This window comes from Pelophylax lessonae, assembly GCF_965119305.1.
Source record: "Pelophylax lessonae genome assembly, chromosome: 9".
In the NCBI taxonomy this organism is placed as follows: Eukaryota; Metazoa; Chordata; class Amphibia; order Anura; family Ranidae; genus Pelophylax; species Pelophylax lessonae.
The window spans coordinates 102,516,270-102,588,358 of NC_138776.1; the positions used below are offsets into that span (position 1 = coordinate 102,516,270).

General features: G+C 41.0%; 1 protein-coding gene across 2 annotated transcripts; it reads right to left on the minus strand.

Moving 5' to 3' along the window:
- Positions 1-13,933: 13,933 nt before the first annotated feature.
- On the minus strand, positions 13,934-26,939 carry FGF8 (fibroblast growth factor 8). 2 transcript variants are annotated; one of them, XM_082268491.1, is made up of 5 exons: positions 26,893-26,939; positions 26,767-26,803; positions 23,505-23,652; positions 16,599-16,705; positions 13,934-14,849 (listed from the first exon to the last, which is right to left on the minus strand). In XM_082268491.1, exons 1-5 carry the CDS (start codon positions 26,922-26,924, stop codon positions 14,571-14,573), a joined length of 603 nt encoding a protein of 200 aa, XP_082124617.1. In that variant the 5' UTR covers positions 26,925-26,939; the 3' UTR covers positions 13,934-14,570. The 2 variants fall into 2 exon arrangements, with proteins under 2 accessions (XP_082124617.1, XP_082124616.1); XM_082268490.1 differs by having other exon boundaries at positions 23,505-23,685.
- Between the last annotated feature and the right edge of the window lie 45,150 nt (positions 26,940-72,089).

Below are 72,089 nucleotides of genomic sequence, written 5' to 3' on the forward strand. Positions count from 1 at the left end.
GGAGCATAAATACACATAAAACTTTCTTACTACCTATCACACTTTTCAAGGCCCTAGAGCACCAATACAATGGAAAAGTCCACAAAATGACCCCATTTTGGAAAGCAAACACTCCAACGTATATTCTATGAGGCATTATGGGTCCTTTGAACATGTCATTTTTTTCCACAGGTTTTTGGAAAATGTGGGAAAAAAATGAAAACTTTTTTTTTTTACACAAAGTTGTCAATTTATAGGATATTCCTAACACATAGCATGTACACAGCAAAAATGACACCCCAAAATTCATTCTGCCACTCCTCCTGAGTATGGCAATACCACATGTGTGAGACTTTTTCACAGCCTAGCCATATAGAGGGGCCTAACATCCAAGGAGCATCATCATGCATCCTAGCCACTTGCCTAGGCCTATTTTTGACATTTGGTATTTACAAGCTAAAATCAGTTGTTTTGCTAGAAAACTGCTTAGAACCCCCAAACATTATATATTTTTTTTAGCAGTGACCCTAGAGATTAAAATGGAGATTATTGCAATATTTTTTATCACACCGTATTTGCGCAGCGGTCTTCCAAACGCAATTTTTTTGGAAAAAATTCACTTTTTTTAATTAAAAAATAAGAAACCAGTAAAGTTAGCCCAATTTTTTTCCATAATGTGAAAGATAATGTTACGCCGAGTAAATAGATACCCAACATGTCATGTTTCAAAATTGCACACGCTCACGGAATGGCGACAAACTTTGGTACTTAAAAATCCCCATAGGCGACAATTTAAAAATTTCTACAGGTTGCCATCCTTGAGTTACAGAGGAGGTCTAGGGCTCAAATTATTTCCCTTGCTCTAACGATCACGGTGATACCTCACATGTGTGGTTTGAACACCGTTTACATATGTGGGCGGGGTTTCCGTATGCGTCGCTTCTGCGCGCGAGCTAACGGGGACAGGGTGCTTTAATTTTTTTTTTTTTTTTTTTTACTATTTATTTTATTTATTATTTTTTATTTTTACACCGTTTAACAAAAAAAAAAAAAAGGATCATTTTTATTTCTATTACAAGAAATGTAAACATTACTTGTAATAGAAAAAGGCACGACAGGACCTCTTTTTTGTGAGATCTGGGGTCAAAAAGTCCTCAGATCTCACAAGTACACTAAAAGATAGAAAGAAAAAAAAAAAAAAAAAAATTATTATATAAAATGAAAAAAAAAAAAGGACCTTTAAACCGGTTGCTAGGCAACAACATTTTCCGTAGCCCCGGTCCTCCAAGACCATAGAGTGAAGTGAGGGCAAGCTTGCCCTCACTCGACATCCTGTCTGTGAGGATCCGGGACCGGATCGTTTTCCCCGCTGCCGGCGGGGCGTCAGGTACTCTGATGAGCAGGTGGAAGGTACTCGGGTACTCTGATGGGTAGGTGACAGGTACTCAGGTACTCTGATGATGGGTACTCCGTTGACAGGTACTCAAAGTACCCGAGTATCCGTCATCAGAGTACCCGAGTATCCGTCATCAGAGTACCCGAGTACCTGTCATCAGAGTACCCGAGTACCCGTCATCAGAGTACCCGAGTACCTGTCATCAGAGTACCTGCGTACCTGTCATCAGAGTACCCGAGTACCTGTCATCAGAGTACCCGAGTACCTGTCATCAGAGTACCCGGGTACCTGTCATCAGAGTACCCGAGTACCTGTCATCAGAGTACCCGAGTACCTGTCATCAGAGTACCCGAGTACCTGTCATCAGAGTACCCGAGTACCCGTCATCAGAGTACCCGAGTACCCGTCATCAGAGTACACGAGTACCCGTCATCAGAGTACCCGAGTACCTGTCATCAGAGTACCCGAGTACCTGTCATCAGAGTACCCGTCATCAGAGTACCCGAGTACCTGTCATCAGAGTACCCAAGTACCTGTCATCAGAGTACCCGGGTACCTGTCATCAGAGTACCCGCGTACCTGTCATCAGAGTACCTGATGGGCTGGTGACAGGTACTCGGGTACTTTGATGGGCTAGTGACAGGTGCTCTTTATTGGGGGGGGGGCAATCAGTGTGTTTGGGGTGCACTATGATTGGTAACTAGCTGTTACCACACTCTCTTCCTCACACAGGATCAGTGTGTGAGGAGGAGAACACGGTGACAGCTAGTTACCGTGTTCTCTGTTGACATTTGTGACCGGCTGTGATTGGACACAGTCGGTCACGTGGTAAAGAGTCAATTTCATTGGCTCTTTACCTAGATCGGGGATCGACTCTGTCCGAGGGACGAGCCTCGTCCCCGATCGCTGCTTTGCGTGCCCCCGGGGGCGCGCATTGCAGAGAGAACGAGCGGCTCGTGCTGGAGCCGCTCATGTGATCGGCTGTGATTGACACAGCCGATCACGTGGTAAACAGCCAATTTCTATTGGCTGTTTACCTTGATCAGGGATGGGCTATGTCCGAGGGACGAGCCTCACCCCCGATCGCCGCGCTGCACGCCCCCGGGGGCGCGCAGTAGCAGCTAGAGCGGGCGGACGTCATATGACGCCCGCCCGGATCCGTACAACCACCATGCCGACGTCATATTACTATGACTCGGTATGGAAGTAGTTAAGCAGCCAGTGTCCTAAAAATAAGAACACACTGAGGTGTTTTAAGTGACTGTGGTGTCAGAAACATAGCAGGCACATTCATTCATTTTTAAAACATCTTGAGAAAATGCAAATATTTAATAACTTAAAAAAGTAAAGTCATTTCGAGTCATATGTCTCAAGTCAAAGTCAAGTCTCAAGTCATGAATACCAAGTCAAAGTCAAGTCGAGTCTTTTATTAACTTTAGTCAAGCAAGTCTCAAGTCCTCAAACTGGTGACTTAAGTCTGACTTAAGTCAAGTCATGTGACTCAAGTCCCCCACCTCTGATGTATGCATTCTATCTTTCCAGGCTGATGTCTGGACAAAGTTCTTTCCAATATGTATGGGGTGAAGCTGGTTCTTCCTAATGCAAAAGGGATGATTTGTCGGTTAACCATCGATTTTACATATGGGGTAAAAAGCTGGTTCTTTCTTATGCATAAGGCATGATTTGTCTGCGAGCAATCGAGTATTCCCTATGTGAGTGTTCCCATTGGACACCAAAGAAAACCACAGAGGTCTCCCATTTTGCTGCAAAGGAAAGAGGGTTGATGACTCCTGTCTTAAGGATATTCTATCATACTGCGCTCGTGACTCTTATAATCTAGAGTCTATTTCCTCTGGTAAGCTGCCATCTCATATTATATGGTGGAGGTGCACCTGGGTGTTTCACCTTTTTAAACAATATTCACTATCAAGGTGTTTTTTCATATATGTTGAACACTTATACCCTCACATTTTCCTTGGAGTGATCTACTAGTTTCATGATTGGACTATACCCCTTCTAATTGGACTGTAATATTTATGGGACTTTATTTCTTTGTCATTTTAACGCAGCAATTTTCTGTTTGTATATGCTGTTTTTAATCCTATCTGTATTGTTCTTGCCAGCGGCTTTATAATTTGGGTTTATCTGCGCAATACCTTTAAAATTTAACTACAATTTTCTTGTATTGACCCTGGTAGACCTCTGATTCTCAATAAATGGATGAAAGACAACCCACAACCCCATACATGCTCTTAATACAGTCCAGATTTATTATATCTCCATAAAAGATGAGTGTATACAGCAGATGTTAACGCATTTCAGCCATAATGGCCAAAACGCGTTAATATCTGCTGTACACATTCATCTTTTATGGAGATATAATAAATCTGGACTAATTTAAGAGCATGTATGGAGTTTCAGATTGTCTTTCATCTATTCATTATATTTCTAGCTGAGCAACTGCACATCCTGCACCCGACAGCTCAGGAGGATTCTGATTATTCTGTTGTCTCTAGTCCTCAATACTCTCGTTCATTAGGACAAGCAGTATGTTTGCTCTTGGTTCTGCCCCAACCTTGTATTATGACATAAGATTTTCCAGTCCTTTTGGGCTTATACAGTATCTCACAAAAGTGAGTACACCCCTCCCATTTTTGTAAATGTTTGATTATACCTTTTCATGTGACAACACTGAAGAAATTACACTTTGCTACAATGCAAAGTAGTGAGTGTACAACTTGTATAACAGTGTAAATTTGCTGTCCCCTCAAAATAACTCAACACACAGCCATTATTGTCTAAAACACTGGCAAAAAAAGTGAGTACACCCCTAAGTGAAAATGTCCAAATTGGGCCCAATTAGCCATTTTCCCTCCCCGGTGTCATGCGACTAGTTAGTACAGTATCTCACAAAAGTGAGTACACCCCTCCCATTTTTGTAAATGTTTGATTATACCTTTTCATGTGACAACACTGAAGAAATTACACTTTGCTACAATACAAAGTAGTGAGTGTACAACTTGTATAACAGTGTAAATTTGCTGTCCCCTCAAAATAACTCAACACACAGCCATTATTGTCTAAAACACTGGCAAAAAAAGTGAGTACACCCCTAAGTGAAAATGTCCAAATTGGGCCCAATTAGCCATTTTCCCTCCCCGGTGTCATGCGACTAGTTAGTGCTACAAGGTCTAAGGTGTGAATGGGGACCAAGTGTGTTAAATTTGGTGTTATCACTCTCACTCTCTCATACTTTTCACTGGAAGTTCAACGTGGCACCTCATGACTAAGAACTCTCTGAGGATCTATAAAAAAAAATTGTTGCTCTACATAAAGGTGGCATAGGCTATAAGAAGATTGCCAAGACCCGGAAACTGAGCTGCAGCACAGTGGCCAAGACCATACAGCGGTCTCACAGGTTCCACTCAGAACAGGCCTCGCCATGGTCGACCAAACAAGTTACGTGCTCAGCGTCATATCCAGAGGTTGTCTTTGGGAAATAGACGTATAAGTGCTACCAGCATTCCTACAGAGGTTGAAGGGGTGGGGAGTCAGCCTGCCAGTGCTCAGACCATACGCCGCACACTGCATCAAATTGGTCTTCATGGCTGTTGTCCCAGAAGGAAGCCTCCTCTAAAGATGATGCACAAGAAAGCCTGCAAACAGTTTGCTGAAGACAAGCAGACTAAGGACATGGATTACTGGAACCATGTCCTGTGGTCTGATGAGACCAAGATAAACTTATTTGGTTCAGATGGATTAAGTGTGTGTGGCGGCAACCAAGTGATGAGTACAAAGACAAGTGTGTCTTGCCAACAATCAAGCATGGTGGTGGGAGTGCTGTGGTCTGGGGCTGCATGAGTGCTGCTGGCACTGGGGAGTTACAGTTCATTGAGAGAACCATGAATGCCAATATATACTGTGACATACTGAAGCAGAGCATGATCTCCTCCCTTCGGAGACTGGGCCACAGGGCAGTATTCCAACATGATAAAGACCCCAAACACACCTCCAAGACAACCACTGCCTTGCTAAAGAAGCTGTGGGTAAAGGTGATGGACTGGCCAAGCATGTCTCCAGACCTAAACCCTATTGAGCATCAGTGGGGCATCCTCAAACCGAAGGTGGAGGAGTGCAAGGTCTCTAACATCCCCCAGCTCTGTGATGTCAACATGGAGTAGGTGAAAAGGACTCCAATGACAACCTTTGAAGATCTGGTGAACTCCATGCCCATGAGGGTTAAGGCAATGCTAAAAAATAATGGTGGCCACACAAAATATTGGCACTTTGGGCCCAATTTGGAAACTTTTCACTTAGGGGTGTACTCACTTTTGTGCAAGCGGTTTAGACATTAATGGCTGTGTATTGAGTTATTTTGAGGGGACAGCAAATTGACACTGTTATACAAGCTGTACATTCACTACTTTACATTGTAGCAAAGTGTCATTTTTTCAGTGTTGTCACATGAAAAGATATAATAAAATATTTACAAAAATTTGAGTGGTGTACTCACTTTTGTGAGATACTGTACATTGGTTACGCCTTGGGATTTCCACCTGCTATTGATACGACATATAATGTGTTGTCAGCAAGCAGTCACCTCGGTCAACAGCACCTCTGGAACTCTGATTGGGCCAGTCATACATTGTGTCTGCATTGTACAACTTATGCGTGAGTCCAAGACAAAAGAGAAACACATTTTTCCTACAATCTGAAAAACCCAGTATGCGTATGACTAACCTATCTGTCTAGAAAATGTTTATATTTTGAGATCAGTCACCACGTGACCAGCTGTGTCCAATCACAGTCGGTCACAGAATGTCAACAAACCCAGTAGCTAGCTGTTACAGGGCTTGGTGTGTGAGGAGGAGATTGCAGCTAGTTACCAATTACAGTGCACACTAAACACACTGATTGCTCCCCCCCCCCCCAATAAAGAGGACCTGTCACTAGCTCAATAATAGTACCTGTCACCAGCCCATCAAAGTACTTGTCACCAGCCCATCAGAGTACCTGAGTACCTGTCACCAGCCCATCAGGTACTCTGACGACAGGTACTCGGGTACTATGATGGGCTGGTGACAGGTATTCAGGTACTCTGATGAAAGGTACTTGGGTACTCTGATGACAGGCACTCATGTACTCTGATGACAGGTGCTCTGATGACAGGTACTCGGGTACTCCGATGACAGGTACTCCAATGACAGGTATTCCGGGTACTCTGATGACATGTACTCAGGTACTCTGTTGACAGGTACTCAGATTACCCAAGTACCTGGCATCAGAGTACCTGAGTACCTGTCATCATAGTACGTGAGTACCTGTCATTGGAGTACTTGAGTACCTGTCATCAGAGGACCTGTCATTGAAGTACCCAAGTACCTGTCATCGGAGTACCCGAGTACTTGTCATCGGAGTACCCAAGTACCTATCATCGGAATACCCGAGTACCTGTCATCGGAGTACCTGAATACCTGTCACCAACCCATCAGGGTACCTGAGTACATCTCTGTAGCCCATCAGAGTACCCGAATACTGGTCTCCAGCCCAGAGTAACTGAGTACCTGTCTCCAGCCCAGAGTCCCTGAATACCTATCTGCAGCCCATCAGAATACCTGAGTACCTATCTGCAGCCCATCAGATTACCCGAGTACCTGTCTCCAGCCCATCAGAGTACCCAAGTAGCTCTCTGCAGCCCATCAGAGTACCTGAGTACATGTCATCAGAGTACCCAAGTATCTGTCACCAGCCCATCAGAGTACCCGAGTACATATCATCAGAGTACCCGAGTACCTGTCTCCAGCCCTTCAGAGTACCTGAATACCTATCTGCAGCCCTAAAGAGTACCCGAGTACCTCTCTGTAGCCCATAAGAGTACCCAAGTACCTGTCTCCAACCCATCAGAGTACCTGAATACCTCTCTGCAGCCCATCATAGTACCCGAGTACCTCTCTGTAGCCCATCACAGTACCCGTGTACCTATCTGCAGACCATCAGAGTACCCGAGTACCTGTCTCCAGCCCAGAGTACCCAAGTACCTGTCTCCAGCCCAGAGTACCTGAGTACCTGTCTTTAGCCCAGGGTGCCTGAATACCTATCTGCAGCCCATCAGATTACCTGAGTACCTGTCTCTAGCCCATCAGAGTACCCAAGTACCTCTCTGCAGCCCATCAGAGTACCCGAGTACCTTTCTGAAGCCAATCAGTGTACCTAAGTACCTGTCTGCAGCCCATTAGAGTACCTGAGTACCTATCTGCAGCTCATCAGAGTACTTGAGTACCTATCTGAAGCCCATGCCTCCTAGATTATGTGTTGGGGTGTTTGCTTTCCAAAATGGGGTAATTTTGTGGGTGTTTCCATTGTCCTGGTGCTCCAGGGCCTTCAAAAATGTGATAGGTTGTAATGAAATTAGATGTGAAATGTATGCTCCCAGAACGCCTGAAGATGCTACTTGGATGTTGGGCCTCTGTATGTGGCCAGGCTGTGTAAAAGTCTCACACATGTGGTATCGCCATACTCAGGACGAGTAGCAGAATGTATTTTGGGGTGTAATTTTTGCTATGTACATTCTATGTATTAGAAATATCTTATAAATTGACAACTAGGTTTTCATTTTCCTTCTATACTGTATTTTCCAAAAACTTGTGGAAAAAAATTATACGTTCAAAAGACTCATTATGCCTCATAGAATATACATTCAATACAGTATTTGCTTTCCAAAATGGGGTCATTTTGTGAGTAATTTGATTGTCCCGGTGCTCCAGGACCTTTATAAAGTGTGATAGGTCGTTAGGAAATTATATGTGTAATTTATGCTCGTTGAACACCTGAGGGTGCTCCTTGCATGTTGGGCCTCTGTATGTGGCCAGGCTGTGTAAAAGTCTCACACATGTGGTATCGCCATACTCAGGAGAAGTAGCAGAATGTATTTTGGGGTGTAATTGCAAGTATGCATATACTGTGTGTGAGAAATAACTTGTTATTATGACAATTTTATGTAAAAAAAAATTACAACTTCAAAAAACTCACCATGCCTCTTACTAAATACCTTGGACTGTCTTCTTTCCAAAAAGGGGTCATTTGGGGGGGGGGGGGTATTTGTACTGTCCTGAAATTTAAGGGCCTCAAGAAATGAGATAGGCCGTAGGTACATCAGATGTGACCAATTTTCAATGATTGGCACCATAGCTTATAGACTCTATAACTTTTACACAGACTAAATAATATCCACTTATTTGGGATATTTTTATCAAATATATGTAGCAGTATAATTTTTGTCCCAAATTTATGAACAAAATTACTTATTTGCAAAATGTTATAATAGAAACTAAAACAAAATGTTTTTTTTTTAATTTTTGCTATATTTTCCACTTATATTGCAAAAAAATAAAAAACCCAGTGGTGATTAAATACCACCAAAAGAAAGCTCTATTTGTGTGAAAACAATGATAAAGAATTTGAGTGGGTACAGCGTTGCATGATTGAGTAATTATCATTTAAAGTGTGCGAGCGCTGAAAGCTGAAAATTGGTCTTGGCAGGAAGGGGGTGAAAGTGCCCTGTACTGAAGTAGTTAATAGAGAACCCTGGATTGGTATTCCTCATAAAATCCTTCAATTCACCCAATCTGTTGAATTTGTGGGTGTCAGAGTTTAATTTAAATACCTTAACACTGCAGTGTTATTTATATGGAATGACATAAACTGAAGATCACCCTGCCCCCTGTACCCTAATGAATATATGGGACTGAAGTTTGCTTTATTTTTATACTAAGATTCATATAGTGTAGCTTGGTAGTGGTAAGAAGCCTTCTAAAAGGAAAGAAATAGTAAAATATACATAGGAAACACTATAACTTTCCAAAGATGGAAAGTCTACTGAATGTATTCTAATTTAAGTTTTATACATGTTTCTGTTTCCAGACTAAACAGGGTTGTTAAAAGATACCTTAGGTGTGATGATGTGACCACAGTCTGTTGACAGTCATTCTGTGCTATACAGTAAAGCCTCCCTCTTACCCTTGGTAAAGGTTCATGCTCTTGGAGGCAGAGGTCATACACTATCAAGAAAGAGCATATTTCTATGCCCAAGCGTCACAGGCATTTGCATACAACTGCAGCCTGCAGCCTGTACAAATCAATGCCAAACTGACAGATGGCACAACTGTACACATGTAACCGCACATATGAGTGGTTGCAAGTGTGCAGGGATGGATGAGATGCCCTGAATACAAACTGTTTGCCTTCAGGGCCACTCATGAGCCTTGAAACTTCTAGTAGACTGTAGTTGGGTGGTAGCAGCAACTTAAGTATTTTCTTTCATGATATCCAAGGTCATGTGTAACAAGACTTGGATGAGGGAAATTGGGAACCCCTGATCTGAAGAATCCAAGTTCTGAATTTAGTGTTCTCAGAACCTTAGGTTCCTGGAAAGCAGGTGACTTTAAGTAAAGGGTGGTCAGGTTAAAAAACAAAAGCCCTTAGCATGCAGGCTTTGTATATATTTTCAAGCTAACATCTAACCTTTGACTACAGCGTACCTTTAATAAACAACTGAGATTGGTCTGCAGCCAATTGGACAGACCTAAATAGGTACCAGATTGTGTCAGACTCGATTTGCTCTCTGTAAGGAATTCTGAGGTGTTTCAATTCTTTCTGGTTTTAAAGAACAGTTAAAAAAGAAAATTAAAAAAAACGTACCATATCAGTAAAATACATTCTAAATAGCACCTGTGCTTCTCCGTCAAGAATCTTACACATTAAGGTTTATTTCCAATAAAAGGAAGAAAATGAAAAATGATCTAGGGTTCTACTGCACTCTCCAAATATAAATATACGCTCAGAGGCTGGGTAATGAGTTCTGTTCCTTACATTAAGGTTGTGTGTTTTCCTCTCGATCATTATTTGGCACACATCCATGCCACAATCGGCTCAGCCTTACGTTTAATGTGTGCACCAAAAATAAAAAAGTGTCACATTAATCTTTGTATGCTATTTAAATCTTTTTCATAAAAGTCTTCATACTTTATTGGCAAAATGTGCTTGATTTCTTTTTTTTATTGCATATTCCAACATGCAGCCACTGTGTACAAGGCCCCTATACTTTTCAAATATGCCTTGAACTATGCATAGCTTAGAGACTAAGTAGAACTATAATTTTGTTTGTTTAGCTTGTATTTTTAATGCAGGTATAATTACTTAAATCATTACTAGGTTGCTGGAGTAAAGGTGCCCATACATCAAGAGGTTTAAATGAATAATAAGACTATATTTTTTAAAATTTGGGTACAGTAGGGAAAGGTTCAAAGCACAGTCAGCTTATTTTTTCCTGTCTGTGTCTTGTTGGGGGTATTTCCCTTCAATTCTTGACCTGAGGGCACAACAGAAAGGGAGAGAAAATCTCTACAAATTGAGGGAGATTCTCCTATTAGAGAGATGTCACAGAATCAGATGTCCACTTTGGAAGATGTAACCTCAGCTCCTGTTCTGGTGACAATGCTATTATTTTGGATTTCCCTTCAATTTGTTTTTAGTGACAATGGCTGTCAAAATAAAAAGAGGGCTGAATCTACCTAAGTGAAACAAAATATTAATTAGTGCAGGCAGGTGGATATAGGTAATAGAAAATCTTATGGTAACCCCTTGGACAGATTATGTGCCAGTTAAAAGTCTGAGTTTGTCTTATCACGCGCTGTTCTCCTTCATATTTTCTTGTTTACTGAATGTAGCAATTTAGGATACTTTCCCAATGACATCACACTCTACCCTTTGTGATGTCACAGGTATATTTCCTATTAGCCTTTAGACAATTATTTTGAAAGCTTTTAAACTGAGCCACAGGGCCATGTTTCAGAATTGGATTTTGGTTAAATTTTGACTAACCAGTAAGGACTTACTATCTTTAGAGTAGGGAAAGGATGGAGAGACACAGCGGTAAATCAGAGAAGTTTCTCTAGAGTTAATACATTTTTTGATCATAGACAGATGTCACAGTAACAGGATTTTCCCTCACCTCTTGCTCTTGTGACAACTACAAAATGTTCCTCTCACATACATTATATGTAAAAATATTTTTGCGTAAAATTGCAGCTCCATATCTCACTATAATTTACATTTATTTTATAGAATTATTTTGCGTGGAAAATTAAGCAATAATAGAAATGATGTAGCACTCCATAAAAAGGAAATGTCATTGGTACATGCCCAAATATCACATGATGACCAGAAGATAACACGCCATATTCAATGTTACTAGTTGCAAGGCTCATTGTAGCACTCCTATGCCCCCTCAAGCCATATCCAACAAAGAACTTCTAGGACTGATCTCTCTGTCATTCAGTTAAGCAGTGATTGTTGAACTTGTTTCACCAAGGCCTCAAGTATTTGTCATAGATGACCCCCTGGGTCTCACCATTTAGTCACCAATGACCCTCAGGCCTCAACTACTGTCACTGATGTCACCAACCTTAAAGATCATAAGCAACAACTAAAATGTGATGAAAAATGGTAAATTGATAGTTTTGAAATGAACAACAATTTAGACCTTGGACACTTGCCTTTCTACCACTGTCAATGTTACTAGCACAAAGGAGTCAGAATTGGAGCGTGGACATCAGGATGCATAATCCTTAAGGTATAAATGTGAACTGTGTACATGTCTTAGAATGACTATCCCATTGTAAACCATTGCAAGAAGATGCTGGACAGTGAATTCCATAAACTATGTATTTGGGGATGTCCCTCATTGCAAACGAAGATACCAAAACATCAATAAAGCTTGAAAATAAAATGTTTACTGTGAAAACATTATCGTTGAGAAGTAATGGAATCACAAAATGTCTTTATAAAAAAGCATTGCCAGTTCTATGTTCCCTAAACACTTTGCATATTAATATTAGCAGCTCCATCTTGGTACATTTTTTAAATACTTGCTCAAAATAAAATGAATAAAACAAAAAGTGAAAACCAGGATGTCCATATTTGTGTGAAAATTCTATCTCTTTCAAATACCAACAAATAATACATTGGAAGAAAAATTCCCATTACAGATTTGCATCTCAAACGTTTCATAAAGAAAATTTACATGGTAAAAAACATTTGCACCAGATTACTGTATTAGAAACTGTGCATTCCAAAAATGTATGAGGTATGTGAAAAGAAAGATTTGTGGAATTACAACAGTGTATAAAAATAATAGTGATGGCTCTGTATTTTGTTTTAGTTTTCATTTTCTTACCAAAGACTTAGACAACCTTCACTTAAGATTTACACATTTTTTAATTGGATTTAATTCGAAAATGTGTAAAATCTGAGTGAATGTTGTGTGAAAACATGTATAAATAGACACCTAATTATTATAAACTTTAAATGCTTTATATTCTAATAAATGTATTCAAGCCACCTCCCACGTAAGTTTAGTGCTGAATATTACACAATATTCTGAATATATGTTGTGACTGTAATTCTGCAATGGCAGACTAACAGAATTAGACAATCACGTCATGTTAGTGTATGCTAAAATAACTGACATACAGGCCAATAAATCAGGCTGAAATTTCCAATGCTATTCTAGGATGCTCAGAAAGCAACCAAATATAAACTTCTCACCAGCCAGCGTTGTGCGGGTTTCTCATTTTACACCAACGACCACTCATTTTTGATCCCTAAAATTTAACTATTTGTCATATGGTGTCTATATATATATTGTATAAATAGCTATATATAGTTAGTAATGAAGGTAAAGTCATAGATAAATGGTCAGTCTTGAGTACAAATGTAGTAGTCCCACTATTTGGTGGATGAACTATTGGAGATGGAGCTGACATTCATATAATCTTCTTTTGCGTACAGTTAGCATAGACTAAGTCCTGAAGTTTTAAGTGCATACATTAATTCAGTTTTTGTGGGAAAGAATCAAACACTGTTAGGTTTTTACTGATATGCAGGAGCGCCATTAAATACATTTCCCTTTTCTTACCAACCAGATGACAGTGGCTTCATCCAACAAGACTTGAAGCATATCTCCAACAGTAACACCAACAGAAATAAGAATGATTTTCTTTAGTAGGGTAGAGGAAAGCTACAGGCCTCATAAACTTTTTATCTCTTTAAAGAGACCATGATAGCAGTAAAACATGACAGGGATTCTACTCCTATCCATCTGAATTCAAAATTGGAAAAAAATAAGTTTTGACTGGACATACACTTTCATCACCTTGTGAGCCTTATTCAAACATATCTGAAAAGTACTATTCATTTGTTCATAAATATGATTTTTAGGGACCCAAATAGACTGCATTATACGAATTGTTTTATGATTAAAAATAGTTCACAAAAGGAAAGATATAGCCACATGATACTAGTACAAATTTTAATACACATTTAAATAAATATTTCCATCATTAATATTAATATTTACAAACATCCTTAAAAAAAGGATAAAAGTCTTGCCAGACAACTGACATTTGTACAGTGTTTTCCAAAATAAAAATAAAAAAAAAAGAATAACATTATTATCACTATTTTTTTTACAACTGATTTCTACCACTGGGATGCATTTTTAATTTTTTACCACCATGCAGTTGCAAGTCTTAAGATTTAGTATTTTTTTTTTTGTGTCAAACAAAAACAAGATTTGTCCTCGTTGGTATAAAAAAATATTTTGCTTGTCATGAAAACCTGCTTGAGCCAGGTAATTTAATTTTATTCCCACTAAGGAAACTGAATAGGTGAAAAAAGCAGCTCTTAAAAATAATTAAAAGCATGTGTTAAAAAAATTAATTACTCCATTAATGGATGTCACAAAAAAAAATAAAAATAAAAAAAGAAGGTTCGGTTCCTTCTTCAGTCCTCTTGCACCTGTCTTGTTTGTCTTGTTTTTGGTTAAGTGTTTTGATCAGTTAAGTAGCACTTTTGGTCCCAGGTTCGTTCTTCACTACAATATTCTTTTTCTAGATATTAAAAAAAGGTCTAAGATCTATATGAAGAGCGCACTTTTGTAAGTTTATAAGTTTTGTTTTTTGTTTTTCTTAAAAAAAAAGTCTCATCGGTATAAAAAAATAAATCATCTTCTGTAAAAACAAAAAATATATATGTATATTTATATATAAACCACTAGTCCATATGTCTTTTTTAAAATCTTATATTAGAATAGAGTAGTCTGTTTTAAAAGTCCAAGGAGTGGACCATTATCCAGTTCCTACCGAGAGCTTGAATATCGAGTTCTTTTACTCCTCCGATTAAAAGGGTAATTAATAAATTCAAAACGTTTATGAGGTTCAGTGGTGTGATGACCCTTAGGTAACCTTTTCATAAAGTGAACCTCTCGTTGGTGTTGCCTTGTCTTGGATCCTTTTCTTGGGCGTCCTCTACGGGTAAACGCCATGTACCATCCTTCATACTTGGCATTTTGTAATGCTGTGTAGTTGTTCTCCAAGACGATTTCTGTGAAAACACAGTCTTTTCCTCTTCCATTTGTCTGCAATATAAATTAAAATATATTTTTACAAAAGAAAACAAGCTAATGAAACTCATATATATATTTTTTTTTAAATATAGTTCAGTTTTGCTACAAAAAAAAAAATGTATCCCAAATGGACCTTATTTTATTGTTCTTGGAATGGCCAAAGTTGTATTACACAACTTGTTTAAATGTATGTTATATATAATGTATCCTCTAATTAAACGTGACACATGCTATGCCTGACTGATCTAACATAGGATTCGAAGACTGGAAATAGATCACGGCAATTGATTGAGAAGATCAATGCTTTAACTAATGTGCAGTCATTATTTGGACTTGCCATTTTGGATATAGGGGCATTTCCTATGGTTAAGGTTAATTTGTGAATTACGTAAATCTCATAGTCAAATTTTTTGCCAAGCAGGCCTACACCAAATTTTCAAAATCTGATTACATCAGCATGTCTGTTGAATGCACACGCTGTGTGTATTATTGATATCTTGCAACCTATTTGCATATTATGGAAAAATAATTGATGTATCCTAATTACGTACGCAAAAATAAAATAAACAAAGGCAATCTCTACTGGTCCTGCCAGTGTTTATTATTAATTTACTACCAATTAATTGGTATAACAACCAATCAGGTCAGTAAAGAATAAGGTTCCATTTGACCCTACTAAACAAAATTATTTTAAGCAAAAAGTAGTCAAGCTTTTTTTTTTTATATTTTTTTAAGAATGAAAATGCCATATCAACCAAAGAGGTATCAACTTTTATCTCTGATTACTCTAAAGTGAGGAGTTCAGATTGTATTTTTATAAGCCTGTTTAAACCTGCTGGATAAAGCAATGAAATATTGCTTCTCAAATCACTTAGCTTCTACACTTTGCCACTGGTAACTCTAAAATAGGCTAAAACTGACTGGTTGCTATGGGCTAACACAAGCTATGTTACTTTTTTTTTTCAATGACCCATAAATTAACTAACTTAAAATAAGTAGAACAAACAGTTCCAAAATCTTTAATTTAGAAGGAAAAAAAAGTGGGATGCATCATTCTATACAGGTTGTTATGCAGCAGCGTAACACTGTAACCACCAGGAAGTCATTGTCAATTACTGAAGTGGATAAAGGTTGGGAAAAAACATTTCAAAAGCAGGTATGCACAGGCAGTGGGCGTATTAACTTTGATCAGCTCGGGTCCCCCTCACCCCCACCCCGTAATAGTGAATACGAGGAATGAAAATCCTTATTGAACGCAGACATCTTTAGAGCCAATAATGGCTTGAAAGTGAAGTTTTTAAAAGGACCCCTCAGAGCAGTTTCTGGGTGTTAAAGAACAACCATGACTAATGTGAAGATTTCAGGGCTTAGTGATGAGGCAGTCTGAACTTTGTGTCTTAACATTCCAAATACTTGTAGCATGTAATTGTACATAATAGCAAAGCAATTTGGCTATTTGTTAAATAAGATATATGGAATTTGAAACACCCCCTTTTTTCCCCTTTCAGCTTTTCTTCTTTTTGACTCTTTTATCTCGTCTTTGTTACTCTGTTCCTTTCCCACTTCTACTGCGCCTTTTGATCAAAAATTGTTTTTACCGTGAATTCGCACCCCCCCTTCTTTTTTAATCAGCACCTTCTCTGTGCCTCTTGACTGCAATATTCGCCCCAATGGCTTCTCTTTATGCCTAAACTCATTGACAGGCCTTCCATCTCAGTGGGCATAGGACAACATTTTGTCATGCTCTAGAATCCAACACACCTTGCCAACCAACTTTCCTTTCTTGTTCATGCAGATATAATAACCCGTCTCGGCACCTTTAATTCGGACTTTGCTTCCAAACGTGTCTGTTTCCACAATCAGCTTGGCTGCAGAGACAAAAACAGGACAGTGTTGTAATATTCCATTTTCAGCCTGGGAAGTCTACTCAGCAAAATACAGTCTTTGCTTAGAAGAGCACTAAATGCAAACTGAAAAAGTTACATGTGAAAGAGCTGCCAATAAAATCTGGTTATACATGTACAAATTGCTCACAGCTGTATAGAAAATTAGATAACTGACACTTTGCTGTGCAGCCTTGTGCTCCGTTTTGAGGCTCTCAAAGTTCCCTCTCAACCATCTTTATATTATTCTACATTCATCCATAAATGTTAAAAAAATCAACTTTTATTTTTTGTTCAGTGGCCTTCTAGAGCTCACAGATACATATGCAACTCTGTGGCTATTATTAGGTGAGTAGGTTATGTAATCACATATGTAAATAATGTTTATCGTCAAGCTTATTTGCTTATTCCTGTGCAGGATAGTCACTTTGCCCATTAGAAAATGTTCAAACCCCTTCTATTCTCTATCTGCTCCTCCTCCCTTGGTCAGGTGATAACTCCCCTTGGCTCCAAATACCATCTTTATGCTGATGTCTTCAAAATCTATCTCTTGAAGATAAAGTCACCCCTTCGTTCTCCTTGCGCATCAGTAATATACTGACATATCAGTATTGATGTCACACTACTTTCTAGGACTGAATCTTTCCAGATCTGAGCTCATAATATTTCATCCACTCTGCTCCAACCCTCCAACTCCTCCCCCTGGCTTTTCCATTATTAATACAACTATATGTTCCTCCCCTAATGGCAAGGTATGAAATATGTCACTAGCACACCAGGGAACTCCATAAAAGGGTCCAACGCTTTATTGATTGATCACATCACAGCAAAAGATAGTGACATTTCGGAGCCATGCAGTAGCCCTTCATCAGGCATGTGCCAAGGTGCAATCCTGGATTCTAGCCTCTTCTTTTATCCCCACATCCAATCACAGTCCAATTCATGCCACCGTCACCTCTGTAACATTTCCAAAAGATGCCCCTTCATTACCAATGACACCACCAATCTACTATGTCACTGCTTTGTTATCTCTCCCCTGCAACTGCCTCCTCATTGGCCTACTTTTACACAGGCTATCCCCGCTTCAGTACATCATGAATACTGCTGCCAGATTCATCCACCTTAACAATCGCTCAGTGTTCACTACTCCTCTCTGCCAATCCCTCCACTGGCCGATGCTCCCCCTACAAATAAAATTTTAAATACTAACAATAACATACAAAGCCATCCACAATTCTGCCCAGAGCAACATCACTAACCTGGTCTCAATGTCATTATCCAAACCATCCTCTTCACCCCGCTTAAGACCCCTTGCCTTCTAGCTTGCTCGTCACCCCCTGCCATACTTGCCTATAAAATGTCTCCAAAGCCTCTCCATTCTTTGGAACTGACTACCCCAATTCTTCAGAAAAGCCTATCCCACTTCTACTGATCAACTGAGCTTTACCTTTCTTCATCAACTCATTCTCCCACAATTATCATCACCTTTTTTTTATACCTGCCCCCCCCCCCCCCAAATTCAGAAAACTCTTGTCCTGAGTTGTATTGCCCCTTTATTGTAAGCCTTTTTTGTAAAGTGTTGCACAAACTGTATATAATAGGCAAGTGTAGACAACAGTAGGTATAGACTTCTCCCACAGAAGCAGGCACATTTTAAAAATGAATCCCTGGACATTTCTTTGGAATTTGTTGGAAGGCAAAAGCTACTAAAATTGCTGTATAAACAATGACTGACCAAGGCACTGGAGTGAGTCTTCTACTCTGCATGTGATATAGCTTTGTTCAAATTTGATGCCTGAAATTACCTTTAGCTTTTAAAACATGGTTTTAGCATGTAAATAACACATCCTTGGAGAACATCCACCATTGGCACGTTGGCGCCCAAGCTTTTGCATGGGAGTATTGGGAACACCTTTCAGGACCAATGGTGATGTCTTAACTGCTTTGTTACTGGTCCAGGACAGGAATTTACATGTATTTTCCTGATGTGCATCAATGTGAACAAGCTGTTAAACACAGGACAGCATGGCAGCTAGGTTGCATTCTGGGTTTGTTCTCTTAGGTTTCATGAGGGTTTTGTCCAGGGATATCTGGCTTAACATGAAAATGAATTAAGACAATGAGCTTGTACTCAAAAACTGTTCTTAAAAATACCTTTTAGTATTGCCAATATGAACAAATATTATAGAGTCATAATCTAATAATGACTTATTACACAGGCAGGCAAAACTCAGAAGCTATCAGGTTTAGCCAAGGCAGACAATAAACACCCTGCCAATCAATCTTAGGACATGCGCCCTCTACATCTGTATTTTGGCCAATAAATTAGTCTGTTGCTTTAACAAAGGTTGAGCTTCATCCAAACAGATAGTTATGTGTAACCCATCAGTTTCCATATTTTTAGCAACCTGAAGAAATGGGCCAATGTTCCAAATTATTTTTAGAAATATTTTACTCTGTGCTCTAACACACAGCCGAGACCCAGTGAGACCCAGAGGATAGCAAATGCCCTTTAATTTGTTTCACCCTTGTGCGTTGAGTCATATTGATTTACTTTCTGTTTTTTTAACAGAGGCATTGATCGTTGTTCAGACTGACTATGCAAATTTTGGGTCAATGAAGCTTAAAAAAAGAGAAGAAGAAAAAAAAACACCCACACATCCACATTTAAACTTAACATGATACTGCTTTGTCTGCCTAAATAATGATTGTTGGACATTATGGTATTAAAATGAGAGACAACTGCACAAAGGATTATGGCACAGCAAAAGATTATTAATATTTTGTGCTCATGTCTTTTTATGCAATCATATTCTTGCTTTTTTTTTTTTTCTAGAAACACGTACAATTTTCCCCTAAAATGTAAATGTAATTGCATCGTGAAACTGCTCATTAGATTAGCCATCTACCCACACAGTGCATGGAAAACTAGATATAGATTCCTGTCTCCATCCTATAGCAAATAGCATAAGTAACAGAACTTTAGCTTGTATAGGATTTTCTATAAATGAAAGCTAAATATGGCTTATAGGACACAATACCATTTCAGCTATCATGTCTATTGGCCAGGGCTGAAACTATAAGGAAGAATCTGATTTGTTGTCATCATATACAATACCTCTAAATGTATTCTTTTTTAAAATCCCTTGTTACAGCTTTATGCCTATAGCCTATAGATTGCCAAGAACCAAAATTTAACATCTGGCAACGAACAGACCCATGTAACAAAAATGTTTAAACTTGATCCTGCCTTTAATTCACTAGCTGTGAAAATGGACTGATACCTCGTTGATTTTTTTTTTAGTTTGGCGTATGAAGGAAAATCAATCTGAAATCCAGTAAAAGGCTTAAAGGATATTGATTGATTTCAGTGTCTGTGTTCTGCATTGTTTTACTGACAAGATAAAAAATTACAATGCCATCAGTCCCAAATTACAGGAAACCACATCTTTAAAATGAGTGAAAGAGCAGCTTGACTGAAGGTGTAATTTTAACAACAGCTCTTGTTCTATTTAAATACCCAATCAGATTTAGAGTATTTTTTTAATATCCCAGAATTTGATTGGGCAGCTGAATAAAGCACAAGGCAATGTAAAAAAAAAAAAAAAAAAAAAAAAGATTTTGAAAAGCTTTATTAACACATTAAACAATGTACAAACATTACTATCTATCTATCTATCTATCTATCTATCTATCTATCTATCTATCTATCTATCTATCTATCTATCTATCTATCTATCTATCTATCTATCTATCTATCTATCTACTATAAAGGTAAGGAATATACTGTATATTTCATATCCTTGTAATATCTGTTTTTGTGGCTTTATCACATTTTTTCAGGATTACAGACAAACTCTCCAAGTTGTGATTAATTTAATTTCATCCAACATGCTTTTAATCTGTATCTATGCTGATTGCAAAATGAATGTTCTTCGCTCTCTGATTTTTTTCTTTTTTTTTTTTTTTTTTTAAGAAGGGGGTCATGAGATTTTTGGAGATGTATTTTTGGAAAGCTTAGCGTTTTCATTTCTATTATTTTGCTCTAGTGACAGCTTTATCCCAGTAAAATTATGTTTCAAGCTGAAACTTTGAAGGAAAGTAGCTACGTTGATGCAGAAAAAATGCAGTGAGACACATCTGATCCCAAAACTGCACTGAGAAGAGGAGAAAGTATTCAGGAAATGTTGAAAAAGGTGAAAGTAAGAAGAGTTTTAATGGCTCTTCCAGACATTAGTGGTCTCTCTGGAGATTCATATAGAACGATCTTGAACGTCTTTTTAGCGTTTACAGACTACAACTTTCTTAAACCTTTACATCTGAGAAAAAGCTTGTTCTTTTTCTGTTTTATATCATACTTCCTAACCGTCATAACATAAATATATATATATATATATATATATATATATATATATATATATATATATATATATGTGTGTGTGTGTATTTATTCTTTTTTTTTTTTTTTTTTGCATCCCCTGCCTTGAACTCTCTTTAATTGTAATGTTCTGTTTTGATCTAAATGATGTTTTTTTTGCTGTGTGACTTACTGTATGTAGACATACCCCCTCTCTACCAGACTGTCTGTGTCCACTAATACTAAACCTATTTTACAGAACACGTTTTTTTTCCTTTTGGTAATAATTTTGGAAAACATAAAAAAAAAAATCCACAGTTTCCTACATTAGCAGCCAAAGTGTGTTTTAGGGCTATGCTGTAATCATTGAATCCCTATGTCCTATTCAATATTAAACTTTAGCTTTGTAGGTTACAGAATTTCAAATTTAAGGGAAATTTACAAGTGTGAATCCCTTGTTTGAATTGCTAGTATCAAGAGATTACCGCAGAACAAAACCATAGGAAACAAGCGAGGCCTACTTCAAAGTTTGGAATTTAATTGACCGTTTAATTTACGACATGGATTGCTAAAAATGGACTTCTTAAAATAACAGCTGATTCTTTGACTCTTCCCACCTGAACAGGCCTGGGCTTTGAGTACCACTGTCACTAAGGCCTATGCCTGCTTTAGCAACAATATACAAGAAAGCAGCTGTGAAGAACATTGTTTTCACTTTCCTGCTGTCTTTGTGAGCCAATGCAAGATTTTTTATTTTAGCAGTTTAAAGACAAACTGAAGAGTACAGTGCTGTAGAGCAGGCTCAGGCCAAGGAAACATTATACATTTTTTTTTTGTAATTCATTCAACGATTGCAGAGTAATCACCAGTGGAAAAACAGTGATATGGGTGCATTCCGTTAAAATCTCTGACACCACAGCAGAATTCTTCAGAAAGTCAAGCGCTCAAAAAAAAAATTCAATATGGCTGCACGCTGGGTGAATTTAACATATTTCAAAATGAAACTGGACACAAGAAGACTTGATGAAAATGACTTGATGTATCAGACTTGCTACATGTACCAATATTCCTTCTATAGTTATATATAATCTTTCTGTCCATTAGTTCAAATATGTTAAACAAGGAAAGTCAATCTGACCCTAATAAAGTAACCCTATTGTCATTAATTGCCCTTATTCACTATCAGATGCTATGCTTAGTGCAATAACCCATAGCAACCAATAAAAACTCACTCTGCTGAATTTCAACTGGAACTAGATGAATTCTGATTGGATGCTACAGGTTACAGCATTAAAAACTCATCGCTCTCTATGAAATTAGGCTAAAAGTATCTTCAAATCTTCCATCAATCAAAAGACATACCGTAATGAAGGTCTATTTATCTATACAACGCAACTCAAACAAAAGCACAGCTCATTTATCCATTTGCAGCATAATGTGGAGCCTCAGTCTTTAAGTCATTTGATCAGAACTGGTATGACTCTGCAGGTTATGCAGTCTCATATTTCAGGTGCCAAATTTAGAGTGCAAGCTTTATGGAGTACTGACTCTTGAGGACAAAAAAGAGTAATCTCTTTTTCAATCACATGTTGTCCAACTATGTGTTGTTAATAAATTATAAAGGACACATAATATTATTTGGGTTAGTGGTTAAGATTGGGGCCTTGCAGCACTGGAGACCCTGGTAAAGTTCCCATCAGGACACTGTCTACATGGAATTTAATATGCAATAAACTTATGCCACCTCCAAAAACAACACAGATAAGTCTATTGACGTGAACCCAGACTGGCCATAATGTGTATAGATCTTTAGGACTCTGACAGCAATATATAATTGTAACAATCCCTGAGCACAGGCGGTGAATGGTTTGATGTATTAGGTAAAGGCCTGTGCAATGCTGGCACTCTAAAAATGAGCAAAATAAATTTCCTTCCTTCATTTCTCATTGGTCTTTTGAATTGTTGACTTTTCTTTGTAATGCAAACTGACTATTATTAAAATAAGCAATTTAGAAAATAAAATGATCTAAAAACCAAGCACACCATACACAAAAGCATGAAACAATAATGGCAATAGATGGCAATAGATGCTAGAACAAGAGCAGTATCAAGGCTTGGGATGTCTTATCTTCTACACAATTAAATTACCAACTGAGCTTTGCTCTAGGCCTGTGTAATCCTATCTGCTTCAAGGTCCCCAAAATTCTAGGGAAATTAATATAATATATTTTGTACCTGATTTACTGACTGAAGCAGAGAAAATATACAAGGTAAATCTGCATTGTAATCCATATCAATAGGTGTACTTTACAGGCCTAAAAAATTGCCAGTTAGCATTATTCAACTCATTGTTCCATGAACTGTAGTATCTAGTATATACCTTCCCCCAATCCCCAGGCCAAAAAAAAAAAAAAAAAGTATGCTCACCATGTGGATCCCCATCCTCGGCCATTGCATTGATTTTCTTGTTGTCCAGCACTTGTACGTGTTTCCCGCTGGTCCGGCTGTATAGCTGGTAGGTCCTGATAAGCCTTCTGCTCAGCTGGTCGGTCACCAGGCTTTGCTCCCTCACATGCTGTGTAAAATTAGGTGGGGACTGAACAGTTACCTTTAGGAAATACATAAAACAAGCCATTATATTTATACTGCTTAGTACAACTAGATGAAGCCCGAACACGCTCTAAGGTGTTGCTGGCGTACTTTAAGGGCATTAACAGAAGATTACGACAATAAGAATACCTTACAAGTAGCTCAAAGACTACGAGCAAGTGTGTGGTATACATGCTCATAAACTATGCCCATCTTTAATAAAGTCACATTGCCAACATTTTGGAACTCTATATAAACAGAGAGTTTGGAGTTCAAATAGGCATTTGGTAGGTTACAAAATTTCGTAACACATTAATAAAACAGAGGCCTATGGTAGAAATAAATCTCAGTCTATCTGTTTCATAGAATTACATGATAAAATAGAGTAGATTGCGGATATCTAATGCAATAGCAAACTACTACACTGATATATATATATATATATATATATATATATATATATATATATATATATATACACATATGTTTGAACATCAATGCAGCTGCAATGTTACACATTAATGTGCGGAAACCGCATTTACCGGTGTGACAAATTTGGCAGATTGCAAAGCAAACCCTTCTTGCTGTGATTTATACTCCCTTTGGCTATACAGAGCTCCATTGGACACAAGCAGAATTGCTCTTGTCTTTGACATTTATAAAGATGTATATTCAACAAATGTGAAGGAGATTCCTCTCTCCTTCTATGGGTGACAAGGGAGCTCTTACTAAAATCCCCATATCAAATCAGAGATTCTGCTTCTGAACATCCCATACCTCACAAAGTCAATAGAATTCTTTTTTTTTTTACTGTGTCCTGAGTCTAGTGAAGCTTCCCATTCCCTTAAGTGCCCCTTCCCTTTTTACATGTGTATGTGGGCCAATATGGTTAGAATCTGCTGCCAGCTCTGAACACTGCAGCCTGTGGTGATATAGACTGGTAGCCATACGGCTGGTACAACCCCATCTGATATTGCTCTGGTTTGCCTAAATCTTTATTATAAACTGTAACACCTGCTTTATATTTAATTGCAAGCATTACATTATTGGTAGTCTGTTATAAATAGCCCACATTTTGTTTTTATTAAAAAATAGGTTAAAAATTAATTAAGGCTGGCCACACATTTTACGGCTTTCTTGTACAATTTTCCTTTAGATTAAGATTCACCAAAACCATAAAATATGAGGACAAACCTAAACACTTTCAATTTTAATGTAATCAATCAGGCCCCTGCGCTACATAGTTGAAGGTAAATCTAAAGGAAATTGAATAGGAAAAATTGTATAATGTATGGCCAGCCTAAATTATATATTCGATCCCCTACCTTGATAGTACACATTCTTTACTAAACACATTTTGTATTTAAAAACAAAATGAATAAAAATATATATTAAATCTACTGAGTTGATAACCAACTGTTTTTTTTTCCAAAATGTATTTTTATTAATGATGGTTGGTAAACAATAAACTAAAATATATAATATATCTGCTGACTTGATAACCAACTGTTTTTTCCAAAATGTATTTTTATTAATGATGGTAAACAATAAACTAAAATATATAATATATCTACTGACTTAATAACCAACAGTTTTTCCAAAATTTATTTTTTTTATGTTGGTAAAAAATAAACTAAAATATATAATATAGCTACTGACTTGTTCACCAACTGTTTTTCCATTTTTTTTTTATATTGGTAAAAAATAAACTAAAATATATAATATAGCTACTGACTTGTTAACCAACTGTTTTTCCATTTTTTTTTTATATTGGTAAATAATAAACTAAAATATATAATATATCTACTGACTTGATAACCAACTGTTTTTCCAATTTTTTTTATATTGGTAAAAAATAAACTAAAATATATAATATATCTACTGAGTTGATAGCCAACTGTTTTTCCAAAATATATTATATATTTACGTTTATTTTTTTACCAATATTAAAAAAAAATACATTTTGGAAAAACAGTTGGTTATCAAGTCAGTAGATATATTATATATTTACGTTTATTTTTTTTACCAATATTAAAAAAAAATACATCTACTGACTTGATAACCAACTGTTTTTCCAAAATGTATTTCTTTTTAATATTGGTAAAAAAATAAACGTAAATATAGAATATATCTACTGACTTGATAACCAACTGTTTTTCCAAAATGTATTTTTTTTTAATATTGGTAAAAAAATAAACGTAAATATATAATGTATCTACTGACTTGATAACCAACTGTTTTTCCAAAATGTATTTTTTTTAATATTGGTAAAAAAATAAACTAAAATATATAACATGTCTACTAACTTGATAACCAACTGTTTTTCCAAAATGTATTTTTTTTTTTACTATTGGTAAAAAAATAAACGTAAATATATAATATAGCTACTGACTTGATAACCAACTGTTTTTCCAAAATGTCTTTTTTTTAATATTGGTAAAAAATAAACTAAAATATATAACATGTCTACTGACTTGATAACCAACTGTTTTTCCAAAATGTATTTTTTTTTAATATTGGTAAAAAAAATAAACGTAAATATATAATATAGCTACTGACTTGATAACCAACTGTTTTTCCAAAATGTCTTTTTTTAATATTGGTAAAAAATAAACTAAAATATATAACATGTCTACTGACTTGATATCCAACTGTTTTTCCAAATGTTTTTTATATTAGTAAAAAATAAACTAAAATATATAATATATCTACTGACTTGATAACCAACTGTTTTTCCATTTTTTTTTTATATTAGTAAAAAATAAACTAAAATATATAAAATATCTACTGAGTTGATAACCAACTGTTTTGTTTTAAAATGTATTTTTATAAATATTTGTCAATAAACTAAAATAGCTAAATAATAGCCTATATTCTTTATAAAAATAGGATTTTTTTAAAATAAAGTAGAAAAAGCAACTAAAATCTTTTCGATCCATTGCCTTGACCTTGAGGTATAGGAGTTTAGAATCTTATCAGAAGAAAAAGTAATATTGTAAGACCCTGCAGCTACTATGTATCAATGTGTTTCTTCTGCCTGAATGCAGAGTTGTTAATGGCTATAAAATAGAATACAGTGTAACAAAAGTTTGATCCTTACCTGAGCTTGTAAGCAGATGACAAACAAGTGCATCAACCTGGAGAAAAAAGAAAGACAGGAGGATTTAGAGGGTTGTTGTGTGGTCAGGAGATGGGAGAGGGGATGGTAAAAGTTGGCTGTACTTACATATATCCGAGCATGGATGTCATGTAGCTCATGGTGAGGCTGTATAGTAAGGAAGGATAGTCCCTGGAAAGGGTTGCTGGCTCTGGCAGGCTGCTTTGGGGAAAGTCCTTGGCTGGGGAAGAAGGTGCAGAAGCTGCTTAGTCCTAGGAGCTCAGGCACAGTCCCCCTCCCATCTCCCTGTCCAGGATACCGGAGAACAGGAGAGCCTAGGCGGAGGGCTAGACCAAGGCAGATCGCCCCCCAACACAAAGCTCCCCCCTTAAACAGGATCCTTCGCAAACAAGAGCCTGGGATCAAGGAAAAAAAATAAAAAATCAGAGCGATCCTCCTTCCAAAGAAGTAGCTGCTTGGTGCCCAGACAGAAGAGCCCGACGTCGGAGGTGACTTCCAATGAGTCCAGAGGAGGTGCAATTGTCCAAGTCTTCTCAAGGGTGGCCAAGTCCCGAGTAGATGCAAGAAGCAGGACTGTCAGGTTCAGCCTCCTCCAGAAAACTGAAGCAAACTCAGGATAAGTTAAGAAAAGAAGCTTCTTGGGAGGATCATGATTTTTTTTTTCTCCCCCTTCTGTGAAAATGACGTTGCAGGGCAGCCCTTTGCAGTGTGATGAATGATGATGAAAGGATTTGTTGAGTGCTGATCACACTCTAGTTAGTAGCCAATGTAACCTGGCTGTGATTGGGGGACCTCCTGATAGCTCTGTGACTGTGTGTATATGTGTGTGAGTGTGTGTGTGTATTGGCTGGTGTCTCATTGAGCACTAAGTGCACTGATTGCCAGCAGTCCCTCCTCTTGTCCTGAGCTCTCCAATGTCAAACTCCCTTCTCATCTATCCTGGCTTAATTGTAGGAGGATGGTCCCAGGGAAAACCAGCCCCTTGTATCTCTAGCCTTACAGGATGCCCTCACTCATACACATAAATTATGGAAGTCATTCAACTCTGCCAATTACCCATTGCAGCTTCTGGAATGAAGTCAGCAGCAAGTGCACACACAGGCAATATCAGAAAGATGCTCTGTACTGAACTGGGAATAGGCAGAGATAGACTGCAAAATGCACACATACAGCCCCAGCCCTCTCTGACCATAGGCACATCCATTATAAACACATCATCTAGGATTCATTCATTACAATGAATAAAACACACATCGTCTCTGATTTATTATCACGTTTTTCAGTTCATTGCTCTTTCAACAGAAAGGTGCTGCTGGGGAACTACAAACCCCAGTATGACAAGCTTGCTTATCTGCTGCTGCTGTGGAACAACAAACCCCAGCATGACAAGCTTGCTTATCTGCTGCTGCTGTGGGACTATACACCCCAGCATGGCAAGCTTGCTTATCTGCTGCTTCTGTGGAACTACACACCCCAATATGGCAAGCTTGCTTATCTGCTGATTCTGTGGAACTATACACCCCAGTATGGCAAGCTTGCTGATCTGCAGCTTCTGTGGAACTATAAGCTCCAGCATGGCAAGCTTGCTCATCAGCAGCTTTTGTGATACTACAACCCCTAGTATGGCAAGCTTGCTTGTCTTCTGCTTCTGTGGAAGTACAAGCCCCAGCATGGCAAGCTTGCTTATCTTCTGCTGCTGTGGAGCTACAAGCCCCAGTATGGCAAGCTTGCTTATCTGCTGCTACTGTGGAACTACAAGCCCCAGCATGGCAGGCTTGCTCATCAGCAGCTTTTGTGGAACCACAAACCCGAGTATGGCAAGCTTGCTTATCTGTTGCTTCTGTGGAACTACAGACCCCAGTATGGCAAGCTTGCTTATCTGCTGCTACTGTGGAACTACAAGCTCCAGCGTGGCAAGCTTGCTTATCAGCAGCTGTTGTGGAACTACAAACCCCAGTATTGCAAGCTTGCTTATCTGTTGCTGCTGTGGAACTACAAGCTCCAGCGTGGCAAGCCTGCTCATCAGCAGCTTTTGTGGAACCACAAACCCCAGTATGGCAAGCATGCTTATATGCAGCTGCTGTGGAACTACAAACTACAGTATGGCAAACTTGCATATCTGCAGCTGCTGTGGATCTGAGAGCTCCAGCATGTCAAGCTTGCTTATCAGCAGCTGTTGAGAACTACAATATCCAGCATGGCAAGCTTTTCTGCAGCTGTTGTAGAACTGCAAGCCTCAGCATGGCAAGCTTGCTTATCTGCAGCTGTTCAGCAGCTACAATATCTAGCATGGCAAGCTTTTTTGCAGCTGTTGTGGAACTGCAAGCATCAGCATGGCAAGCATGCTTGTCTGCAGCTCTGGTGGAACTAAAAGCTCTAGCATGGCAAGCTTTTTTATCTGCAGCTGTTGAGGAACTACAATATCCAGCATGGCAAGCTTATCTGCAGCTGTTCTGGAACTGAAAATCTCAGCATGGAAGGCATGCTTGTCTGCAGCACTGCTCCAGTGTAGCAAGCTTGCTTATCTCCAGCTCTTGGGAAACTACAAGTCCCAGCAAGGCAAACTTGCTTATTTGTAGTGTTGTGGAATTGCAGGCCTGAGCATGGCAAGCTTTCATAGCCGCAGCTGCTGTGGAACTACAGAGCCCAGCAAAGCACACCTGCATTTCTGCAGCTGTTGTGGAACTACAAGCCTCAGTATGTCAAGTTTTCTTATCTGAAGCTTTTGTGAAACTGCAAGCCCCATCTTGGCATAGCATGCCCTTCCACATCCCATCTGCACAGTGGCAATGCAATGATGATGTGCCAGCTTGTATATATATATATTTAAGCACCTCACACCTACCATAGAGGATAGAATGCCCATTTCTTCTTAATCTGTTGGAAATATAATAAAACACATTATAATAGTGTTTGCAGCTGATCTGTGCCATTCATTAGCGATGATGTATCTGATTTCCTCTAGGAAAATGGCAATTTTTCATCATGTTTATGAAAAGTGTGAAAAGGATGTGTCAGGTTGTGAAGGACAGGAGGGTGATACTTGGAGGGTTTGGATGCCAGACATAAGCAGGAGATGTGTACTGCAGGCTCGGTGCTTTGTGTATTGGGACTGCCGAGGAGTATGTAAAACTGGGAGACGGATTAATTGGATTAGGGCTTCTTTTATTATTTAGAAAACCAACAATAAACACGCCTAGAATAAAAACACCATGGCTTTTAACCTTCTAAGATCCCTTGCCCTGCACACTGCTATAGATCTGGGTGGGGTGAGTCTATGGACTAGGGCTCCATTTCTATACTGGGCTACTCAAATCCTTATCCTAAAACATTAAATAGGAGGATGCTATCTAGTCCAAATCTAGGAAAATCACATTACAAGTGCTCTACTTACAGGTAATCATCTCTCTTATATGGGCTGATTAAAGTCACTGGTCTGACCCCCACTGCCCCCCCCCCAACAAAAAAAAGTCACCGGTCTGACCCTGACCACCACTGCCCCCCCCAACAAAAAAAATCACTGGTCTGACCACCACTGCCCCCCCAAACAAAAAAAGTCACTGGTCTGACCACCACTGCCCCCCCCTCCCAAAAAAAATATATATAAAAAAGTCACTGGTCTGACCACCACTGCCCCCCCCCCCAACAAAAAAAGTCACTGGTCTGACCACCACTGCCCCCCCCCAAAAAAAGTCACTGGTCTGACCCCCACTGCCCCCCAAAAAAAAGTCACTGGTCTGACCCCCACTGCCCCCCCAAACAAAAAAAGTCACTGGTCTGACCACCACTGCCCCCCCTTTCAAAAAGAAAATATATAAAAAAGTCACTGGTCTGACCACCACTGCCCCCCCCCCCCCCAAACAAAAAAAGTGACTGGTCTGACCACCACTGAACCACCAAAAAAATAAAAGGTCACTGGTCTGTATAGGGTAGCCTCCAATTAACGCATTTATCTGGATTTATTGTGGCTACTATAAGGAAAATGGGCTGTTCACTTCACAAGGGAATTGTCTGACCACCACTGCCCCCCCCTCCCAAAAAAAATATATATAAAAAAGTCACTGGTCTGACCACCACTGCCCCCCCCCCCAACAAAAAAAGTCACTGGTCTGACCACCACTGCCCCCCCCAAAAAAAGTCACTGGTCTGACCCCCACTGCCCCCCAAAAAAAAGTCACTGGTCTGACCCCCACTGCCCCCCCAAACAAAAAAAGTCACTGGTCTGACCACCACTGCCCCCCCCCCCCCCAAACAAAAAAAGTGACTGGTCTGACCACCACTGAACCACCAAAAAAATAAAAGGTCACTGGTCTGTATAGGGTAGCCTCCAATTAACGCATTTATCTGGATTTATTGTGGCTACTATAAGGAAAATGGGCTGTTCACTTCACAAGGGAATTTTCCCTTAGCTTAGTAAATAAAGAGAAGCTCTGCTGACCTGCAGTCATGTGCAATCAAAATTACTGTTTTTAATGTTCCTTGTAGCTAATTGGGTATCACTGCAAAGGGAATTTTGATCACATTTTTAATGTAAGGGAAAATTCTCTTGCAAAGTGGACAACTTTTCTGACTTTAGAAAATCAACCTCAATGTTTTACTTTAGATAGAAGTCTGTTTATCAGTGTTTTCATCCAAGATTCACTATACTTTTTTATTTAGAAAAATGGACGAAGTGTGAAAAGATTTGTGAATCTTGGAGTGAAAGCAATAATATAAAGACCCCTAGATAAAATTGCTACTATATTCACACAATGACAAATTGCTATCAAACTCCACAACAGTTTTAACACCCCCCCCCCCCCCCACCTTTATCATTGCCTACAGTTCTGAGTAAAAAAAAAATAAAGCCATAGGCATAGTATAGTCAGACAGTATTAACACACCCAATTATCTAGCTTTAGACTATAGAACAACTCTTCTGTCATGGTCTGCTATGGACTACTGGATATAAAATAAAGCCAAAGGCATAGTATATTCAGAAGTTAGTAATACTCCCAATTTTCTAGCTTTAGACTATAAAACAATTCTTCTATCATGGTCTGCTATAGACTACTGGATATAAAATAAAGCCAAAGGCATTGTATTGTCAGACAGTATTAACACACCCAATTTTCTAGCTTTAGACTATAGAAAAACTCTTCTATCATGGTCTGCTATGGACTACTGGATATAAAATAAAGCCAAAGGCATAATATATTCAGAAGTTAGTAATACTCCTAATTTTCTAGCTTTAGACTATAGAAAAACTCCTCTATCATGGTCTGCTAAGGACTACTGGATATAAAATAAAGCCATGGGCATAGTATAGTCAGAAATTATTAACACCCCCAATTTTCTATATTTAAACTATAGAAAACAACTTTATCATTGTCTGTTATGGACTACTGGATATAAAATAATGCTATAAATATATTATATTCAGAAATTATGAACACTCCTCATTTTCTAGCTTTTGACTAAAGAAAAGCTCCTCCACCATTGTCTGCTGTGGACAAATAGGGGGGAATTTACTAAAACTGGTGCACACAGAATCTGGTGCGGCTGTGCATTAGTCAGCTTTTCGGTTTTATTTACAATACCTAATTGAACAAGCTGAAGTTAGAAACTGATTGGTTACTATGCACAGCTGCACCAGACTCTTTGTGTACCAGTGTCAGCAAATCCCCCCATAATATCAATGTTCAATATTGACATCCCCGAATTTATAGGCTCCTCCACCATTGCCTACTATACTGTATATAAGCTAATGCCAGATCTATCTATCTATCTATCTATCTATCTATCTATCTATCTATCTATCTATCTATCTATCTATCTATCTATCTATCTATCTATCTATCTATCTATCGATCTATCTCTCTCTCTCTCTTTATATATATATATATATATATATATATGTGTATAACGATTATTAACACCCTCAAACTTCTGTCTGTATACTATATCAAAGCTCCTCTATCATTGCCTACTATTGATTACAGCATATAGAGTATTGCCATAGACATTGATTACTTTTTCCAATTCTTATGGGTCATCTTCTGCATCATCCAATTTTATTACAATTTCATATAAGATATGTCCTCCTATCTCAGCAATGATGAAATCCACACCTCCTGCCTAGCAATTGGTAGAAGGTACAAGTCGGACCTTTTTGCAAATCAAAGCAGTTTTGTAGTAATCCATCAGGCAGTCCATTAAGCTACATACACATGCAGATGGGGGAAGGTTGGCTTCTCACAGGTGAAGCTGGAGCAGACAGACGAAATGTTAACCCACCCAAGCCAAATACACATGTTGAGCCCAGTGCTGGCCACCTTCAGTCCACACGACTGTCCCATTGTGAGCCCCTGAGTGTTACTCGGCCACCTCCACCCTGCTGAGAGCTGAGAAACCAGACACTGAAGTTTCTTCCCCATTCACATTGAAATGAAGGCTGGACAACTATCACAATCACCTTCACTCCAAAAGGGTTATTAGAAAAAGATGGCCCTTATTGTATGCCAATTTAGTTCACACTTCAAGGATGCCACTGGCACAACAGAACTGAGATCTGACACCTCCTTCTTCAATTCACATGGATTTTTTACTTTAAACGCCATGGTATATGTTGCTGCAAGATGCTGACTTGCATCACCATTTTTACATTTGCATTGAATTGCATTCTTAATAATTTGCATCTACATCGCTTGATTGCATCCATCCACTCTGCAGGCTGGTGCAGAAATTAGGATGTTGCAATATCTTATTCCTAGTTACTAAGGGATATAGCACTTTGTACATCGCCACTGCTCTGACCACCGCCTTATTCAGTCATCCCATACAAAACGATCATGTAGGGCAAATTACAAGATTAGTACTTAATTAGCAGCTGGAGGAATTATCAGAGCCCCTAATGGATTTAATTGTAACAAGTACGGGCAGTGTTAAAATCCAATTTTCTGGGTGGTCCTTGTCCTGCCATGCGTGATGGGGAGACCCTTTAAGAACAAGTGAGGGCATGTTATGATGAGACATCTGCAAGAACAGAGGTGTGCAGTGGTGTCTTCCCACCTGCTGGAGAACTGAGGAACTACAGGTAGTAGCTGGGAGTTATAGTTCCACAGCAATGAATGGAGATCTAAACCAAATTACTGAGATATAATAAAAGGCTTAACATGTTAATGTCGTGGCAAAGGTTATTTAATAAGCTATGATCACTTGCATGGAGCCAATATATAGTCAATGGTATGCAATTCTATCAGGATACCAGCAGCATCCCCAGTGCAATATATAGAAAGAGACTGGAACATAATGGGACTTTTAAGGGACCTGTATGCGACTCTGAATTTTTAAATACAATATCGATTTTATTTTGTAAACAATAAAAATAAAACCCCCATACAAAAAAAAAAAAAATCACAAAAGCAACAGTGCTATTCACCTACCAGGTAAGTATATATCCCTCCTGGGGATACTGGAATATCATTCCCATTATTTTCAAGTCTCTTTCCAGCTATAATAAAATGTAGCATTAGCTAGAAAAAAAATCCCTGTTGATCCTCCCATGTAGGTCCCTGTACTTTTTTATGGGGTGACAACTCTTTCTATCTCTTGCTCAATTGCTCTTCTACGTTGTCACCTGCAATTCCAGTGAAGATGATACTCACTGCGGATGTTTGTGTTGTCACCAACAGGAAGCCCACCCTGAACAATAACAGCTGCTACTGGAGAGCATGCATATACTGTAGATATGAAGTGGATGCAAAGGGGCAGCAAGAGATCAGCAGCATACGATTCTGCTGATAAAGATGCAATGATGTAATGAAGGGTTAAAAAAAACAAAAAACAAAACAAATGTAGTTAGCAAACTGAATATCATCCAGTTAAACTCACACTTACCTGCACAATAAAATGCAGCTTTTACCAAGCAGGCTGGTGCCAGTATTGGCTTCAGTAGGAAATGGTGCAATGTGTATTTCAACACAGCGCACTGCTTACTTGTTCATTTTTCCTTTCTTTTAACCTTTATTTGTCCATTGTGCTGCTATGTAGTGACATGTGATTCAATCCAGCGTGCTTTAGAAAAATGCAGATATGCTCCATTTTTCCTCACTGCATTACACTTTACATGGCACCAGCATTGTGATGTGAATAGGGCACATACAAAACAATACATAAAAATGTAGATCACCGCAGAAAGCGTGAATAAGCCCATAGGCCCCGATCACATTAGGAGCTTGGGAATAGCAGGCACAATCTCAGCGTTTCTGCCCACAATTCCAAATCACGGAAAAACGCGCGGAATGGGTTTGGTGAAATTCTTTTTAATGGCACCCAAAACGCGGTGCGATTTTGCTGTGATTATCGTGCAACATTTAAAAATTGCACAAAACATTGCACAAAAAAGGTGCATGAGCTTCCTTTGCATGACAAAGGTGCATAGGGCAGCCCATTCAAGTGAACAGGCTGCCCTATGTGCGACACATGGAATTGTGTGAAAATTGCGCACACAAAAGTGCGTGGAGGAATTCTCGTTCCCGCTATGCAATATGTGAACAGGGCCTTAGGGTTTACATCAGGGGCTTTGATAAAGCACAATTCGTGTGCAAAACATGTAAGCTGGTCCTCCCTTGCTTGTACATGTAGTGCTCTTCATGTTTTTTATGGTTTTATGCAAATAAAGGGATTTGGATCTCAGTTTGGTGTGCAGCCACCTGGACTTTCCTTTCAATAGGGTTTAATTCTACCTTAAAAAAAACAAAAAAAAAAACACAGTATGAGGTCTGGCAGGGGGGCAGTTCAATCTGGCAGGGGGCAGTTTGATCTGGCAGGGAGCAGTTCAATCTGGCAGGGGTGCAGTTCAATCTGGCAGGGGTGCAGTTTGATCTGGCAGGGGGGCAGTTCAATCTGGCAGGGGTGCAGTTTGATCTGGCAGGGGTGCAGTTTGATCTGGCAGGGGTGCAGTTCAATCTGGCAGGGGTGCAGTTCAATCTGGCAGGGGTGCAGTTCGATCTGGCAGGGGTGCAGTTCAATCTGGCAGGGGGGCAGTTCCATCTGGCAAGTGTGCAGTTCAATCTGGCAGGGGTGCAGTTCCATCTGGCAAGTGTGCAGTTCAATCTGGCAGGGGTGCAGTTCGATCTGGCCGGGGGCAGTTTGATCTGGCAGGGGGGCAGTTCGATCTGGCCGGGGGCAGTTTGATCTGGCAGGGGGGCAGTTCGATCTGGCAAGGGTGCAGTTCGATCTGAGAGGGGGCAGTTTGATCTGGCAGGGGGGCAGTTTGATGTGTGTTTCAGCGCATCACACCACTTTTTTTTTTTATCTTTATGTGAAGCGTCACATAGGGGTAGATTTACCAAAACAGGAGCACTCAGAATCCGGAGCAGCTGTGCATGGTAGCCAATCAGCTTCTAAGTTTAGTTTGCGCAATTAAGCTTTGACTATAAAACATGGAAGCTGATTGGTTTCTATGCAGAGCTGCCCCAGTTTTAGGCTGGGTTCACACTGGTGCGATCACAGACATTGCATGTGATTTGTACCGCATTGCTGTGCAGATCGCATGCGATGTCTGTGCGATGCAAATTCAGTCATACAGTTTGTATGGCTGAATTCGCATCCCATTCAGACCAAAATGGTGCACGGCCCTTTTTGGTCCGCACTGGAATTGGATCGCATGGGTGTGATCTGGTTCCTGTACCATTTCACAGTTCACACTGCGATCTGCAAACCGATCTGAGGGTGTCATTAACTTTACATTGACACCCGCAGCAGTTCGCAGATGTCAGTGTGAACCGCCTGATTCGGTAACCCGCACAGGAATCACAGGGTTTCCCGTATCGCACCAGTGTGAACCCAGCTTTAGTAAATAACCCCCACAGTGGCACCCATAGGTGTGTGCAGCCTATTGCATTAGGGTGTGCACCCCAAAGCTCAAACACACATGCCTATTTCTGCAGCCTCAGCTGCACTGGATAGTGAATGAATAGGAAGTGCTCTGTGCTGAGTGGCTTCCTGTTAATTCAGAAATGGAAGCATAGTAAACACAGTTAACTATTCTTCAGTTATGAATGAACACAGTAAGTGAATGTGTTAACTGTGTTTATTTGGAAAAGCTGCTGGTAAATGAAGCTGCTGGCTTCCCTCCTCTCCTCTCCCCCCAACTGCTGCAAGGGATGTTTCAGGATGGGGAATGGGGAAAGGGGCTAGTAAATACTAGCCCCTTTCCCCATTCCCCATCCTGAAACATCCCTCGCAGCAGCTGGGGACTAGCCCCTTTCCCCATTCCCCATCCTTTAACATCCCTCACAGCAGCTGGGGACTACCCCTTTCCCCATTCCCCATCCTGAAACATCCCTCGCAGCAGCTGGGGACTAGCCCCTTTCCCCATTCCCCATCCTGAAACATCCCTCGCAGCAGCTGGGGACTAGCCCCTTTCCCCATTCCCCATCCTTTAACATCCCTCACAGCAGCCCGGGACTAGCCCCTTTCCCCATTCCCCATCCTTTAACATCCCTCACAGCAGCTGGGGACTAGCCCCTTTCCCCATTCCCCATCTTGAAACATCCCTCGCAGCAGCTGGGGACTATTCCCTTTACCAATTCCCCATCCTGAAACATCCCCCGCAGCAGCTGGGGACTAGCCCCTTTCGCCATTCCCCATCCTGAAACATCCCTCACAGCAGCTGGGGACTAGCCCCTTTCCCCATTTCCCATCCTGAAACATCCCTTGCAGCAGCTGGGGACTAGCCCCTTTCCCCATTCCCCATCCTAAAACATCCCTCGCAGCAGCTGGGGACTAGCCCCTTTCCCCATCCTGAAACATCCCTCGCAGCAGCTGGGGACTATCCCCTTTCCCCATTCCCCATCCTGAAACATCCCTCACAGCAGCTGGGGACTAGCCCCTTTCCCCATTCCCCATCCTGAAACATCCCTCACAGCAGCTGGGGACTATCCCCTTTCCCCATCCTGAAACATCCCTCACAGTAGCTGGGGACTAGCCCCTTTCCCTATTCCCCATCCTGAAACATCCCTCACAGCAGCTGGGGACTAGCCCCATTCCCCATCTTGAAACATCCCTCACAGCAGATGGGGACTAGCCCCATTCCCCATCCTGAAACATCCCTCGCAGCAGCTGGGGACTATCCCCTTTCCCCATTCCCCATCCTGAAACATCCCTTGCAGCAGCTGGGGACTAGCCCCTTTCCCCATTCCCCATCCTGAAACATCCCTCGCAGCAGCTGGGGACTAGCCCCTTTCCCCATTCCCCATCCTGAAACATCCCTCGCAGCAGCTGGGGACTAGCCCCTTTCCCCATTCCCAATCCTTTAACATCCCTTGCAGCAGCTGGGGACTAGCCCCTTTCCCCACTCTCCATCCTGAAACATCCCTTGCAGCAGCTGGGGGGAGAGGAGAGGATGGAAGCCAGCAGCATTGCAGGGCAGGGGGCCAACACAAGGGAAGCCTGGGCAGTAGGGGGAATCGGCACTGCACATAGTGATAAGGGTGTGCCCAGGCACACCTGGCACACCCCATGTGCAAGCTTATGGTGACAACTCATTCAAGTTGCTACACAGCAGCGCATTGGACTGCAGTGTGGGGGCATTCAGTGCCATCCACTGCATGGTGGAAAAATGCAGCATATCTGCATTTTTCTGCAGTGCACCACTCACTATGGCAGAGTTTTGACATGAACGGGGCTTGCCCATGCGGTAAATGGCATTAATCCAATGTGGAAAAATGCCAGCCCCCGCACACAGTGTGAACAAGCCCTTAAAAGGCCCCAGCTTGCCCACTTTAGTGCTCATTGCTGTTTCACAACTCCAAGCCTCCTCTATAGGCAATAAAGAGGATCTGACCTCTGAAAGTGTGCTAATAATGAGCGGCTGTTGTATGTAGTGCTTTAAATAAGCCATAATTGTATTAGGTCAGCTAGGCGTGCACGGGGAGCATTCACACAGTCCCTGTCCTCATACCTGTGTCCGTTTGATTGGCAGCAGTTAATATACTGTAGATTATCAAGCTTTTAATCTAAGATCTCTGCTCCCTTCGCCTTGTTTTGCTCTCTCCCATCTGCCTTTACTCCATCTGCTTTTTTTCTGCCTTTTTATCTTATCAAAGCCCATAATTACAATTGCCATTTTGTTTCCTCGAATTAGCAATCAGTGCTATCTTCAACTGATAGAAAAGCAGCTCCTGTCATCCTGATGCTTGACTGACAGTCCTGAGGCTGCTTCACCCCACCGCAAGAATATGACCTCAGCACAACTCTTCTTTTGTTACTGTGGCCAAGCAGAGACCCCCCACAACACCCGCTGCACACACCGCCTCTTATCTCTCCAAGAATGCCATACACGTGCAGCTTCAAGGACGCTACATGGGCACTCTGCTAGAAAAAGTTCAAATTATCCAATAGAAAAATGTTTGTATCAAAATCCTAAATTGCAGAATAGATTAAACTAAAGGCAAAGCTTTTTTTTTTTTTTTTTATTTTTCTAATTATAGTTTTAAATAGAGTGGAGAAGGATTAGAACACCTGTCAGATTTTTAGTGCTGTCGGATTCACCCTCTCTATCACTGCAAGTAAAAGAAACAATTTTGGGTTGTCACCTGAAGAGGAATAGAAGGCAAATCTTCCAATGGGGACACTAGTTCTGGTGAGTCATTCACCTTGGAGGGATTTCCTCTCACTTCCTGTTTGGGCTATGGGACAGGAAGTAAAGGAAAATCTCCCCAAATGGCAAAAAGCACAGATGGCAAAAAACTCAAAAGGGTTATAACCCTCTTATCTCTATCCAACATATGAATACAAAAAGTTTTACCTTAAATTCTACTTTGAATAATCTAGATTTTCATTGGTGCCTGTGTTCCTTTCCTCACTTCCTCTTGGGACAGGAAGTGTCTCCAATGGGGACACAGACAAAACATTATGATTGAGAAAGGGTAGAACTTCTGGCAATAGGACTGATATACAAAAAGCTTGTTTATATGTTTACACTTGCGATTGATGCGTGACATGTGTACACCCCCATTTGGCTGCCTATGCAACTTAAGGGGGGTGTTTGTGGTGGTGGGGTAAAAATGCAGTTCAACTGCCTATTTTTAACTCCCATTTTTTTATGTGGCCATGACATGTCTACGCCTCCATCAGCCCAAGATGGAGCTGACAATTATGGGAAATTACACAAATTACAGAAATTATTTGTGATCACTGTGCTTGAATCATTTTCACAGTGAAGTTTTATTATAAATAAGGTAGATCCCTAAGGCCTCATGTAAACTGCAGCTGATAAATGGACGTTTAGGAGCAGTTGGACGTTTTTTTCAGCAGCCCCTGAACTCTCCTCTATGTTATCTTATCTGTTAATGTACACTGAGATGTTTATAGTTGTTTAGAGGCAGTTGAGTTTAGTGGCATTTTTTTTTAAAGCAAAGAAATGCATTCAGATGGAAGTTTATTGGCATTTGAAACGCCAAATGCTTGTGACAGCGTGCAAACACATCTAAACGCGGTAACTTGCGTTTATAAGCATTACGTTTATAGGTGTTTTCAATGGGGATACATTTTTGACCATTTTACAATGTAAAAACGCCCCTAAAAGCAAACGCCACTAAACACACATAAACTCAGCATGTAAACGCGGCATGTAAACGCGGCAAAACGGACAGTTTTAACCATCGGTTACTAGCTTTTAAGTTCCAGCATTCAGGAGAGGTTTTCAAATGTCCTGTGTACTTGACGCCTAAGAGTTAAAGCCTCAATAGTCAGGCATTAGAATAAGATAGCAGCAATGGCGGCCCCTATCCATGCGTCCGGCCCCTTAATCTACATGCAGGGCGCCGGACGCATAGATTCCATTGGGTTTTTTTTTTTTTAAGCACCTGATTAGAGCCAGAGGCTCTAATAGGCTTAAAAAAGGGTGGGCTCGGGGCGCAGAGCACTGCGCCCTGAGCCCAACCAGTTGTGTGACAATAGCGAATGAATATTCACTATTGTCACATGAATCCTCCTCCTGGCTAATCAGGAAGAGGGTCCTGAGACCCCGTTTTCCAATTGGCCGAAAGGAGAAGCCATGCCCTTGGCCAAGGAGGAGGAGGGAGGAAACACAGGAGACTGAGGGGAAGCTGCCGCTGCTGCCTGCCCTCCACATGGTGAGTGAGCCAGCGACCCGGGGGAGGGGGTATGGTGTGCGGGCTGGTGTGGTCCGGGGGTGGGGGGGGTATGGTGTGGTCCGTCTGACGCCCGGGCCATGGAGCACCAGCCGCCACTGGATAGCAGCAATGGCTGCCTCTACGTTTCTTTCATGATATGTTTTCTTTATATAGGTACACCATTACAGAAGAAGTATTTCGGTTACAATGCTCATTGCCTGGAATGGTAAGTGTATGTTGTGTGACATTTCTAACTGGCACAATTTTTACCGAATAATACATATTTTAGAACTGAACATACCTCCTTTTTCTCCTGGATATAGAAGACATTTTTCACATACATTTAAAAAAAAAGAAAATTCCTCAAACAATATAAAATATAATTTAGACCAGGAAAAGTTAGTGTACACATTGACCTGAGATGTTGGATCATTCTATTGAACATTTGTGATTTAAACATTCACAATTGTTTCAGCTAAGTATACGTGTTTGTGGTAGACCCTTAATAGCAGGTTCATTTCTTACTGTATTTCTCAGGGCGTTCCTTTTTTTTTTTTTCCAGCCAGAGATCCAAAAAAACCATAACTCTGGGCTAATTTCTTCACAGCTTCAGTGTTGCTACAGGCAAAGACCTACTTCATACATCAGGAGGCCTCTCTAATCCTGATAGCATAGGATACGGCTCCCCGGCAGTGCCTAATCAGTTTTCCACATTCCCTGGCTTTAGGGACCAGACAGACAGTAATTTGCGCTAACCACGCATTCACTATCTCAATATCTCTCCCCTCAACTATTACAACTGCCTTTTCATTGGCCTACCTTTATACAGGTTATCCCCCCTTCAGTCTATTATTAAGGCTGTTGCCAGACTCATTCACCATACCAACGCTCTCTGCCAATCCATCCACTGGCTTTTGCTCATCCAAAAAAATGTAATTCAGAATACTACCTACAACATACAAAGCTCTGCCCTGAGGTACACTCCCAAACTCATATGAAAGTATCACCCAAACCATCCTCTTTGCTCCTCCAAAGACCTCCTGTTGTCTAGCTCTCTTGCTTGATTCCAGGATTTCTCCAGAGTCTCTCCCATCCTCTGGATCTCCTTACCCCAATCAGAGACCCTGCCCTCCTTCCCCCCACTGTACATGGCCACAGCTCCCCCCCCCTTCCACAGCTGCATCCTTCTTTCTAGCCTTTCTAACCTGTGGCCACAGCAGTAAGGAGGGAGGAGACGGAAGCAGGAGGAGAGGATTCCCCCTGCAGATTTACAGCCATTCACTGTGGGCTTCCCGATCCATCCCTGGATCCCTGGGTGCAGAAGAGCCAGGGTTGGCGGAACATAGCCCAGACACCGGGCAACCCCAATCTGTTCAGCCCCAGACCCTCACTCCAGAGATGATGCTGGGTGATGCTGGGGTGATCTGCTGGGTGCTATGGAAGATGGCTGGTCTGCACCTTGTATAAACCAACTACATCACCCAGCCGACAATTGTCCTCTGTAGACATGTAAGGTGTATGGGGTGAGTGTGGGAGCCAGGGTGTGAGGTGAGTGTGGACAATGGGGGTGTCTCTCTCACCCTCTCCCTCTGACTCTGCCTCCCTCTCTCTGTCCCCCCCCTCTTTCCGCTTCTCGCATTTCTCTCCTTTTCCATGTCCCCCATCTCTCTCTCCTTCCTTTTTCTATCTCTTCTCCTAGCAGGGGGGAGCACTGTGGCAGGCTAGTGAGAGGTTTGGGGGGAGCACTATGGCAGGCTAGCGGGGGGGGGGGGTTGGGGGGAGCATTGTGGCAGACTTGCAGGGGGGTTGGGGGGAGCACTGTGGCAGACTAGCAGGGGGGTTGGGGGAGTACTGAGGCAGACTAGCAAGGGGGGTTATTATCCCCACAGTCCACCAGAGACCCCGCACAGCCACCAGAGACCCCACATAGCCACCAGAGACCCTGTATAGCCACCAGAGACCCCACATAGCCACCAGAGACCCTGCATAGCCACTTAAGAGGGAACGGGTGGGACAAATTTAGATGGGGGGCACCCAATTTTAGTCTTGCCTAGGGCAGCAAAAAAACAAAATACACCACTGGTCCAGCTATCTCCTACTCTGTCAGCCCTTAGGCGATTCCTGAAAACTTAACTCTTCAGGCAAGTCTATCCTACCTCCACCCAATAAACAGTACTTTTACTTTCGTCATCAGCTTGTCCCTCACAGCTATTACCTTTTGTATCACTTGACCCTCCCTCTTAGATTGTAAGCTCTAACGAGCAGGGCCCTCTCACTCCACTTGTATTGAATTGTTTTGTAATTGTACTATCTCCCTTTATAAAGTAAAGCACTGCACTAATCATTGGCACTTCACAAATGCTGTATTATAAAAATAATAATAAAAACATGTACTTGTCTTTGGAAAGTGCTTTCCTTGTTTCCTTACAGTTCTTACAGACAGAACCCAATAGTGGTGGATCCTGCTGTAGCCCTGTGGGAGAACTTCTGCATATGCATAGCTAAAAGTCAAACAAAGTATTCTCTCCTTGAGAGCTTAGCCAGGTGAACTGGGACCTTAAAAATGAGAGAAAGATTTAGTAATCTCATTATTGTAGGCCTTGGGTGACTTCAGTGTTATTTGAGATAAGGCAGGCCATAGATGATGCGATTTTCTTTCCTGCAATCACGGGTTGCAGGAGATAAAATCTCTTGAATCCTCTACCAACACAGTCAGCCATCTCTGCTGGGAGAACACAGTGATTATTGCTAGCTGCTATAGCTGTTGGCAGTAATCGCATGCTAGACATCCAACATGCTGATTGAACCCAAGTCAATCAATGGATCGACTTGGGTACATTTTGGCTACTCATACATGGATCAAATCTCGACTGGTTCAGCAAGATTCAAACCATCTATGCAGGGTCGGTGCTTAACTATTTTGTACCCTAGGCAAGACTAACACCCCCCAGCACATCTATTGCCAGCTTTAGTTACAAGAACGTATTTATTTCAACAAGATGAACAACTAACTTCTTTAAAGCGGTTATAAACCGCTGCACTTTATCGCATACTAGCCCATTATGTTAAGCTTACCTGAAAACAAAGTGTTCCAGTGAAGCAATGCTATAGCTGGAGGCAGCGTCCATCTATACCTGGTCTTCATTCTGGGTTCCCAGTCTGTGACTGGCCAGAGCCAGGATGACGCGGGATGACGCCAGTCACAACACACTGCTCTGAAGAACGGCAGAGGTGGCTGGTGGCTGTTCCTTCAGAGCGCATTTGCAAGTGACATAACTGGCTGCTAGGTCAGTAAATATCTCCTAAATGGTTCATGTTTAGGAGATATTTACACTACCTACAGGTAAGCCTTAATATAGGCATACCTATAGGTAAAACTTAAAGATGGAAGTTTTACTTCCTCTTTAAACTCACTTCAAATAACTCTGAAGACACCCAAGGCCCACAGTATTGAGATTAACATGTCTCTCTTTCCTTTTAAAGGTCCCAGTTCACCTGGCTAAGCCTCTGAAAGGACAATACTTTCTCTCCCTCATCATAGAAAGTGCTGCTTTTAAATACTCATATGCAGAAGTTCTTCCACAAGACTTCAGATCCACCATTACTGTGTTCCATTTGATTACACAACCCACCATCACTGTTATATGGTTCCAGGAAGAGCAGTGCAGGACTCACACTAATAGAGCTGGGCATGTTTATGAACTATAGTGATCATCTAGGGGTCCTCGATGTCGTGGTATAAAACTTAACTTCCTGGGACAAATGGAGTGGCAGAAGACCCAAGGAAAGGTGGCTGTAGGGGCATGTACTAAAGTAAACCTGTTGCTTTACTTGACCACTTCAAAGGTTGCAATTTTTAAATCAGGTCGAGCAGCAAGATATTGTTCTTTTGCTTTTGTTCTATTGTTCAAGGGATGAATACACCTTGAATTCAATAAATAGCTTGTTGTCTGACAGTTACAGTGTTCACTACCTGCAGCTAATCCCAAAAATTAACTTCTATATCAAATAGCGCAAATGAAGCAATCAAAACAAGTCATTTGATTTCAGTACTAGCATCTCAGCGCTTATTGTATTTGATGCAGGGATCGGTAGCTTTCAGTGCTAAAACTAGCACAGGTTGACCAGATTCTTTTGCCCACGACAGTATAGAAGTATAGATTTGATATTATCATTATGCTTGTGCTTAGTGTTTTGATTAAGGCTAGCATTAGAATAAGTGGTTAAAGCGGAGTTCCGGCCACAGAATCGTTTTTTTTTTTTTTTATATATACTTCCCAAACAGTGATCCACCGCCCTTCATACATCCGCTAATCTGGTTTTACGCAGTTTAATAATTCATTGGCAATCATAAAATCTTACTTTATAAAAAGTTTGCTGAGCGCCACCATCTTTGTCCTGGTCACCCGAAGCAGCAGTATGCAAATGTATGCCCTGCTTCCTGGTTCTAGCTCATTGTGCAAGCTGTGAGAGGAGCCCGGCCGCCTACATCACTGCCCATTGCCTCCTGGGAGTGATGAGTAAGAGCTCCCAGGATGCATTGCAGGACAGGAAGTGATTGCGCGGGCCTCGGCCACAGAGGGAGGAAGTGGAAGGAAAGGTGAGTATATTTTCTTCTGAAACAAGGCAAGTAAAAAAAAAAAAAATTCGGGAATATCCAATTCTTTTTCAGGTGACAATAAGGGAGCAGATGGCACAAAATCTAATGTAATGAGTTTGCGGCCGGAACTCCGCTTTAAGGTTAGGTATCAGAGAGAGTTACATTTTGGGATTCATATTAAAGTGTATATAAACTGTAAAAATTAGCAAGGGTCGGTGTTCTATAGCTCTAGCATACTTCATCCAAGGATGAAAATGCTGCTCCTCCATGGAAACAGTACAACAAATGAGCGTCATCATCCCAGGACTGGAAGGACGTGTGTTACCGACAGAATAAAGGGGGGAAAAAACCTGATAAAAAAGTAATGCATTCACCACATCTAAAAACTGGTATGCTAATATATTCATTTTGTTTTTGGATATAAATAAACTTAGAGGTCTATTTCTAAATGTTTTCACCCAAGATTCACACTACTTTCACCCAAAAATTCACACATTTTCCAATTGAATCCAAAAAGGAAAATGTGTGACTACTGGGTGAAAGTTTTCTTTATTTTGCATTAACCGGTTGCCGACCGCCGCACGACTATATACTGCGGCGGTCAGCCCCGGCCAGGCAGAGTGACGTATCGGTACGTCACTCGCCTGTCACTGACTTGCGAGCCTATAGCGAGCGGGCGCGCGCCCGCCGAGGCGCGCGCCCGCCGCGGCTCGTTCACAGGCAAGTCAGTGCGTGTGACCGGCGGACTCGATGTCCGCCGGCCACACTACGATCGCTCCTGTGAAGGGAGAAAGACAGAGCAGCTTGTGTAAACAAGCTGCCTGTCAGTTCTCCCTGTGTAAAAGTAAAGATCTGACCGTTCTACTATGTAGAACGGTTGATCTTTGCTTTTACACCAATAGCAATGTCCCTACACAGTAGAAAGCACGCCCCTAGGACACACTTAACCCCTCCCTTCCCAATAAAGTTAACCCCTTCCCTGCCAGTGTCATTTTTGCAGTAACAGTGCATATGTATAGCACTGATTACTGCAGTAATGTCACTGGTAACCCCAAAAGTGTCAAAAATGTCAGTCAAGGGTCCGATCTGTCCGCCGCAATGTCGCAGTACCGAAAAAAAAATCGCAGATCGCCGCCATTACGCGTTAAAAAAAAAAACACCAAAAATGACAAAAATCTTTCTCTTTGTTAGTAAACGCGATAACTTTTGCGCAAACCAATCAAAATACGCTTTTTGCGATTTTTTTTACCAAACATAGGTAGCATAAAACAAATTGGCCGAAAAATGTTAAAAAATTTTGATTTTTACTTTTTTTTTTGGGGAATTTCATATAAAAAAATGTGAAAAATATTGTTATTTTTGCAAAATTTACGCTCTTTTTTTGTTTATAGCGCGTGATCAAAAAATCGCACAGGTGATCAAATACCACCAAAAGAAAGCTCTGTTTGTGGGAAAAAAAGGACGTCAAATTCGTTTAGGTACAGCGTCGCACGACCGCGCAATTGTCCGTTAAAGTCACGCAGTAAAAAATCGCAAAAAAACCCCTGGTCCTTTAGCAGCCAAATCCTCCGGGGCTTAAGTGGTTAAAATATTTTTATAAATAGACCCTTAGCTGTTAAGGGATCAGGATAAGGGTTGGATTAAGGGTTCAGAGTTAGGTTGGATTCACACCACTTGCATTGCATTTAGAGCTCGTTGGCGCATGCTAACCGCACTTGAGTTGACAAGCATTGATGTGTTTCTGTATGTGTTGCATTCATGTGTGTTTTTTTCACAAAAGAGGCTAAAATACTTTTTTCTTTTAACACATATCACAACATGTTCCTAACCAATGCACAGGGTTAGGTTAAGAGTTAGGTTGCATCCTAAAAAACAGCAAGGAATGTCCTTGCCCATATGTTTAGGGCCATTATTTGTAGCTCTTCATAGTTGCATAAACATGGATAGGTGTTGATTTACACATGTGGTCTCCAACCTCGCTTCATGGGCTGGATGGGCCCTTTTGTTTTTCTTTATTCAGCCCTTGGGGCACTATTCCTCCCACTGGACAGCAATAGTGGGGCATTATTCTTGCCACTAACAATGATGGGGCAGTATCCTTTCCATTAATACCAATGATGGAGCACTCTTCTTCAAACTAACACCAATGATTGGGCACTATTACTCTAACTAATACCAAAGATTGGACATTATTCCTCCAAATAATACAAATGATGGGGTACTATTCCACCAACTAATACCCATTATGAGACATTTTTCCTCCTCCTGTTGACAACAGGTGCTATGTACAGTATCTCACCATGTGAGTACACCCTTCACATTTTTTGTATATATTTTATTATATCTTTTCATGTGACAACACTGAAGAAATGACACTTTGCTACAATATAAAGTAGTGAGTGTACAGCTTGTATAACAGTGTAAATTTGCTGTCCCCTCAAAATAACTCAACACACGGCCATTAATGTTTAAACCCCTGGCAACAAAAAGGAGTACACCTCTAAGTAAAAAAAGTTCAAAGTGTCAATATCTTTTGTGGCCACCCTTATTTTTAAGCACTGCCTTAACCCTCTTGGGCATGCAGTTCACCAGAGCTTCACAGGCTACCACTGGAGTCCTCTTCCACTCCTCCATGATGACATCTTGAGCTCCTCCACCTTCCATTTGAGAATGCCCCACAGATACTCAATAGGGTTTAGGTCTGGAGCTTGGCCAGTCCATCACCTTTACCCTCAGCTTCTTTAGCAAGGCAGTAGTCATCTTGGAGGTGTGTTTGGGGTCGTTATCTTGTGTGAATACTGCCCTGTGGCCCAGTCTCTGAAGGAAGGGCATCATGCTCTGCTTCAGTATGTCACAGTATATGTTGGCATTCATGGTTCCCTCAATGAACTGTAGCTCCCTAGTGCCGGCAGCACTCATGCAGCCCCAGACCATGACACTCCCACCACCATGCTTGACTGTAGGCAAGACACACTTGTCTTTGTACTCCTCACCTGGTTGCCGCCACACACGCTTGACACCATCTAAACCAAATAAGTTTATCTTGGTCTCATCAGACCACAGGACATGGTTCCAGTAATCCATGTTCTTAGTCTGCTTGTCTTCGGCAAACTGTTTGCGGGCTTTCTTGTGTATCATCTTTAGAAGAGGCTTCCTTCTGAGATGATAGCCATGCAGACCAATTTTATGCAGTGTGCGGCGTATGGTCTGAGCACTGACAGGCTGATCCCCCACCCCTTCAACCTCTGTAGCAATGCTGGCAGCACTCATATGTCTATTTCCCTAAGATGACCTCTGGATATGACACTGAGCACCTGCACTCAACTTGTTTGGTCGACCATGGCAAGGCCTGTTTTGAGTGGAACCTGTCCTGTTAAACCGCTATATGGTCTTGGCCACCGTGCTGCAGCTCAGTTTCAGGGTCTTGGCAATCTTCTTATAGCCTAGGCCATCTTTATGTAGAGCAACAATTATTTTTTTTCAGATCCTCAGAAAGTTGTTTGCCATGAGATGTCATGTTAAACTTCCAGTGACCAGTATGAGGGAGTGAGAGTGATAACAACAAATTTAAAGCACCTGCTCCCCATTCACACCTCAGACCTTGTAACACTAATGAGTCACATGACACTGGGGAGGGAAAATGGCAAACTGGGCCCAATTTGGACATTTTTACTAAGGACACTTTTACTCACGTTTGTTGCCAGTGGTTTAGACATTAATGGCTCTGTGTTGAGTTTTTTTGAGGGGACAGCAAATGTACACTGTTATACAAGCTGTACACTCACTACTTTACATTGTAGCTAAGTGTTATTTCTTCAGTGTTGTCACATGAAAAGGTATAATAAAATATTTACAAAAATGTGAAGGGTGTACTCACTTTTGTGAGATACTGTAATTGGTCTTCGCCTACTAACCACCAAGCTTGAGGCATTGTTTACTTTATTTGATGTTGGAATATTTTCTACTCCCACCGCCAAATGTCTGGCCCTCTTAAAGTCTGAGGAACATTAAACTGTCCCATTGTTTAGAAAGTTTGGAAGTTTGGATACCATTGGTTTATACCAAGGGGTTGATGTACTACAACTGAAGAGTGAAAAATCTGGTGCAGCTGTGCATGGTAGCCAGTCAGCTTCTAAGGTCAGCTTGTTCAAAATAAGCGGAGTTCCAGCCTGTGTTAAAAATAAATTAAAGTCAGCAGCTACAAATACTTTAGCTGCTGACTTTTAATATAAGAACAGTTACCTGTCCAGGTATTCCATGATGTCGGCACCCCTAGCCCATCCATCGGTTTTGGGTACAGGTGCAGGCATCCTTACTAAGCCTGTTTCCTACTGCGCATGCTTGAGTCGCACTGCGATTTCTGAATGGTCCCGCTGTCTTCTGAGACCTGTGTGTGTCTCCCAGAAGGTCACAGGGGGAAGGAAAAGGGGCTGTAAATGACATAGTTTGCCATGACGAACTTACAGGAAAGTGGGAGCGGGTATCTGTTTTTGACGGGTATCCACTCCCCCCAGAAAGGTACCAAATGTGGCATCGGGGGGGGGGGGGGGGTGAGGAGCTTTCACTTTGGAGTGGACCTTTGCGTTAAGGTTTGACAAAAAATCTGGAAGCTAATTTGTTTCTATGCAGAGCTGTACCAGATTTTACAGTCTCCATTTCTTGTAGGTTAACCCCCAAGGATGTAATAAAGATGGTGCTTTTCATTTTGCAAGGAGTACCGGCATCTTTTGTGCCATAGACATGAGGAGGTCCAGTTACCCTTCAACCTGCTGTAAGCTGTGATCTTGAATAATCAATAAGTGAACTGGCCCTTTTTTATTTTTGGACTTGATTTGGCACAGAAATGCCTGCAACAAGAACTGCCACGCACCGAAAAGCAACATACTACATAAAAAACAAAAATGCACTTAAACATAATTTTGCTTTCAGGACTTATGACTTAATTTGGTTTTCTTGAAATAGAAAATGTTTTTTATTTTTAGTTTTTAGATATCTCTAGTGTATCAGTCATATGTCTCATGTCTCATCATTATGCTGATATAGTATGACAATAGATTAGTGAAGTGTCAAAACAGAGGTCAAAGCCACTAGCAGTCTGGATGTTTTTTGTCCTTACTAAGCAATAGAATTCAGTGATGCTGTCCAATATGTTACAATTAGCACTTAGCAGGAACAAACAAAATCAAAGGAAGGTTAAATATACCTGTTCTGTTGCTTCAACTATTTCTAGTATATTCCATGTTGCTTTCTTGGGAATATATTTATAAAGCAGTGAATGTGGCATTCACCAGACATTATCTGCTGCTCAACTTTCCTGCTGCATGTGGTTTACATTAGTGATTGTTTCAGCTGCAGCAAATTTCCAGTGAATGGTACATCCACTGCTTTATAAATACACCCCAAAAGTGTTCTATAGTGGCCTCTTGATGACTGTATAATGCATATCTGTGGAGGCAGGGCCTCATCACTCCACATATGCATCAATGAGTTTCTGAGGTTCTGCTGAGAGCTCCGGGGTCGGTTCCTGGTCCTATGACCACATTGACAGCCAATCATAGAGGTCACATGATCACAAAGTTGCCTCAACTTCCCAGCATTAACACAGACTGGGAGGTGCCAATGGGTTAAATAATGGTAGATGTTATGTCTAAATAATACACTTAAATTTAAACACCAGTGGCCCCAGTCATAGGCTTCTTTCACATGGTCCGCCTCCGCAGGCGGATCCGTGTTGCTCAGCGGGGATCGATCTGCGATCCCCGCTGAGCCGGGCGGATGACAGCTCCGTCTCTGCTTGCAGAGCGGAGAGGGAGGTGTCTCAGCACCCGCTGCCCTCTATGGGGGATCGGAGGAGAGCAGACCGCTTGTCCGCTCTCATCAGATCCGCTCCGCTCCGATTACTGAACGGATGGAAAAATAGGGTTTCCATCCGTCCAGATTTCAGCACAGGATCGGATGCGGATGGCAGCGGGTGTCAGCGGAGGTGACCTCCGCTGACACCCGCTGCCCCATAGAGCTGCATGGAGGATCCGATCAGATCCGCCTAAAAAACTGACAGGCGGATCTGATCGGACCGCCCGTGTGAAAGAGCCCTTAAGTATTTTTTTGATTAATGCTTTACGATATGTTTTGTATAACAAAGTGATTTAAAAAATAGATACTATATACTATTTTATAATCAATTTTTGGTTAAATCTGAAATACAGGCAAGTGACTAAATATTAAAGTGAAAACATATATTGAAGCTGTTTTACCTGTCAAAGGATGTGTAAATTTGGGCAGCCAGCCATGTGATCCAGGCACTCTAGTGGTTGCGGAAACATTGACGATAAAGCAAAAACATGCGACATGACTGTTTTTTTAAACTGTGTTTATGATTGTCTGCTGGTGTTATATATATACAGTATATATATATATATATATATATATATATATATATATATAAAACACATTGGACCATGTGACCATATTAGGTCAATGATGTCACTAAACTCCCTGCCTCTTTGTGTCCATGCAGCTGAAGGGTGGGGAAAGCCTCACCCATACCTGATTAGCCCAACACTGGCAGCTTTCTTCTGGGTTTGAACTGAGCTCAAGCTCATCCGTTGTTGGTAGGTATATAATGCCCAGCATGTGGCACTGACTGTGGGTTCTGTGCTGATCACTGGCTGAATGGTGCAATATCAAACTTTGGAGCTATCAAACTAACATATTATATTAGTAAGGGCCCAGTCCTCCTCAGATGTAGGTACTTTTTCTATTACTTACATACAGACACCCCCAGCCTGTAGAGCCAGCCATGATACCAGGTGCCTTGCACTGACCCTATTGTGTAACATAGAAATGCTTGATTTAGCAGGCACTAACCCAGTGCACTGAATGTGATATAAATGCAATTGTCAAGATGCATTACAGTTACATATACAGTTCTATTGCTCTGTAGTGTATCAGAACATTGCTGTAAAACTCCTATATACATTTTTTTTCCTGATAAAATTACGTAATTCTGAACCCAACAGATCCTGACTTTCCGCAGAAGCTTCTGACAGTTAACATAGAACATAACGGCACCCCAAACCCAAGAGGCTTCGACTGCGGCTGCCAAAATATAATAAGGGCTAAGCATAACGCAATTTCATTTTTGTAAAATGAGTTGCTGTCACAAATCCGAAATTTTTGACACGCTGATAAAAGGCTGCTGTGATAGACCAGAAAGCAAAACTGCCAAAAACGAAATGTAAGTACGGTGAAAACACACACAGTATCAGTCAACTGCAATTATGCCGTAATGTCATGGTCAAGTCCCTTTCTTAGATTTCACTAACATAGGTGTGTCCTTTGACTGATTGATGGAAATTTAGAGAATGTGTTTTTACCTGGAGAAATGACACTGAATATTTCTATTATGAGATATACCACATCTTTCATAATCATTATAAATGTGCTAATACATAAAGGGTTAAAATGGAACGCTAGACAAACAACTAAATGCACAGTTTCGATACATATCTGTGTGTGTTCTTGTTACGTTCCATCTAACAACACCATTTGGGTTCCTTTAGATGGGTGACCAGGGAGCTGTTAAACCAGGCTGCTGGACCGAGCTTTTACCCCCTCCCCCACTTACCCTCTGACATGCCAACAATACAGCCAAATAGATATGAGAGCACAGAGACCGCTCTGGTGTTGAAATGTCCTCACAATCAGAAGGGTGCAGGTTAGTTCCGTAGTCCCGACAGTTGTACAATTAGAAGAAGGCAACCACACACCAACTTGAGAGTTATAGTAAATGATAAAAACCTTTTATTGAAAATACATAAAATCCAAAACGACAAACCAGGGACAGGAGAGCAAAAAACAGTTGACACATTTCACGAAACTATGTTCGCTTAGTCATAAATGGTTACGACTAAGCGAACATAGTTTTGTGAAACGCGTCAACTGTTTTTTGCACTCCTGTCCCTGGTTTGTCGTTTTGGATTTTATGGATTTTCAATAAAAGGTTTTTATCATTTACTATCACTCTCAAGTTGGTGTGTGGTTGCCTTCTTCTAATTGTACAACAATAAAGCCAGACAGGGCTATACACATGATGTGGCTGCATTGCTCTGCATCATAGCTGTGGCATTTTTAACTCAGTGTGACATCCCCTGCCAAATTCCCAATTAAGTTAAATGGGGCTGTGCTGCAACAGGTCCTAACGTGTGTGCGTGCATTTATGCATGTCAGGGAGGGACCCTACATTTTACGCTCCTTGAGAGCAGGGACTGATGTGAATGTACAATATGTAAATTGTTGGTGCTGTATACTGTAAATACCTGTAAAAATAAATTAATAAAATTGTTACCACAAACTTATAGTGTTTGTTTGCAGAGTTTGTTTACACACAAGCTTCTGCAAACACAAACTATGTACCTAGCTGTCAAAAATGACAGCTGAGTCCTGGTCCTTCAATGTTCTGTATAAACAAACAGCTTTGTTTACACCTACACAGCAGCCCCAGCACAGGCTCCTGCGCAAACTAAACTTATTTTTATAAATTAGCGGCTGTCAGCATTCCTGTAGTAGACCTGCGCTCTATCTAGCAATTTCAGGTACCCTTCATAATGTGGAGACTATAGGCATGTGCCTAATGTGCCTTATTGTAAATCTGGCTCTGATTAAAAGACAATATAATTAGTCTTTCCATACCTCCCAACTTTATGAGATTGAAATAAGGGACACCTATTAGCAAAAGTATGTAGGCAATAGGACACCCCCACCACGCTCCCCCTTAAAGGAGATTTGTGCACAAAAATAATTGATTGGTTAAACCCAAAATTGCTTTTTTTACCACTGCTATTCCTTTATATTGGCTTTTGGAATTTACAAATGCAAAAATTTAGAAATTGGATGAAAGGTTTAGCCCTGTAAAACACATTTTGATAGATCAATAGTGCATTTTATATACAGCTATCTAGATCACACCAAAATGAGGGACAAATGAGGAGAAAAGAGGGACAGAGGGACTTTGTTCCAAATCAGGGACAGTCCATCGAAATCAGGGACAGTTGAGAGCTATGGTCTTTCTGTATATTACTTATACCCAGAACCCCACGAAGGTCATGACTCAGCTGGCCTTCCACTGGTAAAGTTTGTAAAGCATGCCAACAGGAGTATACCTCGACCCTCACTCAAGACATAGCTGGTGAGGGGACAAATGCCCTGAGGGTATGTCTGTTTTTGCACCTAAGATCTCATTCATCTTGTATTGGAGGCAGAAAAGCATTCAATGCAATGTATTGTATGGACAGCTCTGCTGCATAGGGGGTTGGGTCCACATAGGTAAGCCCCTGAAAAGAATAGACAGCTCTGGACACCCCCCCCCTCCCAACCAGACAATGTTTTATTATACATTTTAAGACCAAGTAGGGTGCTTTGGAGTGGAAAGAACAGGCTAACGATTGCTCTGTTATAGCCTCAGTTTAAAGGGGCCCCAATGGTTGGTCCCATGATGGTGATCTCCTCCAAGAATGTACATAATTTGTCAATAAAACAATGCATAATCAAGAAAACTGAGTTCTCGTGACTGTCTCGGTTCCATACTCCTAGTACACTTGCTACTGGTATTACCATAACTATTTAAAGGAGTAAAACATTGTTGAGCTCTTATGGACCCCCATCACAGTGGCTGCATTCTTTCCCATAAGCCACTGCTTTAGCAAACAGCTAACCACAATGATGGCTGGCTTATGTCCTCTGCTGTTCATTTCCATAATGTGGAACAAAAATAACCCCTGAGGATTGGGACTTTCAACGGCAAGAATCAGGACTTGAGTATGAAAATATATAAATTTTATTACACATATGATAAAGATAAATTATACATAATCACATATAAAGTGTATGATAAAAACAAGGTCATAGATACGTCTTGGAACCAGGAGGGTCTGAGGTGTCTGGATCGGACTAGACGCGTTTCGGTCCAAATGCCTTTCTCAATGGTCCACAAAACACCAGAGCTCAGACAGATATGTAAGACCTCTGTGGAATCCAGGACGTGAGACCAAAAGGATGGGCCTTGGTGAATGAGAAAAAGGCCTTCAATTGACTATGGCCGCAAAGAGTATATGCTAATCAAGTTGGGTCTATACAAGATAGACTTAAAGCAATATGTTAATATTTATATGGGTTTCCAGGGGAGATTTCAGTACTTGTAAGCCAAATACACAGTGGTATGGCAAATGACAGTGAGAAAGGAGCTCCACGGACAGAAAATCCCACGAGGATCTCCAGAGTGAGGTCAGAAACGCACAGGTCATCTGTAAAATAGTAGTAGAATAGGTATGTCCCCCGATGGATTTATGATGCTGGGACGTGTCCAGCCATACATCCCTGTTGACATGGAATATGTCAAGCCTGTATAGGTCTGTGCGTATGAGTAATGGCGGCGCGCAGATCCTGGAGATCCTCGTGGGATTTTCTGTCCGTGGAGCTCCTTTCTCACTGTCATTTGCCATACCACTGTGTATTTGGCTTACAAGTACTGAAATCTCCCCTGGAAACCCATATAAATATTAACATATTGCTTTAAGTCTATCTTGTATAGACCCAACTTGATTAGCATATACTCTTTGCGGCCATAGTCAATTGAAGGCCTTTTTCTCATTCACCAAGGCCCATCCTTTTGGTCTCACGTCCTGGATTCCACAGAGGTCTTACATATCTGTCTGAGCTCTGGTGTTTTGTGGACCATTGAGAAAGGCATTTGGACCGAAACGCGTCTAGTCCGATCCAGACACCTCACACCCTCCTGGTTCCAAGACGTATCTATGACCTTGTTTTTATCATACACTTTATATGTGATTATGTATAATTTATCTTTATCATATGTGTAATAAAATTTATATATTTTCATACTCAAGTCCTGATTCTTGCCGTTGAAAGTCCCAATCCTCAGGGGTTATTTTTGTTCCATATTCATTAGGGATGTTGGCAAGATCTCAGGTTTAAAACACAGAATTCGAATTTATCTTTTCTCATTTCCATAATGTAGTTATATAATTGTGAATGTGATCACAGGGTGGGGGCATTATAACGATCATAATGACTACAACACAATTAAACTTTTCTTAATTTCAATACAAGTTGGATTGAAATCCAAAAGCAGCAGTAAACCTGTGTTCAAAATAGATGGGGAAGTCAACAAGTAACGTGCAGAAATAGGTGTTGGAAAGAGTCTTGGCAAGGAGGGCAATTGGTCCCTTGTTTTTGTTCTGCAATTAGTAGAATGAGCCTTTTTCAATGCATGGCAAGGTTAATGTATGGTCACTATACAAATTACCTGTGTCGCAATCTAACAGTGTGACTAGCTCTAGTAGTGCTACTGTCATAAACATGATTTTTTGGCAGGAAGATAAAGCTAATAAACCATTATGGCTGTTATATTTTATATTTTTCTCATAATTCCCTCTTATAATAATGTTCATGTGATCTTGCTGTAACATGGACCACTATCACAAGTTAAATGCAGATTCTGAGCATTGAGATTTTAAATGTCTTATTTGCACTGAAAGAAATGCTGTCTGTTGTGGGCAGGTTAGTGATTTCCAAAATTATAAGAAATTTTCTTTATGCCCATGTTTATTACAAGATGATAGGTGCTTTCATGTTTACCATTCCTATCAAGCACCTGAATTTGGTAGACTCATTAATTTATGGAACCTTCCTTCATTTCCATGGAGGGTGCCTGGTTTTCTATGGCTTTCCTGTAGAGGAGTACATAGAAGACCACTGTGCTCTGACTATCTACACAGTATACCAGGCTCTGTGTAATCAAGATAAAACTGTTCCAGTTCTGTATAAAAATATACCTGTTGGGACTTTTACACCAAGGCATTGCATCATACCTTTAAATGTTCTACTGGATATTTGGGGGGGGGGGGGGCTTCAGTGACCAGTAATGTAGGTGACCTTTGTAGGAGCATTGCACAGTGCAAACCAAAGCCAACCTTTTACTAAACACTCAGATATCGCGCATGCGCGGTACTTAGAGGAAGACACCGTGGACCTCCAGGAGACACGATCCCCTCTGCCTGGCTGAACGACACAGGAAGGCAGGACTAGCGATCCTGGAAAGGGCTATGCCCTTAGGGAAGCTAACGGAGAACTCTCCTCACCACTGGGACTTCCATATTCACATCCGCATCCTCCTTTTTTGTAAGTATATGGGTCATTTATAATTTTTTGGGAAGATCCAAAATGCGCTTTGTCTCTTTCCCTTCCCTCTCTTTCCCTATTTTTACCGCAGGACATATCTACAGATAACTGTGCTCTTGTGATTATTTTCAGTATCCCCCGAGGTTCCTAGTTCCCTAACATTTAAGGGTAATCTGATGGTTGAAAAGCAGCCAATATGGTCCTTGTGCAATCTGAGGAGGACTGGTACAGTCGTCTGTCCAGGAGCTATCTTTGGGTTAATGCTGTGACTCAATGATCCTTCTGATGCAAGTGTCTGTTATCAATGAGTGTATAACATTATGTTATGCTTATATATTGGATCATCTTAGATTCAATTATGGTAATTTATGATTAGAGAGCGGTATATCATTCCTGATGTAGGAAAAATTTTAAAGTTTGAAACGCGTTGGAAGTTTCCAGCTTTGAATAGCATCCAATGTACCTAATGTGCAAGTATGATGCAATGCCATCAATGAGTAGCTGGAATTACCACTCTGGACCTACTATATATGTTACACATACCTATATTGTTCTAGTGTTTCTATGTGGATTTTGTTTGTACATGTTTCTATTACTTTGTGATGTATACTCCATATTTTTTTCGTTTGGGAGTTTTTTTTAACCTGTTAAATAAAATACAGAAATATTTTTATAATACTATTCTTAATAAATGCTTTAATGGTACAATTTAATTGCCCTTCACAATCCCACAAAAATAGAGGAGCCCAATTTGTAAACACTTAGGGAATTACCATTTTGTTTCATACATTCCTCAATATTAGGATTGGCATTACAGTAATTATTACTATAGCATGGTGTTAAGGCATTCTATTCTCTGGCGTTAAAGTAGAATACAGCATGCATTAGAAAGCCCCATACACTCCTTTGGGGGGACCATGTATATGGTACAAGCCAAATGGTTACATTCAGACAATTTGTTTTGAGGGTTATTTATTAATAATGTTCTATTTACAGTAAATCATATTAATACCAGATAAAACACTACAGATTTACCCTGCAAATGAAGCAGTATACAGTAAATTATAGCATTTTAAACAATGTTTGTTAAAATGATTTTGGTTTGTCATTGCCTTCTATTACATAAAGTCATATTAATCACTAGATTTTCACACATCTTTCTGATTACAGCTACAAAAGAGTTAAGGAAGTGTAAGAGAGCTCATTAAATGCATGTACACACAGCACCAGGCCAGCTTGACAAGAGATCAATAGGTCAGCCTTTGCTCAGTACTGCAGAAAGTTGCCTCTGAAGCTATCTCACTTACATACAATCTCATGAAACTGCATAATAGGAAGTTATGTTTTTTTAATTTATTTTGGGGTGGGGGGTAACAACAACATTTTTTGCTCCCAGCGTAAACAATATTTTAATAAAATAATATATATGAATAACTGTAATTCTACCTCATGAACAGTTCTGCTTTTACCCACAAGATGGCGATGACATTTCTTAACAACTAATAGAGGGAACAGTTTTTAAAGGTTTTATTGGTATTGCAATTAAGTAATTGCTCTTATTCCATGATACCAGGACAGTTTTACAAAGAAAATATGGACGAGTTTAGGAAATCTCAGACATTGTACTGTGATTATAATTACTGGTGTATTTTTGCTACAGCAAATCCTACACCTGTCACTGCGGTAAAGACACTCTCCTCTAATTGAAAACACACAGCCTCCTCCACAGCCTAGGCTGTTTTTATTTAAATGTAATAGGCAGACTGCATCTCTGCAGTTAGAAAAATACACCACCCTATCTGGAAGGCAGAACATGCTGGGAAGTGTAATCCTGCAACTGCTAGATTTGTAGGTTATGTATACATTTATCAATGAATGTATCCTGATTTGCTGTAAAATAATTACATTGGGTCTTCTGGATATAGCAGTGAAGAAATAAAACCCATGTCAGGTTTTTATTACTAATCATAAGAAAAAGCCAGCATGCCAAATTGAAAAGAAAATACAAAAAGTAGAGTTGTCACTAGAACAAGAATTGAAGGAAAATCTTCCAGTGGGGACTTCGGGATTAGGTGAGGACTGTCTAGGGCCCCTTTCACACATGTGCACTGTTCAATTCATAGGTTCAGTCAGCTGAAGTTTACATCAGTTTTTCATCAATTTTTATATCAGTTTTTTTACATTCTTCAGAGTCCTGAACCACTTGAGTCTCAGAGCCATTTTCATGCAAAAATGGACCATTTGTCCATTAACCACTTAAGCCCCGGAAGATTTTACCCCCTTCCTGACCAGGGCCTTTTTTGGGATTCGGCACTGCGTGACTTTAACAGACAATTGCGCTGTCGTGCGACGCTGTACCTAAACGAATTTGACGTCATTTTTTTCCCACAAACAGAGCTTTCTTTTGGTGGTATTTGATCACCTGTGCGATTTTTTCTTTTTGCGCTATAAACAAAAAAAGAGCGTCAATTTTGCAAAAATAACAATATTTTTCATATTTGTTTAAATGAAATTCCCCAAAAAAAATGTAAAAATCCAAATTTTTTAACATTTTTGGCCAATTTGTTTTCTGCTACCTATGTTTGGTAAAAAAAAATCACAAAAAGCGTATTTTGATTGGTTTGCGCAAAAGTTATTGCGTTTACTAACTAAGGGAAAGATTTCTGTCATTTTTGGTGTTTTTTTTAAACGCGTAATAGTGGTGATCTGCGATTTTTTTTGCGGTACTGCGACATTGCGGCGGACAGATCGGACCCTTGACTGACATTTTTGACACTTTTGGGGTTACCAGTGACATTACTGCAGTAATCAGTGCTATACATATGCACTGTTACTGCAAAATGACACTGGCAGGGAAGGGGTTAACTTTTTTGGGGAAGGAGGGGTTAAGTGTGTCCCTAGGGGCGTGCTTCTTACTGTGATTGGACATGGCTACTGGTGATCAACGGTCCTACATAGTAGAACTGTATGATCACCATTCCTACACAGGGGAGAATGACAGGCGGCTTGTTTACATCAGCCGCCTGCCTTTCTCCCTTCACGGCGGACGATCGCGAGTGACCGGCGGACATCGGGTCCGCCGGTCACACGCACGGACTTCCCAGGGAACAAGCCGGGGCGGGCGCACGCTCGCCCGCTATTGGCTCACAAGCAAGTGACAGGCTAGTGACGTACCGGTACGTCACTTTGCCTGGCCGGGGCTGACCGCCGCAGTATATGTACTTGCGGCGGTCGGCAACCGGTTAACATCCGATTTTCATCCTATTCAGCAAACAATTAAGCTGCAAGTTTGAAAATGACTTGCTAAGCTATTGCTAGACTTGCCAGGCTTCACAAGTGTATCACACAATTGCAGCAAATCCGCATTGCATGACTCCAGATCAACTTTCTTTGCAAACATTCTGCAAGTCTGCTGCAAGTTCTGGTTCAGTTATGTTGTGCTATAGTCATCCCACCACAGAGGTCACTGTGGCTGAACTTGCATGCTGTAGACTCGCAGAGCTCTTGCTGTAAACCACTGCAACTTTGCTCTTGCTAGAGACTTTCCAGGCAAATTTGCTACAAATTGGAAAAGTGTCAACTAGAACTTGTGCTTCAAGTGCTCTGCAAGTGTACAACTTGCCAGTGCAAATGTGCAGCAAGTTAACAGATTTACAATTCAACACTGCCACAAATTTGTAGCAAGTTATCCTTACTATCTGGGATCTGTTTTTTTAACAGAAGAAAAATAGGGCTTTGATCCGTTCCAAAAAAACAAATGTTGACGGAAGCGGATGTAAACTGATGAAAATGGATGATCATGAATTTACATCCGTTTTTCCATAGAGATGCATTGATGTCCGTTTTTCATCCGTCAATGGATGGATGAAAAATGGACAAACAGTCCACATGTGTAAAAGGGGCTTTAGGGCTCTTTCACACTTGCTTTGGTTTCTGTGTTCGGATTACTCTGTAGAGCGCATTTGACAGGTGGTGACAAGATGGTGTATTGCCTCCTCACTGCCTGCTTCAACCCCCTTGGACCTCACACTAGGGAGCACTATGCATGTGGTTGCAGGGCGCTTGCAGAGTGGCCCTGTTCATGCAAATAGGTCATGCTTGGCGGGTGCTACACCTGCCAAAAGCAAAAAATGTTCAGAGGCAGTTCACATCACATGCAGTCCAGTGCAGTTTTTCTTCTGCATCAAAAACACATAAAAAGTAGGTTATATGATTTTCAACCAGTGTGGTCAGTTCCAGAGCGTTCCAGTTCCAGAAAAAAAAAGATGCTACATTTTTCCTGCACTGGACTGTACTGGAATGCAGGAAAACGCATCAAAAAGGCATCGGAATGCACTGGAACACATCAAAATGCATCACAAATGCACTGGACCCCAGTACAGTGAAAAAAAAACAAAAAAAAAAAAAAACAGGAAAAAGGGGAAGAAAAACGCACCTGGAATGCATCCAGAAACACATAAAAAATTCACTGGTACGCATCAAAAATGCGCATGCGGAAACACAACCGGAACAGATCTGGAGTGAGTTTTTGTGGTGTGAACCAGCTTTCAACCCACTTGTTCTATGTCCAAGCATATAGTAATCAGGTTAGAGAGTTGCTTGCTTTTCATGCACAGGCCAATTGTATGAAAAAAAAAAAAATGATTTAACCAATAGGCAGGTGTCCATAAGTATTTATATCAGACAATATAACCACCGAGGCTATAGGAAGGGAACCAAAAGTAACCAAAATACACCTGATTTCAAAAAAACTTTTCTTAAAGTATAAATAAAAGCAATTTTTTAGTTTTGGATAGAGAGGAGAGGGATGGGTATTACTGTTTGTGCTTTCCATTGGGGAGATTTATCCTCTCTATATGCTCTGGTGACCATTATAACCAAAAGTGAAAGAACATTCCAGACTTGGGTTGTCCCTAGAACATGAACAGAAGGGAAATCTTCCAATGGGGATACTAGTTCTGGTGACTCTGGAGACATCTAGGGATTCCCACATTTTGGAAAGGTTTCCTTTCTTCTATTTTGAATATGGAACAAGAGGTAAAGTGAAATCCCCATAATGAGACACGGAGAGCCAAAATAAAAAAGCTGAAAGGAGTTCTTACCCTCCCCTTTTCTATTCAAAATGAATAAAAAAAAAAAATAAGTTTTGCCTTTAGTTCTACTTTAAACTATAATGCAATAATGTACAAAATTAATGTCTTGAAATGGGAGGCACTGAGGACTGTAAGTTCTCAAGGGTTCAGGGACTGATGCAAATGATCTATGTGTTTTGTAAGTGCTACGAATATATCAGTGATGAATAGGAATAAAGTTAAAAACTCAAAATTTGGCAATATGGCAAGCGGATGCTCCAGGTATTGATGAGGAGGACTGGGGGTACCTATGGGACTATCCCTTCTCCCTATTGGTGGCTAGCAGAGATAAATTGATCCAAGGTAAATTGGTACACAGGATATTTCTAAAAACCAGACAGGTAAAATAAAATGTACCCAGGTCTTTCTTCCCAATGTTGGCGCTGTTTGGAAGAACATGCAGACTTCAAACATATCTTCTGGACATGTTCAGAAATACAAACCTTCTGGGCTGAAGTTACACATTTCATGGCCACATTGACCACATTGGGGATTCCTCTTACCATAGAGGTTTGCTTACTTGGATTGGTGACTCCCCTAGCCCCCCTCTAGAGCACTTAGAACCCTCTTCAGTTTCCTCCTGTTCTACGCCCGTAAAGCCATTATACTGAAATGGAAATCCAGGGAACCTTCACTATCACCTTCCAGCAGTCCTTGGTGAATGCTTTATTACCATTATGCAAAGCCACTTACCTTTCCCATTTTCCCATGGATGTCCCTATAAGTTTTCCAAAGTGTGGGATATTTGGCTCAACTCCTCCTGCTTGAAACTTTAGGCTTCCTTTAGATCATTGGTTCTCAACTCTGGTCCTCGGGACCCACTAACAGGGTAAGTTGACCCACTAACTTGGGGAGATGCAGACTAGAATACTGCAATCACTGAGCAGCAAATGAGATCACCTGTGATGTAATTTAGTTATCTTGCAAACCTGGCCTGTTAGTGGGTCCCGAGGACCAGAGTTGAGAACCACTGCTTCAGATATTTGTGTATGTGGACTTATGTTTTATAGAGACACTATGATTTAACTACAAAACCAGCATTTGGAAGGTGCATGTGATCTAAACCAGTGGAACCTTACAGATGTTTGGTACCATAAACTGTTCCCCTTCACATACCTGTTCCGCCACTCCCCGCAATGGATACCTAAGTCCTTCTTTATGAAACTGAATTAATTATTCTCCTCCTTCCTTTGGGGCCCTCAAACCCCAAGATATAAATGGTCCACACTCATGCGCCCTGCCTCCCAAGGCAACCTGGCCCTTCCTGACTTGCATGAATATTTATTGGCCACCCAGCTTGTCTTGGTGGCCTGGTGGTTGAAGCCTGATGTCACCAATCCATCGGTGATGGTTGAGATGGCTGTGGTGGAATCCCTGGAGGCGTTGAAATTCCTTTTTTTTCGCGGTCCTCACGCCCCTTATCCATTAACGCCTTTCATGACCACCACCATTCCGGCCTGGGAGGTGGGTCTCTAATATGAACACTACCCTAAACATGCAGTTTCCCCTAATGCCCCCCATATGGCGTAATCCCAACCCACCTGAATTCCACAGACTATTAGAGCTGTATGTCTGGACTAAATTCCCCATTAAAACAATTTCCCAGATTATGGTGGACCAATCCCTGGCTCCCTTGCCTTTACTATCCTGTAAATTTATTATCCCAGAGACCTATTCATTATGTTTTTTCCAATTCTCCCATGCCTTTGGTAGCCAATTCTCCCACTCTGGCCCTCAGGTGATACAATCTACACAAGAAGATGTGCTAAGATCTGAATGTGTGACAAAATCCACTTCTCAGTTATACTCTCATTTGATGCTAATAGCTTTGCCTACTCTGGGGGGACACAGGGCCAGATGGTAATGCAATATCCCGGAGCTCGGCGATGACTGATATCTGGGACTTTCTCTTCCATTCATTGGTTTCCCTACGGGACCGATTAATCTATTTTAAACTGCTCCATTGGGCAACATTTACCCCTTACAGGTTACACAAAATGAACTCCATCTTTTCCCCTGGGTGCTGGCAGTGTGGAGGAGTTCCAGGGGACTTTGCCCATATTTTCTGAACCTGCCTAGTCATTGTCGGACTCTGGGAGGAAAATGTAGCCTTCATCTATATGGTCAGTGCCATATCCCTACAGCCATCCATGTCCATCTGTATACTTGGCCTAGTTGAACAATCAATCTCCACGGTCGCGATGCACACCATGGTAGGTTTGCTCTTGTTGTATGCCAGGAAGGCAATTGCGCTTCATTGGAAGAAGTCCTCTCCTCCGTCCCTTTCTTTTTGGAAGTAGCTGGTAAACAATAGTTTGGTTCTTTATAAGGATACTTATACACACAGAGGCTGTCCCAAAAAATATGATAAGGTATGGTCCAAATGGCTAGCTGAGCCCTCTAGGGCTTCCAAGGAGCCTTTGGTTTGATCTGTTTTTTTATTAATGTCATTGTTTGGTTAACAAGTTGTCTCATACTTACTCCACTCAGGCTTGCATTGACTTATAGTCAATGCAAGCCTGAGAAGTGATTGCCCGTGCCTATACTTGGCCTATGGGAGCTAGGCCTACCTCTCCAGTACTGTGACCCTCATACGGTCTTGCTATATATAAATATATATTTTTTTTTTTACTGTATAATGCACTCCTGTGCAAGGGTCACTTTAATGTCTATATTTAATTGTGTGTATTTGTTGTATTTTGGTGTCAAATAAACCAATAAAAAGATTAAAAAAAAAAAAAAAAAAAGCTGTTCCTCTTCATGCTACCTTTAGTACTGAACAGATGCAATGTTAGATAATATTAGATAATGGTGAAGGTTTCTCTTTCATTGTATTTTTTTTTCTCTAGCCGGGGTATGCCAAGGGGCTCTGTTTTAGACTTTACCTTGCAAAACTAATAAAAATAATTTAAAGAAAAAAAAAAAAAGCTGTACAGTCATTCTTTTACGCCATAGTGACCACCTGGGCATCTAGAACCAGTAATTTATTTCACATAAACAGCCCAATTATCGACTTGTCAATGCACATCATTATATAACTATCGTTTTAAACTATCCGTGTCTTAAACCCAAGTCAAGGTGGGCTGGCGACCTGTTTCTTAACTTTGAGTGCCATTTTGATACCCATTGCAATTTCAACACAATAAACTGACATACACTGTGTAGACAAACATAATCTTTGAGGTCTCCCCCGTAATGGTCAGCGGCAGACGACTGCTCACACAACTTGTTTGTATGACCTTCTCATGCACATTGCTGCCAAAGGACTTCTCATAACAACTGTGCTTCTTTTGATGTGGCATTTTATGGCAGAGAGAATATCACCTCTTGTCCTAAATTGGCTATAATGAACAGCTGAAAGAATAAACATTGTATATACACTGTGCTCCTCCATGTATTAACTTCTGCTTTATATCCACTAAGAAACATACAAATGTGTGACTTATTGTTCTGGAATCACCCTTCCACACTGCAGGCAAAGAACATTTGGTTGTCATAGCTAATTTGCTGTTACAAAGAGCTGGGTGGCAAAGCAGACCTACCAGGAATGCCATAAGAGATTCCTTCCTTGCATACTTAGTTTTTCTTTAAAGCTGAGCTACAGGCAGATAAAAATTACACAAAATATTTCAGCTTTGTAATAACTAATACTTAATGTCATATATTTTTAAAATGCAAGCAGTGTAAGTACCTAAAGTTAACCTGATATCATGCTCTAGCAGTCCATCATACAGCAGAGCGCAGACTGGGAAAAGAAGGCTAGACATAAGGATCCAATCAGGTTTGCTGCTTGTAAGGCCCTTTTAAGGGATGGTCCTGTCCCAGCTGTCATAATGGGAGTGCAGTTGTCACCTAGCATTCCTGGTCTGGGGATATTTGAAGAAAGGTGGGGGGAGCTGGGTCACTGTTGTCCTTTAAGGAGGAGCTCTTCTTGTTGAGAGATTGCAGTATTAAAGAATTGTAAGTTCCTTGGGGCGTAGGCTTCCCTTTGGGGAAGTGAACTATCCATCGCTAGAGGCAGGGGCACCAGAGCATTCCTGCCTAGCTTGGACCACATTGATACACAAAGAGACTCTAGGGTCACCCATTGGATGTTCACCATGTTTATATTGAAGAGCAATTTACAAGTAAAACCTTTAAATGCAGAAACTGAATTTGGCTCTTAGAAAAGGCAGAAGATAAGACTAGAGCATCATGTTCATTCTGCAGCTGTTGCTGTGTATTATGTCTCAAGAGGTTTGGCTGGATAGAGAGGTGTGCCTCTGGCTCTTCCTGGTATCTGCTTGGTACAGCTTGAGGGTGCTGGCATGTACACCTGAAGGGCTGTGCATGACTTGGAACAATTTCCTGAATAAAACACTTGGGTATATAGACCTTTCTATGTGTCTCTAGGGGCTAGGGTTGAGAAAATGAAGGTGCCTACTGTGCCAGTCGGAGTCAAATTCTCGCTGCCACTATTGTATTTTGATATCAGGCCCCGCTGATTCTTAAAATACCCAAACAGGCACTGTATCTGGTTGAATGCAGCTGATGTTTGGCCAATAATTTTCAATTGAAGGATGTTGGGCTTGAGGGGTCAAAGGGGATATCCACTAAGCAAATTATGTTTGTTTCCTCAGAAAAAGGCCAACATTTGCAGAGTATATTGCCAACTTTAAGCTCCTAGTGTGAACAAGCAAGAGAACAGTTACAAAGAGATAAGCTAATCAGTGTGCTGCTTCTTCTCTCACCGTCCAGGATAAGGCAAGGATAAGACCTATACGCATTACCTAAAATGGATGTAAACCCAATTCAGGAGGAAATTTGTCCTGGGCACCTATATCTGTAGTGTTTACTTATTTCTTTTCAAAGCACTAAGTCCCGTTATTTTCTGCTGCTCCGTTCTTCTGTTATCAGCATGATAACTTCTGAAAATAAATACATTCTCGGAAGCTTGGATTAAAAGCAGCTGACAATTTGTGTCGGGTGGGTGCTATAAATAGATAAGCAGAGAGCTGGTCTATTCAAAGCACAGTTCTGCAAGTATCTCCATTCTCCTGCCTATGTGCAGGGTGTGTGGGGGGGGGGGGTGCCTTTCCTCCATTTAGCTGTCACACGGTGTATGCCAGGACTCCACTGCCACAGCTGAAACAGGAAAAACTAATTCTAATACGATATGCGCTGTCTAAAGAATATAGCAAGCTGAAGACAGCAGATATAGAAGTAAAACTTTTGTAGGAAGATTTGTTTAATCTCTGTGTATCATCTGATGCTGTTCAATTCACTGGGTTTATGTGAGGCTTTACATCCACTTTAAAGTGGATCTTCACTGCAGTGAGCATCACAAACCAAAAATGCTATTTAATTCATTTTTATTATTCAAAGCAAACTCCCCCATCCATTCATGTCTCCATGCTTTATTTTTTTTGAGAAATCTCTTTAAAAAACAACCCCTAGCATTTCTGGTCGTGGCCATCTTGAGTTGTCTTTGATGACGCCCAAGATAGGCGGACGAAACGCGTCAACGTAACTTCCTGGTAGACACTCATCACACTACCTCACTTCTGCAAACCACTGTGGAACGCACACCGGCAGCGTTCCCGGAAGTGTATCGGCTCATTGTGACCATTGATCTGTTTACAACGCTGTTACTTTTCTTATGTTTGTGAGTAGCTTTTTAATACTTTTCATAATAAAATTACCCTACGGGCTTCACTATTCTCGGCCCCTTTCCCCTTTTGTTTGAGATTCTAAGCATGGAGGAGTTTCAGAGTTGATTGAAGGTATATTGAAGGCTCATCCCTATTGATACCCCGGGGGGACACCAAGGCTGTGTATTATCCCACATCTAAGGCTGGAGGTTGATTCCGAGGTGTAGTTGGATATATATATATATATATAAGTATAAGGCTCAGAATTCTCCTAAATCTGGTGAGTGGATCTCCAAAAGGGTTCTTTGGAAGCACTTGGCACTTTTGTGTGGAGCACGATATTCAGCACCTTGTTTGATTCAAGTGGACTGTATACAATCTTTGGACTGCACTATATATTTGTTTGCACTTTTTGCACATCTGGCACTTTATATATAATACATTTTTCTGCACTTTAAATAATCATTTAGTACATTTTTCTGCACTTTACTAATATCATCAATACATTCTTAGTGCACTTTATATTTATTTTTTTTACGCCTGGTAGCGCTGTTTTAAAATATCCTATCATCTTGAGTAAGGGCAGATGATTCATGTAACATTTACTTTTCTAAACTCCATCTGCCCCTAGCTCAGGCATGCATGCAGGGCAGTGTGCATAGCAGAGAAAGCCCCTTCTCCTCTCCTCCACTTCTGAAGACTCTTGGGATGTATGACATCATTTGCCTAGGCAAGATAACAGGAAGTAACAAGAAATGTAGAAATTTTTTTTTTTTTTAAAACAAGTAAATATGATGCACTTTTCTAGCTATTTACTAATGCTAGCAGCATGAGGATTAAAAATAATCAATGTTAATTGGGAGAGTGAAGTTCCACTTTAAAGCAGAACTAAACTCTATCAAACAGGAACTATTTTTGATCCCTGCTTTTAGCATTAGTAAATAGATAGGAAGCTATAATATATTTACTTTTACATTTCTTCAGTTGTTCCTGGTTTCTGACCTAGGGAAAATTATGTCATCCCAGAAGTCTTCATGGGCATTTTTCTCTTTTATCTAGAGAATGGACTTTCTCAGTTTAGCACGCCTTCCTGCCTGCATGCCTGAGCTAAAGACATGAGGATTCCGGGAAGCAAGTGCTGCATGAATCACCTGCCCTTACTAAAGATGGCCTGGGCTAGAAATGCTAGGGGGTATTTTCAAAGTTATTTCTAAAAAAAAACTAAAGCATGGAGACATGGATGAATGGGGGAGTTTGCTTTGAATATTAAAAATTAAATAAATAGTGGTTCTCAGATACAGTTCATTTTCACTTTAACAGCAACAGAGAAAAAGTCAGGCCTCCTGCCATGCTAGACTGGACTGTGCTGTATCAATCTTACAGGTGGATTTACATAGAAACAAATCTTTTTAGCAAATAAAACAGCTTCATATACATATTTCATCTGTGAGTTTAATTGTTTTGAGGTTTACATGAAACCAGGGGCACTTCAAGACTATAGCGGTGCAGGAAAAATCTCAATAGTGGGCTGCTTGGTGTGTTTCAACCGGAAAATGGAGCACTTTCCCTTTGGATATCAGACTGGATCCAGCGTTGGGAAGTATAGGTGGTAAAAATAAAGGCTTTCATTTTAAATATATTAATGGAATTTTTTGTTTATACTACATCAGGATTCAGACTGACTGATTAGGTAAGACATTACTCTTGCAACAATGGCTTTCGTCATTCTCGTAGGCTTGGATTTCACTGTCCATAACAATGGTTTGATTTTGGGCATCCTGGTACCCAGTGGCGGCTGGTGCTCAAATTTTTTTTTTTGGGGGGGGGGGGGGGGCGCAAACAGAAAAATGTAATAGACATTGCTTTGCGGCAAAAAACGCTGTAGAAAGTTGCGTGACTTTGAGGTCACAAAAGTGTGAAAGGGGCCTTCAGTAAATAAGGTATAGTGTGCCCCCTTTCAATGCAGAGTGACCAGCGTGCCCCCTTTCAATGCAGAGTGACCAGCGTGCCCCCTTTCAATACAGAGAGACCAGCGTGCCCCCTTTCAATGCAGAGAGACCAGCGTGCCCCCTTTCAATGCACAGTGACCAGCGTGCCCCCTTTCAATGCACAGTAACCAGCGTGTCCCCTTTCAATGCACAGTGACCAGTGTGCCCCCTTTCAATGCACAGTGACCAGCATGCCCCCTTTCAATGCAGTGACCAGCGTACATGCCCCCTTTCAATGCAGTGACCAGCATATTTGTCCCCTTTCAATGCAGTGACCAGCGTACATGCCCCCTTTCAATGCAGTGACCAGCATATTTGCCCCCTTTTAATGCAGTGACCAGCGTACATGCCCCCTTTTAATGCAGTGACCAGCGTACATGCCCCCTTCAATGCAGTGACCAGCATACATGCCCCCTTCAATGCAGTGACCAGTGTACATGCCCCCTTTCAATGCAGTGACCAGCGTACATGCCCCCTTTCAATGCAGTGACCAGCGTACATGCCCCCTTCAATGCAGTGACCAGCATACATGCCCCCTTTCAATGCAGTGACCAGCGTACATGCCCCCTTTCAATGCAGTGACCAGCATACATGTCCCCAATGCAGAGATCAGCGTGCGTGCCCCCAATGCAGTGACCAGCATACATTCCCCCCGGGGCAGAGATCAGCATGCGTGCCCCCAATGCAGTGACTAGCATACATGCCCCCAATGCAGAGATCAGCGTGCGTGCCCCCTTCAATGCAGTGACCAACATACATGCCCCCTTCAATGCAGTGACCAGTGTACATGCCCCCTATCAATGCAGTGACCAGCGTACATGCCCCCTTTCAATGCAGTGACCAGTGTACATGCCCCCTTCAATGCAGTGACCAGCATACATGCCCCCTTTCAATGCAGTGACCAGCATACATGCCCCCTTTCAATGCAGTGACCAGCGTACATGCCCCCAATGCAGTGACCAGCATACATGCCCCCAAAGCAGAGATTAGCGTGCGTGCCCCCAATGCAGTGACCAGCATACATGTCCCCAATGCAGAGATCAGCGTGCGTGCCCCCAATGCAGTGACCAGCATACATTCCCCCCGGGGCAGAGATCAGCGTGCGTGCCCCCAATGCAGTGACCAGCATACATGCCCTCAATGCAGAGATCAGCGTGCGTGCCCCCTTCAATGCAGTGACCAGCATACATGCCCCCAATGCAGAGATCAGCGTGCGTGCCCCCAATGCAGTGACCAGCATACATGCCCCCAATGCAGAGATCAGCGTGCTTGCCCCCAATGCAGTGACCAGCATATATTCCCCCAATGCAGAGATCAGTGTGCGTGCCCCCAATGCAGTGACCAGCATACATGTCGCCAATGCAGAGATCAGCGTGCTTGCCCCCAATGCAGTGACCAGCATATATTCCCCCAATGCAGAGATCAGCGTGCGTGCCCCCAATGCAGTGATCAGCATACATGCCCCCAATGCAGAGATCAGCGTGCGTGCCCCCTTCAATGCAGTGACCAGCATACATGTCCCCAATGCAGAGATCAGCGTGCGTGCCCCCAATGCAGTGACCAGCATACATGTCCCCAATGCAGAGATCAGCGTGCGTGCCCCCTTACTTACCTGGAGCAGCAGCGGCGGCGGG

Bases quoted from the DNA above. Each gene is read 5' to 3' on its own strand.
- FGF8 (XM_082268490.1), bottom strand. From the start codon at position 26,924: ATGAGCTACATGACATCCATGCTCGGATATAT. The intron at 26,804-26,892 runs GTAAGTACAGCC...TTTTTTCTCCAG, and splicing joins ACATCCATGCTCGGATATAT to GTTGATGCACTTGTTTGTCA. The intron at 16,706-23,504 runs GTGAGCATACTT...TTGTCTCTGCAG, and splicing joins CGAGGATGGGGATCCACATG to CCAAGCTGATTGTGGAAACA.